The sequence below is a fragment of the Trachypithecus francoisi genome, unplaced genomic scaffold (assembly GCF_009764315.1).
Source record: "Trachypithecus francoisi isolate TF-2019V2 unplaced genomic scaffold, Tfra_2.0 Lachesis_group4, whole genome shotgun sequence".
Lineage (NCBI taxonomy): Eukaryota > Metazoa > Chordata > Mammalia > Primates > Cercopithecidae > Trachypithecus > Trachypithecus francoisi.
The window spans coordinates 9,828,476-9,899,648 of record NW_022681469.1 but is presented as its reverse complement, the minus strand read 5'-3'; the positions used below and the strand labels follow the sequence as shown (position 1 = coordinate 9,899,648).

The 71,173-nt window shown below is 46.2% G+C and overlaps 1 protein-coding gene across 2 annotated transcripts; it reads left to right on the top strand.

Moving 5' to 3' along the window:
* Positions 1-16,719: 16,719 nt before the first annotated feature.
* On the top strand, positions 16,720-59,348 carry ZNF398 (zinc finger protein 398). 2 transcript variants are annotated; one of them, XM_033191876.1, is made up of 6 exons: positions 16,720-17,048; positions 24,048-24,443; positions 38,795-38,921; positions 39,453-39,566; positions 55,347-55,460; positions 57,531-59,348. In XM_033191876.1, exons 1-6 carry the CDS (start codon positions 17,025-17,027, stop codon positions 58,682-58,684), a joined length of 1,929 nt encoding a protein of 642 aa, XP_033047767.1. In that variant the 5' UTR covers positions 16,720-17,024; the 3' UTR covers positions 58,685-59,348. The 2 variants fall into 2 exon arrangements, with proteins under 2 accessions (XP_033047767.1, XP_033047766.1); XM_033191875.1 differs by lacking the exon at positions 16,720-17,048 and adding an exon at positions 20,182-20,442 and having other exon boundaries at positions 57,531-59,228.
* The last annotated feature ends 11,825 nt before the right edge of the window (positions 59,349-71,173 follow it).

Genomic DNA, 71,173 nt, shown 5'->3' with positions numbered 1-71,173 from the left:
CAGCCATAATCCAGCTTTGGAAACATTTTTTAAAAAATTTTATTTAGCATTTCTATTGAATTTGAAGTGGGGGGAGGGTTTCGTGTTTTAGCTTAGTCTATTATCCTAGTGGAAAATTATTTGCTTTTGACACTTTTAAACAGTTTTAGACATTTTAAGTATGTTCACACCTTTTTTAATAGCTATGCAGCATACCAATTTACCACAACTTATTCATCCAGTCCTCTACTAGACGTTTTGTTTATAGTCAAGTTTTAGTTTATAGTCAAAAATTGCATCAAATATTGCTTTCGATGAGTCTTACATTTGCAAATATATTTATGGAATATATTACTAGAAAAATAATTGCTTGATCAAAAGTTCTACTTATTTACAATTGACACACTACTAAGTTGCTCAGAAGAGGTTATATCAATTTATATCTCCACCAACTTCCTTATATTTTCTTTTTTTTGAGACAGAGTCTTTTTTTTTTTTTTTGAGACAGAGTCTTGCTCTGTCGCCCGGGCTGGAGTGCAGTGGCCAGATCTCAGCTCACTGCAAGCTCCGCCTCCCGGGTTTATGCCATTCTCCTGCCTCAGCCTCCCGAGTAGCTGGGACTACAGGCGCCCGCCACCTCGCCCGCTAGTTTTTGTGTTTTTAGTAGAGACGAGGTTTCACCGTGTTAGCCAGGATGGTCTCGATCTCCTGACCTCGTGATCCGCCCGTCTCGGCCTCCCAAAGTGCTGGGATTACAGGCTTGAGCCACCGCGCCCGGCCAAGACAGAGTCTTGCCCTATCGCCCAGGCTGTAGTGCAGTGCCACAATCTCAGCTCACTGCAACCCTCACCTCCTGGGTTCAACTGATTCTCCTGCCTCAGCCTCCCAAGTAGCTAAGATTACAGGCATGCGCCACCATGCCTGGCTGATTTTGTGTTTTTAGTAGAGAGGGGGTTTCTCCATGTTTGTCAGGCTGGTCTCGAACTCCTGACCTCATGTGATCTGCCCACCTTGGCCTCCCAAAGCACTGGGAATACAGGCGTGAGCCACCCCGCCTGGCCCAGAGAACCAACTTTCTCTCTTTTGAGACAGAGGGGCACCCGAATGGGACCTCCAGACCTCAGTGGAGTGCACCGGATTTTATAGGCAGGCTTGAGGAGGCAGTGTCTGATTTACCAGGGGCCCAAAGATGCGTTGGACCAGGTGTGACATCTACATAGCATGAGAGGAAGCTGGCCACCCACCCTAATCTTCTTAATGCAAATGGGCTTTCCACTGGGCCAGTGCCATGTTGTCTGCTCCCCACTGCACAAGTGGTTGGAAAGAAAAAGAGAAGATGGAGTCGCCATTTCGAACACGCCTAGTCTCTGGTAGCCTTTTCTGATTGGCACAACTGCCGGCATTCACCCGTGCAAGCTTCCACTTGCTTGTGTATGTCTGCAGCTCAACTTTACAGGCTCCTTGTTAGAAATAAAATTTGGGGGCTGCTTTTTATTAAAAGGAAACCCTTACTGAGGACTTTCTTACCCTCACTATCTGCCTAAATAATTTCTTTTTAACTCCTATATCAGCAGTGAGGACAACCAGAGGTCACTTTGATAGCCATCTTGGTTTTGGTAGGTTTTAGGCTGGCTTCTTTAGTGCAACCTGTTTTATCAGTAAGGTTTTTTTTTTTTTTTTTTTTGATAGAGTTTTGCTCTGTTGCCCAGGTTGGAGTGCAGTGGCACAGTCTTGGATCACTGCAACCTCTCTAATGGGTTCAATCGATTCTCCTGCCTTAGCCTCCCGAGTAGTTGGGATTACAGGCCTGCCACCACACCTGGCTAACTTTTGTATTTTTAGTAGAGATGGGGTTTCACCATGTTGGCTAGGCTGGTCTCGAACTCCAGGGCTCAAGTGATCTGCCCACCCCAGCCTCCCAAAGTGATGGGTTATAGGCATGAGCCACTGTGCCAGGCCAGCAGCATAGTCCTTATGACCTGTATATTGTGAGGACTTCCTATCTCATCCTGTGATTTAGAATGCCGTAACCATCTGGGAATGCAGACCAGCCTCATTTTACTTAGCCCCTATTCAAGATGGAGTTGCTCCAGTTCAAAGGCTTCTGACAAAGTGATCTGCCTGCCTGCCCCAGCTTTCCAAAGTTCTGGGATTACAGGCATGAGTCACTGCACCTGGCTTTTTGGTTATTTTTGTGTTTTTTAAATATATGTATATTTTTGTTTTTTGTGACCTTCAGATTTTTTTTTTTTTTTTTTTGAGACAGAGTTTTGCCCTTGTTGTGCAGGCTGGAGTACAATGGTGTGATCTTGGCTCACCACAACCTCTGCCTCCCGGGTTCAAGCGATTCTCCTGCTTCAGCCTCCCGAGTAGCTGGGATTACAGGCATGCACCACTGTGTCCGACTAATTTTGTATTTTTAGTAGAGATGGGGTTTCTCCATGTTGGTCAGGCTGGTCTCCAACTTCTGACCTCAGGTGATCTGCCCACCTTGGCTTCCCAAAGTGCTGGGATTACAGTCGTGAGCCACCATGCCCAGCCATGCTGTTTTCATCTTTTTTTTTTTTTTTCTGAGACGGAGTTTTGCTCTTGTTGCCCAGGCTGCAGTGCAATGGCGCAATCTCGGCTCACTGCAACCTTTGCCTCTCAGGTTCAAGCAATTCTCCTGCCTCAGCCTCCCAAGTAGCTGGGATTATAGGCGCCTGCCCCCACGGCCAGCTAATTTTTTTGTTTGTTTGTTTGTTTTTGTATTTTTAGTAGAGATGCGGTTTCACCATGTTGGCCAGGCTGGTCTTGAACTCCTGACATCAGGTAATCCACCCGCCTCGGCCTCCCAAAGTGCTGGGATTACAGGTGTGAGCCACCGCGTCCGGTCCATTTTTGTCTTTTTGATATGAGATCTCATTCTTTTGCCCAGGCTGGAGTGCAGTGGTGTGATCATAGCTCACTGCAGCCTCCACCCTCTGGGCTCAAGATCCTCCCACCTCAGCCTTCCAAAGTTTGGATCTTTGGGGACTACAGGTGTGAGCCACGGCATCCCATCCATTATATTCTTAATGATCTTTCTGTACAACTTAAATTTTATCTTTTCAACTCTGAGTACTTCTAAAGATATATTAACTAGACATTAGGTAATAGGTAAAAGAGTAAGACCTAATCATGTATTATTTATTTACTTATTTATTTAGAGATGGAGTCTCACTCTGTTGCCCAGGCTGGTTTTTTTTTCCTTCAGCACTTTTATTTTTGTTTTTGGACACAGTCTGGCTCTGTCTCCCAGGCGGGAATGTGTGGTGCAATCTCGGCTCACTGCAACCTCTGCCTCCCTGGTTCAAGCGATTCTCATGCCTCAGCCTCCTGAGCAGCTGGGACTACAGGCACACACCACCATGCACAGCTAATTTTTGTATTTTTAGTAGAGAAAGGTTTCACCACGTTGGCTAGGCTAGTCTGGAATCCCTGGCCTCAAGTGACCTGCCCAGCTCGGCCTCCCAAAGTGCTGGGATTACCACCTGACCTCATTTATTATGTTAAAGACTCTTAAGAGATAATGCTGATTGCAATAACCACATTAACAAAGCCTAGTTGAAGAAGGCAAGCATTTGAAAATGGTTTATTTTCTTATTGTTCAGTTTTGACAGTTCTTAATTTATTCTGAATGTAAGTCTTTTGTTGGATATATGATTAATAAGTATTTTATCCTGGCCAACATGATGAAACCCCGTCTCTACTAAAAATACAAAAAAACTTAGCCAGGCATGGTGGTGGGCACCTGTAGTCCCAGCTACCCAGTAGGCTGAGGCAGGAGAATGGCGTGAACCCGGGAGGCGGAGCTTGCAGTGAGCTGAGATAGAGCCACTGCACTCTAGCCTGGGTGACAGAGCGAGACTCCGTCTCAAAAAACAAAAACAAAAACAAAAAAACAACAAAGAAAGCTTTAATTTTAAGTGGGAGCTACACTATGAGGACGCAAAGTCATAAGAATGATATAATGGACTTTGGGGACTTCGGAAGAGTGGGAGCGGGGGTGAGGGATAGAAGACTACACATTGGATGTAGCGTACACTGCTCCAGTGATGAATGCACCACAATCCCAGAAATCACACCTGGAGAACTTATCCATGTCACTAAACACTACCTGTTCCCCCCAAAACTATTGGAATAATAATAGTCCGGGTGCAGTAGCTCAGGCCTGTAATCCCAGCACTTTGGGAGGCTGAAGGAGATAGATCACTTGAGGTAAGCAGTAGTTGACGATCAGCCTGGCCAACATGGTGAATATAGGTCTCCACTGAAAATTCAAAGATTAGCTGGGTGTGGTGGTGCGCACCTGTGGTCCCAGCTACTCAGGAGACTGAGCATGAGAATCACTTGACCCCGGGAGGCGGAGGTTGCAGTGAGCCAAGGTCATTGCACTCCAGCCTGGGAGACAGAAGGAAACTACATCTCAATAATAATAATAATAATAATGAAGTTTTAATTTTGATGAAGTCCAATTTGTACTTTGTTGCTTTTTGTGGATTGGGCTTTTGGTGGATTGGGCTTTTGGTGTCCTGTGTAAGAACTCTGCCTAATTCAAGGTCATAAAAGTTTTTTTTGTTCTAGAAGTTTCCTAGTTTTATGTTTTAAATTTATTTATGTATATGTTTATATTCCCGTATTTAAAACTTTTAATTTAAAAGTAAAATTTAATGTCAAAAATGCAAACTTGGGGAGGGCATAAAGATCACACACAAGGCGGCCACTTCAGATTTAGAGGGTTGCACAGTGGCCAGGCAAAGGCGCTCCTCACTTCCCAGATGGTGGGGCGGCCCAGCAGACGCACTCCTCACTTTTTAGACAGCGCGGCCACCAGGCAGAGGTGCGCCTCACTTCCCAGACGGGTTGGCGGCCGGGCAGAGGCGCTCCCCACTTCGCAGTTTAAATTTATATCTATTATCTGGCTTTTTTTTTTTTTTTTGAGACGGAGTCTTGCTCTGTCACCCGGGCTGGAGTGCAGTGGCCAGATCTCGGCTCACTGCAAGCTCCGCCTCCCGGGTTCCTGCCATTCTCCTGCCTCAGCTCCCCAGGCAGCTGGGACAACAGGCGCACGCCGCCACGCCCGGTTAATTTTTTTGTATTTGTAGTAGAGACAGTTTTTCAATGTTAGCCAGGATGGTCTCTATCTCCTGACCTCTTGATCCGCCCGCCTCCACCTCCCAAAGTGCTGGGATTACAGGCGTGAGCCACCGCGCCGGCTATGATCTGTTTTTATTTACTTTGCATAAAAAGTGTGAGAGGTGGGTTGAGGTTCATTTTTTTTGCATATAGAAGTCCAATAGTTGAGACACAATTTGTTGAAAAACTTATTCTATCTTCATTTGTTTTTTTTTTTATTTTTTATTTTTTTGAGACGGAGTCTCGCACTGTCAACCAGGTTGGAGTGCAATGGCATGATCTAGGCTCACTGCAACCTCTCTCTCCTGGGTTCAAGGGATTCTCCTGTCTCAGCCTCCCATGTAGCTGGGATTACAGGCGCCCGCCACCACACCCAGCTAATTTTTTAATATTTTTAGTAGAGACGAGATTTCACTATGTTGGCCAGGCTGGTCTCAAACTCCTGACCTCGTGATCTGCCTGCCTTGGTCTCCCAAAGTGCTGGGATTACAGGTGCCTACCAGCATGCCCGGCTAATTTTTGTATTTTTAGTAGAGACAGGGTTTCACCGTGTTAGCCAAGCTGGTCTCGAACTCCTGACCTCAGGTGATCCTCCCGCCTCAGCCTCCCAAAGTGCTGGCATTACAGGTGTGAGCCACCATGCCCGGCCCACTGAATTGCTCTTACACCTCTGTAAAAAGTCAGTCGTCCAAGTTTATATGGGTTTATTTTTGGATTCTTGTTTTATTGATCCATGTGTCTATCCCTTCCCCAGTATGACATGCTCGTGATTACTGTAGCTCTGGAGGAGTGTTGAGAGTAGACATCCTTGCCTTTCTCAATCTGAGGGGAAGCCATTTAGTCTTTCACTATTGAGTATGATGTTAACTGCAGGTTTTTGTACAACTTTTAAGACAGAGTCTTACTCTTTCTCCCAGGCGGGAGTACAGTGGCGTGATCTCCCTCATTACGACTTCTGCCTCCCAGGTTCAAGCAATTCTGCCTCAGCCTCCTGAGTAGCTGGGATAACATGCTCATGCCACCATGTCTGGCTAATTTTTGTATTTTTAGTAGAGATGGGGTTCCACCATATTGGTCAGGGTGGTCTCGCACTCCTGACCTCATGATCCACCCGCCTTGGCCTCCCAAAGTGCTGGGATTACAGGCATGAGCCACCCCGCCTGGTGTGTAGATACTTTTTATCATGTTGTGCTAATTCCCTTTCATCCCTAGTTTTGTGAGAGTTTTTTTTCTGTTTGTTTGTTTGTTTTTTGAGACGGAGTCTTGCTCTGTCGCCCGGGCTGGAGTGCAGTGGCCGGATCTCAGCTCACTGCAAGCTCCGCCTCCCGGGTTTACGCCATTCTCCTGCCTCAGCCTCCGGAGTAGCTGGGACTACAGGCGCCCGCCACCTCGCCCAGCTAGTTTTTTGTATTTTTTAGTAGAGACGGGGTTTCACAGTGTTAGCCAGGATAGTCTCGATCTCCTGACCTCGTGATCCGCCCGTCTCGGCCTCCCAAAGTGCTGGGATTACAGGCTTGAGCCACCGCGCCCGGCCTGTGAGAGTTTTTATTGTGAGTAAATGTGAGTATTTGTTTTGTCAAATTATTTTTCTGCATTTATGGGCAAGCACAATCACATCTATTTAATTTTGAAAAACTGGAACCTAATCGTGTAAATAAGTCAGAAGCATCCATAAGATGAAATATGTAGACATTAAATTTATGTTTTCGAAGAATATTTGGCCGGGTGCAGTGGCTCACGCCTGTAATCCCAACACTTCGGGAGGCTGAGGCGGGCAGATCACCTGAGGTCGGGAGTTCAAGACCACCCTGACCAACATGGAGAAACCCCATCTCTACTAAAAATACAAAATTAGCTGGGCATGGTGGCACACGCCTGTGATCCCAGCTAGTCGGGAGGCTGAGGCAGGAAAGTAGCTTGAACTCGGGAGGCAGAGGTTGTGATGAGCTGAGATCAGGCCATTGCACTCCAGCCTAGGCAACAAGAGCAAACCTCTGTCTCAAAAAAAAAGGGAAAAAAAAGAAAAATATTTAATGCTATGGAAGATATTCAAGTATATTAAATAACAAAGGCAGGTTTCAAAACAGTATTTATGGCTGGGTGCAGTGGCTCACGCCTGTAATTCCAACACTTTGGGCAGCCGAGGTGGGTGGATCACCTGAGATTAGGAGTTCGAGACCAGCCTGAACAACATGGCAAAACACCATCTCTACTAAAAATACAAAAATTATCCGGGCGTGGTGGTATACGCCTGCATCCAGCTACTCTCAGTCTTTATACATCCCTGTATATTTCAAATATTCTGCAAAGCACAGAAAAATAATAATAAATGTGCTCACTGCAGCCTCAACGTCTGGGGTTCAATTGATCCTCTTATCTCAGCCTCCTGAGTAGCTGGGACTACATGCCACCATGCCCAGCTAATTTTTTTTTTTTTTTTTTTGAGATGGAGTCTTGCTCTGTCACCAGGCTGGAGCGCAATGGCACATCTTGGCTCACTGCAACCTCTGCCTCCTGGGTTCAAGCAATTTTCCTGCCTTAGCCTCTGGAGTAGCTGGGACTACAGGAGCACACCACCACGCCCAGCTAATTTTTGGATTTTTAGTAGAGACGGGGTTTCACCTTGTTGACCAGGATGGTCTTGATTTCTTGACCTCCTTATGATCCGTCGGCCTCGGCCTCCCAAAGTGCTGGGATTATAGGCACGAACCACTGCGCCTGTCCATTTTTTTTTTTTTTAAGTTTGAATTGTTTTTTGTAAAGATGGGGTCTCACGGCCGGGCGCGGTGGCTCAAGCCTGTAATCCCAGCACTTTGGGAGGCCGAGACAGGCGGATCACGAGGTCAGGAGATCGAGACCATCCTGGCTAACACAGTGAAACCCCGTCTCTACTAAAAAAATACAAAAAACTAGCCGGGCGTGGTGGCGGGGGCCTGTAGTCCCAGCTACTGGGGAGGCTGAGGCAGGAGAATGGCGTGAACCCGGGAGGCGGAGCTTGAAGTGAGCTGAGATCTGGCCACTGCACTCCAGCCTGGGCGACAGAGCGAGACTCCGTCTCAAAAAAAAAAGATGGGGTCTCACAATGTTGCTAAACTGGTCTCAGACTCCTAGGCTCAAGTGATTCTCTCATCTGGGCTTCCCAAAGTGCTGGGATTATAGGCATAAACCAGTGTACCTGGCCTATCGTTACTGTGTGAATACCTACTTTTAAATTTAGGTATTCTAAATTCCAAATGCAACTTGAAGTATAAAATCTAATGATGTGCCAGGCACGGTGGCTCACACCTGTAATCCCAGAACTTTGGGAGGCTGAGGCGGGCAGATCATGAGGTCAGGAGTTTGAAACTATCCTGGCCAACGTGGTGAAACCCGTCTCTACTAAAAATGCAAAAATTAGCTGGGCGTGGTGGCACATGCCTGTAGTCCTAGCTACTTGGGAGGCTGTGGCAGGAGAATCACTTGAACCCAGGAGGCGGAGGTTGCAGTGAGCGAGATCATACCACTGCACTCTAGCCTGGCAACAGAGACTCTGTCTCAAAATAAATAAATAAATAAAAATTTAAAAATAATAAAAATCTGATGATGTGCTTTAATGTTCAAATTCTGGCAGTCAGTTTAATTATATATGAATATATATTTAATACTACAAAAGTAAAATACTATAATAATTATTGAGGATTATGAAAACTGTTATTTTATGTAATAAACAGGAACTTCCAAATAGTTACATTGACAGTATGATAGTGAGTGTGTTATCTAGATAACTTTAGAAAGAACATTATGTTCTTTTTGAGCCTACAGATGTTTATAAAAATACAATTGTACCATAGGGAAAGAGAATGAACATTAGATATAATAATTCTAGTTACTATAGAATTATTTTGCACAGTTGCATTCATAACAGTACATAAAATACTTTTTTTTTTTTTTGAGACAGAGTCTTGCTCTGTTCCCCAGGCTGGTGTGCAGTGGCATGATCTCAGCTCACTGTAATATCTGCCTTCCAGGTTCAAGTGATCCTCCTGCCTCAGCCCCCCAGTAGCTGGGATTACAGTCACATGCCACTATGTCTGGCTAATTTTTGTATTTTTAGTAGAGACGGGGTTTCACCGTGTTGGCCAGGCTGGTCTCGAACTCCTGACCTCAGGCGATCCACCCGACTTGGCCTCCCAAACTGTTGGGATTACAGGCGTGAGCCACCAAGCCATAAAACACTTTTTAGAAACAAATGTTTAACAGTTTTGTTCCACTCCCTCCCCTCAAAAAAAAAAGAAAAAAAAATCCCTGGCTGTGCATGGTAGCTCACACCAGGAATCCCAGCACTTTGGGAAGTCAAGGCAGGAGCATCCCTTGAGCCCAAGAGTTGGAGACCAGCTTGGGCAACATAGCAAGACCTCCTCTCTACTAAAAATTTAAAAGTTAGCCAGGTGTAGCAGGGTGGGTCTGTAGTCTCAGCTACTCGGGAGGCTGAGATGGGAGAATTGCTTGAGCCAAGGAGGTCAAGGCTGCAGTGAGTCGCGCTTGTGCCACTGCACTCCAGCCTAGGTGACACAGGGAGAACTTGTCTCAAAAAAAAAAAATTCCTACTTGGTAATTTTTCACACATTAGGGAGAAAAAAGCACAGTGTCAACTTAGTCACCTCAAAATTCACAAGGAGGAAGAATCTCATGTACAACACATATATGATAAATCATCTTTGAATCATCTTTGAGATATGATTAAAAATTTTTTTAAAGAGTGTATGAAGAAAAGGAGAAAGTTTAGATTAAAATGGGGCACTCCAAATACAATTGTTCTCTCTAATCCACAGACTTTTTTTTTTGAGATGGAGTTTCGCTCGTGTGGCCCAGGCTGGAGTGCAATGGCACAATCTTGGCTCACTGCAACCCCCGCTTCCTGGGTTCAAGCGATTCTTCGCCTCAGCCTCCCGAGTAGCTGGGATTATAGGTATCGCCATCATGCCCTGCTAATTTTTGTATTTTTGTAGAGATTGGGTTTCATCATGTTGGCCAGGCTGGTCTTGAACTCCTGACCTCAAGTGATCTGCCTGCCTCGGCCTCCCAAAGTGCTGAGATTACAGGCATCAGCCACGGCGCCCAGCCCTAATCCACAGACTTTATAAGCATGCTTTTAGTAAGACAGGTTATCATAGGTTGGCATCCATGAAGGCTGTTTTTGTTTGAGACTGGGTCTCGTTTTGTCCCTCAGGCTGGAATGCAATGGTGCAGTCATGGCTCAATACAGCCCCCAACTCCTGGGTTCAAGCAGTCCTCCCACCTCGACCTCCCAAAGTGTTGAGATTACAGAGGTGAGTCACCGTGCCTGGACTAATGATTTTAGAGCTTGTAGAGATAACTGCTATAGACTGGTAACCATTTTCAGTTGCGATTTCCCCAATATCTTAATTCTAAATATTATTTTAGGAAACATTCCTAAAATATTTTTCCTGATTCATTTACTGCTGTGCACAAAAAGGTTAATGAAATATTAAATATGCTGCAATAATATTAAAAATGTCTTATATACCAGATATATACAGTATATAACTGTATATATACCAGATACTGTATATATCTGGTATATATTTGGATATGAAGAATCAAGCTTAATTTTTTATGTTTGACCACACAGCGACCAATTATTAATTCAACTATTTCCATTTTCCCTACTTTATGAAAAATTCCTAGGTCTCAGTGAATCTGACTTTGAGAAAAATTTATGGAATGTAAACTCAGTAAACAGAAATGCATGAAAGTCTAATTTCCCATGGAAAAATACAGTAAAGGCTATGAGCACAAGCACACTATAGTTTGTTCCCATCTTCAGTTTTATATTCACAAAATTGGTATAGCTTAATGTATGTTATTTTATTGATTGATTGATTAGTGTAGTGGCATGATCTCGGCTCCCTGCAGACGCAACCTCCCAGGCTCAGGTGATTCTCCCACCTCTACCTTAATGTATTAATGATGTAATACAAAATTACTGGCCAGGTGCGGTGGCCAGAGTGAGACTCCATCTCAAAAAAGAAAAGAAAAGAAAATTACTGGCAGCAAGCAGAAACACTGTAGATTTTGAAATTGTCTTGTTTTACAAGATACTTAAGCAAGCTGGAGCAGTTATTATGTCTTTCTAAAGCTGATCGGATAAAGGCTTTAATTTTGTAATTTTCAGAGAATATTACCAATGTAGCAAGATTTACCAATAACCAATGGTTGCTTGCAGACAAAAGAGTTTGTTGGAACTTGCTGAATAAATTGATGTGCCATGAGGGTACTTTTTACATGATATATGCTGAAAAAAATCTGTCCTTGATTCTATGCAAGGGAAGATGCTGAAATTGGTGTGCATATACAGGGAAAGTCAAGATGCAGATGGAAACTGTGATTATTTTGTTAACTCAAAAACCAATTGGCAGGGCGTCGTGGCTCATGCCTGTAATTCCAGCACTTTGGAAGGCCGAAGTGGACGGATCACCTGAGATCAGGAGTTGGAGACCAGCCTGACCAATATGGAGAAACCCTGTCTCTACTAAAAATACAAAACTTATTTGGGCATGGTGGCGCACATCTGTGGTCCCAGCTACTTGGGAGGCTGAGGCAGGAGACTCGCTTGAACCCGGTAGGCGGAGGTTGCAGTGAGACGAGATCATGCTATTGCACTCTAGCGTGGGTGACAGAGACAGACTCTGTCTCAAAAAAAAAAAAAAACCAACTCCAAAACAAACCAAACCAATTAAGGCTGGGTATGGTGGCTCATGCCTGTAATCCCAGCACTCTGGGAGGCCGAGGTGGGCAGATCACCTGAGGTCAGTAGTTCAAGACCAGCCTGGCCAACATGGTGATACCTCGTCTCTACTTAAAATACAAAATTAGCCTCCATGGTGGCACACGCCTGTAATCCCAGCTACTTGGGAGGCTGAGGCAGGAGAATCACTTGAACCTGGGAGGCGGAGGTTCCAGTGAGCAGAGATTGTGCCATTGCACTCCAGTCCAGGCAACAAGAGTGAAACTCCATCTCAAGAAACAAAGAAACAAACAACCCCTAAAAAAGCCACTTAAATTGTTTCATAGTCACATTTCTAGATCCAAATTTTTAGGACAATTTTTTTTTTTTTTTTTTTGAGGCAGAGTCTCGCTCTGTCGCCCAGGCTAGAGTGCAGTGGCGCAATCTTGGCTCACTGCAACTTCCGCCTCCTGGGTTCACGCCATTCTCCTGCCTCAGCCTCCCGATTAGCTGGGACTACAGGCGCCCGCCACCACGCCCAGCTAATTTTTTGTATTTTTTAGTAGACACGGGGTTTCACTGTGTTAGCCAGGATGGTCTCGATCTCCTGACCTCGTGATCTGCCTGCTTCGGCCTCCCAGAGTGCTGGGATTACAGGCGTGAGCCACCGCGCCCGGCCTAGGACAAGTTTTTCTCTAGTGGTTATGTATAGCAGCAAGAGCAGACAAAAATAATATAAATTAAAAATAAGGGCCGGGCGCGGTGGCTCAAGCCTGTAATCCCAGCACTTTGGGAGGCCGAGACGGGCGGATCACGAGGTCAGGAGATCGAGACCATCCTGGCTAATACGGTGAAACCCCGTCTCTACTAAAAATACAAAAACTAGCTGGGCGAGGTGGCGGGCGCCTGTAGTCCCAGCTACTCGGGAGCTGAGGCAGGAGAATGGCGGAAACCCGGGAGGCGGAGCTTGCAGTGAGCTGAGATCTGGCCACTGCACTCCAGTCTGGGCGACAGAGCGAGACTCCGCCTCAAAAAAAAAAAAAAAAAAATAAGTTAGTACAACAACTTTAAATCTGCTTCTGAAAATACTGTGCATCTTCTTTAAACAGTACACAAAAAGCTTCAGTCAGTGAAATTGCTTAATGAAATGCCAGTACCCTCCAAAGAATTTTTAAGGCCAAGAATTAAACAGGAAGAATTTCTTGTCTTAGTAAATTCCTATTCAAGGAAGGAACATTTAATAAATTGGTGGTAATATTACCATATTAAAGCAGAGAGGTAGCCTTGCTTTCCATGGAGCTCAGTTGAAGGTGTCTTATTGAGTAATACAAATGTCCCTGTGAAATGGCCATAGGAGCATCTGACAGAAATTGTTGTTCTTGCCTTATAACATCAAACTTGAAAACTTTACTACTTTTTTTTTTTTTTTTGGAGATGGGATGTCAGTCGGTCACCCAGGCTGGAGTGCACGGGTTTGATTACAGCTCACTGCAGCTTCAACCTCCCTGGCTCAAGTGATCCTACCTCAGCCTTGCAAGTAACTGGGTCGATAGGTGCGCATTACCATTCCTGGCTAATTTTTGTATTTTTTGTAGAGACAGGGTCCCACCAGGTTGCCCTGACTGGTCTCGAATTCTTGGGCTCCAACAATCTACCTGCCTCAGCCTCCCACTGTGCTGGGCTACTACTTTTTTTTTTTTTTTTTGAGATGGAGTTTCATTCTTGTTGCCCAGGCTGGAGTGCAATGGTACAGTCTCGGCTCACTGCAACCTCTTCGTCCTGGGTTCAAGTGATTCTCCTGCCTCAGCCTCCTGAGTAGCTAGGATTACAGGCACCCGCCATCATGCCCAGATAGTTTTTCAATTTTTAGTAGAGACCGGGTTTCACCATGTTGGTCAGGCTGGTCTCAAACTCCTGACCTTAGGCGACCCACACACCTTGGCCTCCCAAAGTGCTGGGATTATAGGCGTGAGCCGCCGCGCCCGGCGTCTCGGCTACTACATTTTAAATAATAAAATTATACAACAGAATTTTCCTTCCAAGAAAATTCAGATTATTATATTTTTGTAACCTGGTCATATTGTGATTCAGAGAATGGTAATTTTCATTATTAAACAGTCACTAGGCTGGGCGCGGTGGCTCAAGCCTGTAATCCCAGCACTTTGGGAGGCCGAGACGGGCGGATCACAAGGTCAGGAGATCGAGACCATCCTGGCTAATACGGTGAAACCCCGTCTCTACTAAAGAATACAAAAAACTAGCCGGGCGACTAGGCGGGCGCCTGTAGTCCCAGCTACTTGGGAGGCGGAGGCAGGAGAATGGCGTAAACCTGGAGGCGGAGCTTGCAGTGAGCTGAGATCCGGCCACCGCACTCCAGCCTGGGTGACAGAGCCAGACTCCGTCTCAAAAAAAAAAAAAAAAAAAAAAAAAACAGTCACCATCTGACCAATATGTATATTCAGGTAAATCCCAAATTACAGACTGCATATGTAGCCCCAGGCTAAAAGTAACTTAGTCTGCTCAAGAGTAGTTGCCCCAACAGGATAGTTATCATACTTTTGTGATTTACAGATAGTTATACTGTTATGGGCATTGATGTGTTGAAATACAGGTTTGGCAGGGTTTGATTCACACATGTTTGAAATGAAGACTTACTGGAAAACCAGGGTCTGTGCTTATCCTATCAAGACACACATGAAACCGCCCCTACAGGGTTGACAAAAACTGCATGCAGGTTCTGGACAGAAATATAGTTATAATTAAGCATTAATGTGGCTGCACTTTGGCCTACTTCCTTGTTGCTAATAGTCACAAGGCACTAGATACTGATATTTGCATGTCTATTGTTCCTATAGATAGGATTTCAGACTCCAGACTAAGCATTGATTTGCATCCCTGTTGTTCCTGTAGACAGGATCTCTGACATTAGAATCATAAGGCTTTTGTTTAAGGATCGCTTAAGATGTTTTTCAGACCACGAATTCTAGTGAAACAGTTGATTTCAACCAGTTTGAAGACCCCCACAGAGGAATGGGAAGAGCATGAGAATGGAGTTTCCTCATCTCCTTGTACTATGATTTCACCCAGCACTCTCCCACCTATCAGTCATCTCCATTACCCTTACAAACTCCAACCCCGAATTCCTAAGGGAGATGGGTGTGAGGCTTCTTCCTGCCTCCTCCTTAGGCGGCCCTATGATTAGACCTCTTTCTCTGCTGCAACCTGGTGTCTCAGCATCTAGACTTGCTATGTGCGTTGGGCAAGGAACCTACTGTAGTTACACACACTCTGTTGACTTAAAACACAACCTCCCCAGGTAACACTTTGCTGTCGCAGCTCCTTTTTTTTTTTTTTTTTTTTCTTTTTTGAGATAGAGTCTAGCTCTGTCACCTAGGCTGGAGTGCAGCGCTGCGATCTCTGCTCACTGCAACCTCCGCCTCCTGGGTTCCAGCGATTCTCTTGCCTCAGCCTCCGGAGTAGCTGGGATTACAGGTGCACGCCACCATGCCCGGCTAATTTCTGTATTTTTTAGTAGAGACGGGGTTTCACCATGTTGGCCAGGCTGGTCTGGAACTCAGAGTGATCTGCCCGCCTCGGCCTCCCAAAGTGCTGGAATTACAGGCGTGAGCCACCGCGTCCGGCCTATTCTCGCAGGTCCTTTAGCTCAGACGCAGCAAACCGTAACCCTAAGCTCGATCTCTGCTGCTCTCAGGAATTCCACTTCCTCCAGCTTGGGCAACATAGCGAGACCCTGTCTCTACAGAAAAATAAATAAATAAATACAAATAAATTAAACATTAACCGGGCTTGGTAGCTGCGCCTGTAGTCCAAGCTGCTCGGGAAGGGTGAGGGGAAGGATCGTTTGAGCCCAGGAGTTTAAGGCTGCAGTGAGCCTTGTTTGTGCCACATGCACTCCAGCCTGGACGACAGAGGGAGACTGTCTCTAAATAAATAAATCAATAAATAAGGCCGGGCGCGATGGTTCACGCTTGTAATCCCACCACTTTGGGAGGCCAAGGAGGGTGGATCATTTGACCTCAGGCGCTCCAGACCAGCCTGGCCAACATGGTGAAACCCCGTCTCCACTAAAAATCCAAAACAAACAAACAAACAAACAAAAAAAAACCCATTAACTAGGCATGGTGGTACATGCCTGTAATCCCAGCTACTTGGGAGGCAAAGGCAGGAGAATCGCTTGAACCCGGAAGGCAGTTGCAGTGAGCCGAGATCCCGCCACTGCACTCCAGCCTGGGCGACAGAGTGAGACTCCTTCTCTAAATAAATACATAAACAAAAATTAAGAATCCCATTTCCAGACCAGGCCCCGGAGAGTCAATAATCCGAGATGTGAAAGAGACCTTAGAATATTATTTGATCCCAGCACGGGCCGCATAGGACGTGAACCGCCTCACCTTGGCAACCACGTTTGTAATTTCCGCAAATGATCTATATCTTCTTCATCCCAAAATTGTGCCTCCCCGTCACTCATTCCACCCACAGGCTCCCTTCAGCCCTGTCCCCCTTACTCTCATCCTGCACATTTCCGCTGTTTTAAATACGGCTGCACTTCAGCAGAAGCCGTTTTCTGCACACGGCGCCTGCGTATCGGGACTCGGTGAAGAAAATCACTCCCCAGAATGAACCCGGCTTTGCGGCTGGGTCCTAAACTGCAGTCAGCTGAACCTTCTCGTGGGAATATGAGAAAGCGGAACACTCGTGGGCCCCAAATAACAATCCTCCCCACACCGAAGCCCACCAGCCCGAGGAGGAGGGGTGGAGGCGGCGCTGGCCACGGGGGCCGGCAGGGGGCGCGCTGGCCGCGGCTGGCAGGCAGCGCGAGCCTGCGGCGCGTCTAGGCCCGCGCGGTTCCCGGTGCACTCGCTGCCCACAAAGCGCCAGCTGAGGGGCCGCTGCGGGAGGAGTGCGGCGGAGCCTGCCTCGCGACCGCAGCTTGACTCGCCGCCTGCCGCCCCGCGTCTGCGCCGCGTTCCTGCGCGTCCCGAGCCCCGACGGCCGCGTGAGTCCCGTCCGTGCGGGGAAGGCAGGGCCAGGTCGGCGCCGCCTGTGGAGAGGACCCGGCGGCCGGGCCTGCGTGGGGCCGAGCGCAGCGGCAGTGGCGGCGGCGGAGACTTCCGAGGCCCGGGCCAGACATCGCAGGGCCATGGCTGAGGCGGCCCCGGCCCCGGTAAGTGAGGCCGCGCGCGTGTTGTGAGCTCCCGAGACCCAGACCCCGAGGGAGGAAGGCGGGCGGGCAGGGAGCTGGCAGGCACAGGCGCCGTTCTCGGGTCCTTCGGGCCACGTCGCTCGTCGCCGGGGCTTGGCGGCTGCAGCCTCGCGTGAGGGGACTTAGCGGGTGGGTGTGAAACCGCCCACCCGGGGACACCAGGCCGGGGCGCGGGTCTGAGGGGGACTCGCAGGCAGCTGTGAGACCCGGGGCCCTGCAGTTGGGTTGAAGCCAAGGGGTTGCCCTCTGCGTGTCAGCCCCACTCCTACCCGCCAGACGCTGGCAGCGGAGTTGGGCTGGGGAGCCGTCAGCCATTCTCGCGGCCACGGGAGCGGTCGTCACCGGCAATCTGAGCGGTGGCGCGGGCGGCATTTAGTGTGCTGAGGCGCCTTCCCGCCGCGCTGCGTGGCGCCCGGCACCGGACACGGGACACGGGGGAGGCCCTCCCGAAATATCTGCCGAATGAATGGTGCGGACCCGGAGGCTGGAGTGGCCGGCCTTGCGTGCGTGGCGGTTCATTCGCGGGTGTTTGCCAAGGCCTGCGGGGGCCGGCAGCGGCCAGTTGCCAGGGCGACCGAGGCGACCGGGCCGCGCCTGCACGCAGCCCCGTAGAATGAGAAGGGGACAGTCAGGCCACAGGGAAAGCACTGATCGCATTTGCCACCCAAGAGGCCTTTGGTCACCTCTAGGATAGCCATTGTACTGGGTCAGGAGCCACACTGGCACTTGAGGGGTGACTGGGAAAAGGAGGAAGAGCAGCGATGGGTGGGGGTTAGAGCAGAGGGAAGTGCTGCCTCCCCTCTTGGACCTGTTCTTCTTTTTTCCAACCTTTTTTTGTGTGTGTGTATAGGTGGGATGGTAGAGATGATCCTGTGTCTGTGCCAGCCCTGGCTAATAGAAATATAAGGGAAGCCACATGCAAAACTAAATCAAACTTGTCCAACCCGCAGCCCCCAGGCCGCGTGCGGACTGGGACTACTTTAAATGCGGCCCAACACAAATTCGTAAACTTTCCTAGAACATTATGAGATTTATGCACGGACCTTTTTCTTTGTCTTTTTTTTTTTTTTTTTTTTTAAAGCTCATCAGCTATCATCATCAGTATTTTATGTGTGACCCAAGACAGTTCTTCCAGTGTGGCCCAGGGAAGCCAAAAGATGGACACCCCTGCTTAAATTCTCTAGGCGTCACATTTGAAAGTAAAAAGCCAGGCGCTGTGTTGTGCGCGCCTGTAAGTCCCAGCTAGGCTGGGGGCTGAGGCGGAAGAATCTCTTGAGGCCAGTGGTTCGAGGCAGTCCACACCGTGTTTCTAAAATAAAAAAATTTTTTTGAGAAGTTAAAAAATAAGGATAAATAGATGAAATTAATTTTAATGATATATTTATTTAACTCAATATATGCAAAATATTACTTCAACATGTAATCAATTTACTTTTTTATTTTTTTGAGGTGGAGTCTCACTCTGTCGCCCAGGCTGGAGTGCCGTGGCGCCATCTCGGCTCACTGCAACCTCTGCCTTCCCAGTTCAGGCGATTCTCCTGCCTTAGCCTCCCGAGTAGCTGGAACTACAGGTGTGTGCCACCATGCCCGGCTCCTTTTGTATTTTTAGTAGAGACGGGGTTTCACCATGTTTGCCAGGATGGTCTCAATCTCCTGACCTTGTGATCCGCCCGCCTTGGACTCCCAAAGTACTGTAATTACAGGCGTGAGCCACCGCACCCGGCCTCATGTAATCAATTTAAAACATTAATGGCCTGGTGTGGTGGCTCAAGCCTGTTATCCCCAGCACTTTAGGAGGCTGTTGTGGGAAGATGGCTTCAGCCCAGGAGTTGAAGACCAGCCTGGGCAACACAGGGAGACCCCATCTCTACAAAACAAACAAAAAAAGTTGTTGTTGTTTTTTAATTAGCCAGGCGTGGTGGCATGCACCTGTACTCCCAGCTACTCAGGAGGCTTAGGTGGGAGGTGTTTGAGCCAGGGAGGTGGAGGCTGCAGTGAGCTGTGATCCTGCCACTGCCCTCCAACCTGGCAACAAAGCGAAACCCTGTCTCAAGCAAACAAAGAAATATTTTTTTCATACTAAGTCTTCAAAATCTCGTGTATTTTATACTCATAGCACATCTCAATTTAACTAACCACATTTCAGGTGCTCAGTGGCCACATGTGGGTAGTGGCTACTGTATTGAACAGTGCCAGTCTACCTTATGGAGAAGAATCAGGAGACAAATTGACACTAAGAAAGGAACAACCTACCCAAAAAAGTGGAAGGGATTGGCATAAGTGAAGCATATGTGGAGAGTTAAGATTTAAATAGGATGCAACTTCTTTACTAAGTAAAGAAGAAAACTTAGATTCAGTTACTGATAAGTTTGAAGCGAGGAGTATAAAGAGAGTTGAATGAATTTAGGTCTGATTAATTTTTGTCTCAAAGTAAGAGGACATGTCATCTTCTGAGAGTAGGGGACTGCAGCAGACAAGTCTTACTACTCAGTGTCAGCATTACCTGGGAGTTTGTTAAAAATACAGAATCTCAGGCCGTGTACCATGGCTCACGCCTGTAATTCCAGCACTTTGGGAGGCTGAGGCAGGCAGATCACTTGAGCTGAGGAGTTTGAGACCAGCCTAGGCAACATGGTGAAACCCTGTCTCTACCAAAAATACAAAAATTAGCGGGGCATGGTGGTGTGTGCCTGTGGTTCCAGCTACACAGGAGGCTGAGGTGGGAGAATCGCTTGAGCCCATGAGATGGAGGTTGCAGTGAGCTGAGATTGCACCACTGCACTCCAGCCTGGGTGACAGTGAGACCCCACCCCAAAAAACCAAAAACAAAACCCAACAGTGGCACAATCAGCCTACTGCAACTTCTGCCTCCCAGGTTCAAGTGATTCTATAGCCTCAGCCTCCCGAGTAGCTGGAATTACATCGCTTGCCACCACACCCAGCTAATTTTTGTGTTTTTAAGTAGAGACGGGGTTTCACCATGCTGGTCAGGCTCATCTCAAACTCCTGACCTCAGGTGATCCATCTGCCTCGGCCTCCCAAAGTGCTGGGATTACAGGCGTGAGCCACCACGCCCAGCCAGCCCCTCCAGCTGATTCTTATTTATGTTAGTTGGAGAACAACTGTACTAAAAGCTGAAGGACTGCTGAGGCTTTATAGTAGCCACTTTATGGAATGGGACAAGCAGCATGGAGGGCACGAGTCAATGTTGAGGTCCCCACTAAGCTTAGAAACCATTGGTGTGTGGTGACAGCAGTTTACCTGGTGGTTTCCTCTAGGTGTGCTTACTAATCTGCTTACAGGAATGGGAGAAAGAATGATTGGACTGATTGAAGGCTGGAGGTTACCTGAGCAGGTGAGGCAGAAAGACATGAGAGAAGGGGGTTTGGAAGTGACTGACATGATCAACTGGAGAAAAAAACAAAGCCAGAAATGGGCAGATAAACCAGGAGCAAATGGAATGGTCAAAGAACTGGGTGAAATGAGAATAAGGTAATGGGCAAGCTGGAAAGATGGCTGGAAAGATGAAGAGAGTGGCTTATCAGGTTCATAGAGTTAGAAGGCTTTGTATACATCATCCTAGTCCAACTTATTCGTTGTGGAAATTTTTTCCTTTTATACTACTCTTTGTTTCAAAGTAAATTATTTCGGAGCAGCCTTTTATTTTCTTGGAAAGATCAATAACTCAGGAGTTATAGGATACAATGAGCTATGGTCATGCCACTGTACTCCAGCCTGGGTGACCCTGTCTCTAAAAATAAAAAATAATAAAATAAAATTGAGCTATAGAAGACACTCTGAGGTGGCTGGTTTGCATGCTAGCCTATTTATTCACTCATTCAACAAAATTTTTACTTATTTTTATTTATTTATTTATTTATTTTTTGAGACGGAGTCTCGCTCTGTCGCCCAGGCTGGAGTGCAGTGGCCGGATCTCAGCTCACTGCACGCTCCGCCTCCCGGTTTACGCCGTTCTCCTGCCTCAGCCCCCAGTAGCTGGGACTACAGGCGCCCGCCACCTCGCCCGCTAGTTTTTTTTGTATTTTTAGTAGAGATGGGGTTTCACCGTGTTAGCCAGGATGGTCTCGATCTCCTGACCTCGTGATCCGCCCGTCTCGGCCTCCCAAAGTGTTGGGATTACAGGCTTGAGCCACCGCGCCCGGCCCAAAATTTTTATTTTTATTTTTATTTTTATTTTATTTTATTTTTTTTTGAGACGGAGTCTCGCTCTGTCGCCCAGGCTGGAGTACAGTGGCCGGATCTCAGCTCACTGCAAGCTCCGCCTCCTGGGTTCAGGCCATTCTCCTGCCTCAGCCTCCCAAGTAGCTGGGACTACAGGCGCCCGCCACCTCGCCCGCCTAGTTTTTTGTATTTTTAGTAGAGACGGGGTTTCACTGTGTTCGCCAGGATGGTCTCGATCTCCTGACCTTGTGATCCGCCCGTCTCGGCCTCCCAAAGTGCTGGGATTACAGGCTTGAGCCACCGCGCCCGGCCTATTTTTATTTTTTTTTTATTTTTTTATTTTTTTTGAGGCGGAGTCTCGCTCTGTCGCCCGGACTGGAGTGCAGTGGCCGGATCTCAGCTCACTGCAAGCTCCGCCTCCTGGGTTTACGCCATTCTCCTGCCTCAGCCTCCCGAGTAGCTGGGACTACAGGCGCCCGCCACCTCGCCCGGCTAGTTTTTGTATTTTTAGTAGAGACGGGGTTTCACCGTGTTAGCCAGGATGGTCTCGATCTCCTGACCTCGTGATCCGCCCGTCTCGGCCTCCCAAAGTGCTGGGATTACAGGCTTGAGCCACCGCGCCCGGCCTATTTTTATTTTTGAGACTGAGTCTCATTCTGTCCTGTAGGCTGGAGTACAGTGGCACAGTCTTGGCTAACTGTAACCTCCACCTCCTGGGTTCAAGCGGTAAGTGGATAACATTTAAACTATCCATCTTAGACTTTAAAATCATATAAAATAACGTGGCCAGACGCGGTGGCTCACGCCCGTAATCCCAGCACTTTGGGAGGCCGAGGAGGGTGGGTCACGGGCTCAGGAGATCAAGACCATCCTGGTGAACACAGTGAAACCCGTCTCTCCTGAAAATACAAAAAATTAGCTGGGCCTGGTGGCACCCTCCTGTAGTTCTAGCTACTAGGGAGGCTGAGGCAGGAGAATCCCTTGAACCCGGGCAGCAGAGGTTGCAGTGAGCTGAGATGGCACCACTGCACTCCAGCCTGGGTGACAGTGTGAGACTGTCTCAAGAAGTAAATAAATAAGTAATAAATAAATAAATAAATAATGTGATTTCCCTTAAAGACTTTTTTTTTTTTGAGACGGAGTCTCGCTTTGTCGCCCAGACTGGTGCGATGTCACTCACTGCAAGCTCCACCTCCTGGGTTCACGCCATTCTGCTGCCTCAGCCTCCCAAGTAGCTCGGACTACAGGCGCCTGTCACCATGCCTGGCTAATTTTTTGTAGTTTTAGTAGAGACAGGGTTTCACCATGTTAGCCAGGATGGTCTCGATCTCCTGACCTTGTGATCCACCTGCCTCGGCCTCCCAAAGTGCTGGGATCACAGACTTGAGCCACCGCGCCCAGCCTAGATTTCTTTCTTTTTTTTTTTTTTTTTTGTTTTGAGTTTTGCTGTTGTTGCCCAGGCTGGAATGCAATGGTGCAATCTCAGCTCACCGAAACCTCTGCCTCCTGGGTTCAAGCGATTCTCCTGCCTCAGCCTCCTGCGTAGCTAGGATTACAGGCATGCGCCAACATGGCTGGCTAATTTTGTATTTTTAGTAGAGACAGGATTTCTCCATGTTGGTCAGGTGGGTCTCGAACTCCCGACCTGAGGTGATCGGCCTCTCAAAGTACTGGGATTACAGCAGGTGTCAGCCACCTACCACACCTGGCCTCTTTTTTTTTTTTTTTTTTTTTTTAGAGACAGAGTCTCCCTCTGTTGCCCATGCTGTAGTGCAGTGGCATAATCTTGGCTCACTGCAACCTCCAGTTCTCACGTTCAAGCGATTCTCCTGCCTTGGCCCGCCGAGTAGCTGGTGTTACAGACGTGCACCATCACCTGGCAAATTTTTGTATTTTTAGTAGAGATGGGGTTTTACCATGTTGGCCAGGCTGGTCTCGCACTTCCAAACTCAGGTGATCTGCCCACCTCGGCCTCCCAAAGCGCTGGGATTACAGGCATGAGCCACCACCCCAGCCACAATTTCTTTTTTTGAATAGTTCAATAATTATTTATTAGTGGGTCACAAAGGCACACACCTGTAGCCCCAGCTACTTGGGAGGTTGAGGCAGGAGGGTTGCTTGAGTGAGACCCCAAGACCTTGTCTCTAAAAAGAAACAAAAAATGTATTGATTGTAGGCCAAAGTTTGCCTGTCTGAAAATTTCGTTATGTTGGTTTTAGTTCTGTCCTCTGGAGTAACATAGTGTAAGATGAAATAAGTCTATTCTGCCTTCTGTTTTGTAACCCTCATTATTTGAAAACAGCCCTCATGTTTTCTTCAGATTCAAGATTCTTAGCTTATTCAGCCATTACTGAATGGTGTGGTTGTAGTTTGTAAACAGGGTGATTGACAGGTCTAGAGCATAAGTCTATAATGGATTTATCAGAGGGCACTAGGTTCAGTGAGGCCTGGAAAGGATCCCTGTACACATTTGCCTTTTCCAGAGACAGAGGATGCTGCAGCAACCTAAGCTGCTGGGCCTTATATTGGAGGAAATATACCAGACTAGTTCAAGAGCCAATTTCATTAATTCACTGTTTTACCCAATCTATCCCAGAACCACCACATCAGGTCTCTTGGGCTGTTGTTGCCAGTGAGCTTCAGAAAGATGAGACAGTACTAAAATTATATTCAAATTAATCTCTGCTGGACAGTTAAGCAGTCCTTATCTGATTTTAGTTTGAAGTTAGGGTTCCATCTAACACTCAATGTCTTGTTCCATCTTTCCACTGCATGCAGACATCTGAATGGGACTCCGAGTGCCTTACATCCCTGCAGCCCCTTCCTCTTCCTACACCCCCAGCAGCAAATGAGGCACACCTGCAGACAGCAGCTATCTCTCTGTGGACAGTGGTGGCCGCCGTGCAGGCTATAGAGAGGAAGGTGGAGGTCCACAGCCGGCGACTCCTACACCTAGAAGGTCGGACAGGGACAGCAGAGAAGAAACTAGCCAGCTGTGAAAAGACAGTTACCGAGCTTGGAAACCAGTTGGAGGGCAAGTGGGCTGTGCTGGGGACCCTGCTGCAGGAGTACGGGCTGCTGCAGAGGCGGCTGGAGAACTTGGAGAACCTGCTGCGCAACAGGAACTTCTGGATCCTGCGGCTCCCTCCAGGTATTAAGGGAGATATCCCAAAGGTAATACCTTCATTTCCAGATGTAAAGTGGTACCACTAAAACTTATACTAGTAGTAGTCTTCTTGGTCATTCAGTTACTTAGATATTTTTATTTCCTTTTAAAGTTTCTTCAAATGTCTCAGGCTGAAAGAATCATGAAAGTGTTTTATGTTTGTCTATTTGGGAAACATTTTATATTTAATTTAGTACCTATCTAGAGTGCCAAGATTCAGATTGGAAACCTCTTTCCGGACCAAAGTTGGCTATCTGGTAGATGGATTTTTTTTCTCTTTTGGTTTATCCTACCCATTACCTATGAACCGCTTCTTTCTTCATTAACTTGTGTGCCAGAATCTTGGGGAGGAGACTACATAAATATTCACTGAAATCAGTCAATTTGAGGCTGGGCACGGTGGCTCATCCCAGCATTTTGGGAGGCTACGGTAGGCAGATACCTGAGATCAGGAGTTCGAGACCAGCCTGGCCAATGTGAGGAAACCCTGTCTCTACTAAAAATACAAAAATTAGCCAGGTGTGGTGGTGCATGCCTGTAATCCCAGCCACTCTGGAGGCTGAGGCTGGAGAATAGCTTGAACCCGGGAGTTGGAGGTTGCAGTGAGCTGAGATCACGCCATTGCATGCCAGCCTAGGCAACAAGAGCAAAACTTACTCTCAAAAAAAAAAAAAAAGCCTGGCGAGATGGCTCACGCCTGTAATACCAGCACTTTGGGAGGCTGAGGCAGGTGGTTCTCCTGAGGTCAGGAGTTTGCGACCAGCCTGGCCAACATGGTGAAACCCCGTCTCTACTTAAAATACAAAAATTGGGCCGGGCGCGGTGGCTCAAGCCTGTAATCCCAGCAGTTTGGGAGGCCGAGGCGGGCGGATCACGAGGTCAGGAGATCGAGACCATCCTGGCTAACACGGTGAAACCCCGTCTCTACTGAAAATACAAAAAATTAGCCAGGCGTGGTGGCGGGCGCCTGTAGTCCCAGCTACTCGGAGGCTGAGGCGGGAGAATGGCGTGAACCCGGGAGGCGGAGCTTGCAGTGAGCCGAGATCGCGCCACTGCACTCCAGCCTGGGTGACAGAGCGAGACTCCGTCTCAAAAAAAAAAAAAAATACAAAAATTGGCCAGGATGGTGGCTCACACCTGTAAACCCAGCACTTTGGGAGGCCGAGGAAGGCAGATCACGAGGTCAGGGGTTTAAGACTGACCTGGCCAACATGGCCAATAAGGCGAAACCCCATCTCTACTAAAAATTTAAAAAGTAGCTGGGCATGGTGGCGGGTGCCTGTAATCCTAGCTACTTGGGAGGCTGAGGCAGGAGGATTGCTTGAACCCGGGAGGTGGAGGTTGTAGTGAGCCTAGATCGTGCCATTGCACTCCAGTCTGGGTGACAAGAGCAAGACTCCATCTCAAAAAAATAAAAAGTTATCTGGGCATAGTGGCGGGCACCTGTAATCCCAGTCAGGAGGCTGAAACAGGAGAATTGCTTGAACCCGGGAGGTCTGGGTGGCCCTGTCTCTAAAAATTAAAAAATAAATAAATAAATAAAAATTGGCTGGACGCAGTGACTCACACCTGTAATCCCAGCACTTTGGGAGGCCAAGGCAGGTGGATCACGAGGTCAGGAGTTTGAGATCAGCCTGGCCAACATGGTGAAACCCTGTCTCTACTAAAAATACAAAAATTAGCCTGGCATGGTGGCATGCATCTATAATCCCACCTACTCAGGAGGCTGAGGCAGGAGAATCGCTTGAACCTGGGAGGCAGAGGTTGCAGTGAGCAAAAATCATGCTACTGCACTACAGCCTGGGTGACAGAGCAAGACCCTGTCTCAAAAAAGAAAAAAAAGTAAGCTACAGGAGATAGCCCTGAGGAAGCTGGTTTGCATGCAAGCCTATTTATTTACTGTTTCATTCATTCAACAAAAATTTGTGTTTTTTTGTTTGTTTGTTTTTTGAGATGGAATCTCACTCTGTTGCCCAGTCTGGAGTGCAGTGACGTGATTATAGCTCACCACAACCTCAAACCCCTGGACTCAAGCCATCCTCATACTTCAACTGAGACTATAGGCGTGTTTCACCGCACTCAGTTAGCAAATATTTTTTGAATGCTTACTATTTGCTATCTACATCCTGAGGGCATAGCAGCAAACAATTCACTTAAGCTCCTCTGGGGCTTAGGTTTTTTTGAGGAAAGAAAAATAATATAAACCCACATACACATTTAGATGCTTTGATAAAAATAAAACAAAGTGCCCTCTGGTAATCTGTTTTCATATTTTCAATTGGATGTCAGAGAAGCTCTCATAAAGGAGCTAATATTTAAGCTGATTCTTAAAGGTGAGGAAGGATTCAACTGTGAGAAGATCTGAGAAAGAGCTTTCCAGGCAGAAAGAATAGCTATGCAAAGTCCCTAAGGCACAAACAGATTTGGAACCCTGAGGCAAAGGAAAGATGCCAGTGAGTTGGTATGGATGAATGAGCAAGAGCGTGACTGGAGAAAGGGGCAGGGGTCAGATCATTTAGGGTGGTGTTTTTCAGCCCTGGCTGTACTAAGAATCACCTGGGGCCAGGCGTGGTGGCTCATGCCTGTAGTCCCAGTACTTTGGGAGGCTGAGGTGGGCAGATCACGAGGTCAAGAGATTGAGACCAGCCTGGCCAAGGTGGTGAAACCTGTCTCTGCTGAAAATACAAAAGTTAGGTAGGTGTGGTGGCAGGTTTCTGTAATCCCGGCTACTCGGGAAGCTGAGGCAGGAGAATTGCTTGCACCCGGGAGACGGAGGTTGCAGTGAGCCAAGATTGTGCCACTGTACTCCAGCCTGGGCAACAGAATGAGACTCCGTCTCCAAAAAAAAAAAAAAAGAAGAATCACTTGGTAGGCTTTTAAAATTTTGATGAGCATCACATCCAGATTCTGACCTAATAGGTCCAGGATGGAGCCTAAGCATGAATAATTTTTTTTAAAACCTCCATAGATGATTCTAATAAATGGCTAGGGTTGTGAACCACTGATGTGTAGGGCATTTAAGACCAAGGAAAGGAATTTGGATTTTTAACTAAGGTGTAATGAGAAACTGGAGGGTTTGAAGCAGAGGAATTATATTTGGTTTTATATTTTGAAAGAATCCCTTTGGCTGCTTTGTGGAGAATGAATCGTGGAGGCAAGAACTGAAGAAGGGAGGGAGGAAATACTAAGGTAGGGAGGGATGTAGGTGGCTTGGATGAGGGTAGCAGTTGCAGAGATGGAGAGAAGTGGACAGATGCAGGATGTTTGGTGGTAGAACTGACAATAAGAGTTATTGATGGGAAGGCCAGGTGCAGTGGCTCACGACTGTAATCCCACCACTTTGGGAGGCCAAGGTGGGCGGATCACGAGGTCAGGAGTTTGAGACCAGCCTGGCCAACGTGGTGAAACCCCGTCTCTACTAAAAATACAAAAAAAAATTAGATGGACGTGGTGGTGGGCACCTGTAATACCAGCTACTTGGGAGGCTGAGGCAGGAGAATCACTTGAACTTGGGAGGGAGAGGTTGCAGTGAGCCGAGATCGCGCCACTGCACTCCAGCCCGGATGACAGTGCGAGACTCCATCTCAAAAAAAAAAAAAGGGGGGTACTGATGGGAATTAGGAAATAAGGCATTAAGAACAATAATTTTAGACCAGTCGCGGTGGCTCATGCTTATAATCCTAGCACTTTGGGAGGCCGAGGCAGGTGGATCATCTGAGGTGAGGAGTTTGAGACCAGCCTGACCAACATGGATAAATCTCTACTAAATATACAAAAAAATTAGCTGGGCGTGGTGGCACATGCCCGTAATCCCAGCTACTTGGGAGGCTGAGGCAGGAGAATTGCTTGAACCCAGGAGGTGGAGGTTGCAGTGAGCCGAGATTGTGCCACTGAACTTCAGCCTGGGCATTAAGAGCGAAACTCCATTTCAAAAAAAAAGAACAATAATTATAAATTTACTGTGTGGTACTTTAGTTAGAATTTACTATTCTAAGTGTTCTACTTATTTTAAGGCATATGAGTCTCATAATAACCCAACTTGACTGAGATCACATAGTTACTTAATATAAATAACAAAGTTGTGTGTTAAGTAGGTTGGCTCCAGAGCAGATGCTCTTAACCACATCAGGTTTACTGACTCAGGCTTTCGACTTGAAGAACTGGGTAGATGGTTTTGGCGTTTCCTTAAGAGGAATAACTTGGGGAAGCGTGGCCTTGGAGGTGGGAGGAAATTAGGAGTTCACCTTTGACAATGTTAGGTTTGAAATGCCTGTGATACTTTCAGGAGAGACGTTTAGTAGGTTAAGAAAGTCCAGGACCACCCGGGCGTGGTGGCTCACGCCTGTAATCCCAGCACTTTGGGAGGCCAAGGCAGGTGGATCACGAGGTCAAGAGATCAAAACCATTTTGGGGCCGGGCGCGGTGGCTCAAGCCTGTAATCCCAGCACTTTGGGAGGCCGAGACGGGCGGATCACGAGGTCAGGAGATCGAGACCATCCTGGCTAACACAGTGAAACCCCGTCTCTACTAAAAATACAAAAAAAAACTAGCTGGGCGAGGCGGCAGGCGCCTGTAGTCCCAGCTACTCGGGAGGCTGAGGCAGGAGAATGGCGTAAACCCGGGAGGCGGAGCTTGCAGTGAGCTGAGATCCGGCCACTGCACTCCAGTCCGGGCGACAGAGCGAGACTCCGCCTCAAAAAAAAAAAAAACAAAAAACAAAAACAAACAAACAAACAAAAAAAAAACAAAACCATTTTGGCCAACGTGGTGAAACCCCATCTCTACTAAAAGTACAAAAATTAGCTGGGCATGGTGGCGCTCGCCTGTAGTCACAACTATTCGGGAGGCTGAGGCAGGAGAATTGCTTGAACCCGGGAGGCAGAGGTGGCAGTGAGCCGAGATCATGCCACTGCACTCCAGCAAGACTCCGTCTCAAAAAAAAAAGAAAAGAGTCCAGGACCAAGTTCCTAGGGTAGGAGGAGCCAGCAGAGGAGATTAAGAAGGAAAGGCTGGGCCAGGACCATGGCTCTTGCCTGTAATCCCAGTACTTTGGGAGGCTGAGGTGGGCGGATCATGAGGTCAGGAGTTCGAGACCAGCCCAGCCAATATGGTGAAACCCTGTGTCTACTAAAAATACAAAAAAATTAGCCGGGCGTGGTGGCAGGCACCTGTAGTCCCATCTACTAGGGAGGCTGAGGCAGGAGAATTGCTTGAACCCAGGAGGTAGAGGTTGCAGTGAGCCGAGATCGTGCCATTGCATTCCAGCCTGGGCGACAGAGCAAGAGTCCGTCCCTCCCAAAAAATAAAAATAAAAAAGAAGGAAAGGCTGATGAGGTAGAGGAAAAACAAACAGGAAAGTATGTGGTGTCACAGGGCCAAGGAGAATAAAAAGCATCCCAAGTAGAGAGTTGTCATTTGTGTTACCTATGTTACTGGGAGGTTTAGAAAGATGAGGACAGTGAGTATAATTTATCTATATAGATGTCACTGGTGGCTTTTACAATAATTGCTTGTGTGGACTGGTGGGATAGAAGACTGAATGGAGCAGGTTTTGAAGAGTAAATGGGAAGAGAGAAAATGGAAAGATGACCAACAACTCTTTTAGATTTTTCTGTGAAGTGTGGTGGAGGATGAATGAGGAAGTACCTGGGAAGGATATTAGAGACATTTCTCATAGAGAACCTTCTCCATAGTATATTTATTTGTGCATCTGGAGCTCCTCCAGAAGTTCTTGGGATAATCTAAATTTAGTGTTCATGGCTGGGCGTGGTGGCTCACACCTGTAATCCCAGCACTTAGATTAGAGGAATGTGCCACCATGCCTAGCTAATTTTGTATTTTCAGTAGAGACAGGGTTTCACCATGTTGGTCAGGCTGGTCTCAAACTCCTGACCTCAGATGATCCGCCTGCCTCAGCCACCCAAAGTTCTGGGACTACAGGTGTGAGCCACCAGGCCCAGCCAATGTGATACTTTGGTACATTTGTATAAACTGTAATGATAAAATGAGGGTAATTAGCATATCCATCACCTGAAGCATTTATCATTTCTTTGCGTTTGGAACACCAAAAAATCCTCCCTTCTAGACCGCGCGTGGTGGCTCACGCCTGTAATTCCAGTACTTTGGGAGGCCAAGGCGGGCGGATCATGAGGTCAGGAGATCGAGACCATCCTGGCTGACACGGGGGTCTCTACTAGAAATACAAAAAATTAGCTGGGTGTGGTGGTGGGCACCTGTAGTCCCAGCTACTTGGGAGGCTGAGGCAGGAGAATGGAGTGAACCTGGGAGGTGGAACTTGCAGTGAGCCGAGATTGTGCCACCACACTCTAGCCTGGGCGACAGAGCGAGACTTCATCTAAGAAAAAAAAAATCCTCTCTTTTAGCTATAAGTTATTGTTAACTATAGTAACTGTACAGTGCTATATAACGCTAGAACTTACTCCTTTAATCTAGCTGTACTTTTTTGTCTGTAAACTGACCTTTTCCTATCTCCTCCACCCACTACCCTTCCCAGCCTCTAGTAACCACCATTCTACTCTCTCCTACTGAGATCAGCTTTTGCCCCGACTGGTCTCGAACTTCTGGCCTCAAGCAGTCTGCCCACCTTGGCCTCCCAAAATGCTGGGACTGCAGGCATGAGCCGCTGTTCCTGGCTGTGGTGTTTAACGTTCTGTGCCAGGCTTATTTCATTTAACACAATGTCTTCCAGATTCATCCATGTTGCTGCGAATGACAGGATTTCATTTTTTATTATGGCTTCACAGTATACCATTGTGTGTGTGTGTGTGTGTGTGTGTGTGTATATATATATGTGTGTATATATATATATCACCTTTTTCAAGTCCATCCATTGATGGGCACTTAGGCTGATTCCATCGCCCGGCTGTTGTGAATAGTGCTGCTATAAGTGCAAATATCTCATCAGTTACTGATTTCCTTTCCTTTGAATATATACCCAGCAGTGGGACTGCTGGAACCTAGGGTAATTCTGTTTTTAGTTTTTTGAACCTCCATACTGTTTTACATAACGGCTGTAATAATTTACATTCCCAACAACGGTGTATCAGAATTCGCCTTTCTGTGAATGTTCTAGCATTCATTATTCTTTGTCTTTTAGATAATTGACCATTCTAAGTGGGGTGAGATAATACCTAATTGTGGGTTTTTTTTTTTTTTTCAACAGAGTCTTGCTCTGTCACCCAGGCTGGGGTGCACTGGCACAATCTCAGCTCACTGTAACATCTGCCTCCTAGGTTCAAGCATTTCTTGTGCCTGAGCCTCCCAAGTACCTGGGATTACAGGTGTGTGCCACCACGCCTGTATTTTTATTAGAGACAGGGTTTCACCATGTTGACCAGGCTGGTCTCGAACTCCTGACCTCAAGTGATTAGGCTGCCTTGGCCTCCCAAGTGCTGGGATTACAGCGTGAGCCCCTGCACCTGGCCTCATTGTGGTTTTTTTTTTTTTTTTTCAACAGAGTCTTGCTCTGTCACCCAGGCTGGGGTGCACTGGCACAATCTCAGCTCACTGTAACATCTGCCTCCTAGGTTCAAGCATTTCTTGTGCCTGAGCCTCCCAAGTACCTGGGATTACAGTGTGTGCCACCACGCCTGTATTTTTATTAGAGACAGGGTTTCACCATGTTGACCAGGCTGGTCTCGAACTCCTGACCTCAAGTGATTAGGCTGCCTTGGCCTCCCAAGTGCTGGGATTACAGCGTGAGCCCCTGCACCTGGCCTCATTGTGGTTTTTTTTTTGGTTTGTTTTGCTTTTTTAATTTTTGTATTTTCAGTAGAGACAATGTTTCACCATGTTGACCAGGCTGGTCTGGAACTCCTGACCTCAGGTGATCCACCTGCCTCGGCTTCCCAAAGTGCTGGGATTACAGGCGTGAGCCACTGCACCTGGCCGAGTACCTTAATTTTCCTAGAAAACTCTGAGATTTCTTCACAGAATAACTTTCCAGTTTTTGCCTAGGGATAAGTGCCTAGCTTTAGACCAGTCTATACTAGGAAGTGGGATTCTCTTCTGCATATGGTCATTCCCTACATGCAGTCTTAACCCCAACGAGGCAGAATTCACAGTCCTCCTCTGAATGCACTCTTCAGTTTCCCTCACTTGAATGTTTTCTCCATTCCCATTAGGACTAGCCAAAGTCACATCTCTTTTAGAGTCAGGCCGGCCCCATGTCTTGTCCATGTCATTCATTTGCAGATAGTCATATTCCCCTTCCGGGCAGAAACCATATTTTAATTATCTCAGTGCTTAGGGAGAACCTTGTATGTAGTGGATACTCAGAATGATTTCTCGTGTCAATTAAGTACACTTTGTGTTTGTATCTAACTCTGAGTAACTGTTTAGAAGTAATGTCCTCCACCCTCCTGAAGCTCATAGCTTTAGATTATCACCTTTCCTCTTGAAAACATTGTGAACTCCTAGAGATTGGTCTGTGTCTTATTTTTCCTGTATCCTTTCAGTACCCCATATAGTTTTTTGCAGTCAGGAAACACTTAGTAAATAGTAAAGATTTTTAGACTGAGGGGGCTGGAGTGGGGGCGGGCTGTTGGCTGAGATGGTGTCTGCTCCGCACCCCAAGGAAGCCTGTCAGGAGGAGGGGGGCTTTCTCCAACGCTGCCCTCTTCACCCTTGGAACTTTCCCAGGATTCCTCAGATTTCCCCAGTGCCCCTTTGGCACTGTGTCTTCTCCTCTTTGCCCTGCCTCCTCCCTGTCCCACCACTACCTCCTCACCCTGTCTCTCCCTTCTCCTCTTTTTTTTTTTTTTTTTTTGAGATGGAGTCTTTTTTTTTTTTTTTTTGAGACGGAGTCTCGCTCTGTCGCCCAGGCTGGAGTGCAGTGGCCGGATCTCAGCTCACTGCAAGCTCCGCCTCCCGGGTTCACGCCATTCTCCTGCCTCAGCCTCCGAGTAGCTGGGACTACAGGCGCCCGCCACCTCACCCGGCTAGTTTTTTGTATTTTTTAGTAGAGACGGGGTTTCACAGTGTTCGCCAGGATGGTCTCGATCTCCTGACCTCGTGATCCGCCCGCCTCGGCCTCCCAAAGTGCTGGGATTACAGGCTTGAGCCACCGCGCCCGGCCGGTTGAGATGGAGTCTTGCTCTGTCGCCCAGGCTGGAGTGCAGTGGCCGGATCTCAGCTCACTGCAAGCTCCGCCTCCCGGGTTCACGCTATTCTCCTGCCTCAGCCTCCCGAGTAGCTGGGACTACAGGCGCCCACCACCTCGCCCGGCTAGTTTTTTTGTATTTTTTAGTAGAGACGGGGTTTCACCGTGTTAGCCAGGATGGTCTCGAACTCCTGACCTCGTGATCCGCCCGTCTCGGCCTCCCAAAGTGCTGGGATTACAGGCTTGAGCCACCACGCCCGGCCTCCCTTCTCCTCTTTGCTCTGGCTCCTTGCCACCAGGATCTTTTCCCAACTTTTTTTTTCTTACTAGAGACAATGGGCTGACAACCTGACTTCCAAAAAATATTAATTGAGGAAAGGTAAAAACTAGTTTTTAGGCCAGGTGTGGTGACTCAAGCCTGTAATTCCAGGGCTTTGGGAGGCTGAGCTCAGAGGATTGCTTGAGGCCAGATGTAGGATACCAGTCTGGGCAGCATAGCCAGACCCATCCCTACAAAAATTGTTTCTAAAGATTGAGTCGCCATAATGGCGTGTGCCTGTCGTCCCAGCTACTTGGGAAGCTGAAATGGGAGGATCTCCTGAGCCATGATCACATCACTGCACCCCAATTTGGGTGACAGAGTGAGACCCTGTCTTAACAACAAAACAAAACAAAAAAACACAAAAACAACTAGTTACCAGATTCTGAATGCCTAACATACAAGCATACAAGGTGGCAGGATGAGTACATAAAGATGCAAAAAGTACTCAAGCACCTATTAAATGAAAAGCAAACATACCAGGAAAAACTTCAGCACCTGCTTGAAGAACTAAGAGAGGAATTAGTAGAAAAGCTAAGGACTTAGAAGAAATGAAGCTTCAGGTATTAACTCAAAAAAAAAAGGAGAATTGTTAAAAGCCCAAATACAACAAGAATTAGAAACTCCAGTGTTTTTGCAATTGGGATGAAGAAGTGGAAAAGTATAGAGCTACAAGCTTTGCTATAAACATAAATTTCTTCAATCAGAATCTAAACACTAGGAAGAAGAATTTGCATATAGTTTAGAAAAAAAACCTAAAATTTGAATTAGAGATTTATTTTTATTTTTATTTATTTATATTCTTTTCAAGACAGGGTCTTGCTCTTGCCCAAGCTGGAGTGCAGTGGTGCTATCTTGGCTAACTGCAGCCTTGAGGCTCAAGTGAACCTCTTGCCTCAGTCTCCCAAGTGGCTGGGACTACAGGTGTGCAATACCACAGCTGACTAATTTTTTTTTTTTTTTTTTTTTTTGTGGGTGGGGGATGGAGTCTCGCTTCATCGCCCAGGCTAGAGTGCAGTGGCGCGATCTCGGCTCACCGCAAGCTCCGCCTCCCAGGTTCATGCCATTCTCCTGCCTCAGCCTCTCAAGTAGATGGGACTACAGGCGCTACTATATATATATATATTCAGAAGCTAAAGTAGCAGATTTAGGGGCTGAAAAAGAGAATTCTGGTGCTCAGTTAGAAAATGTCAGGCCGGGCGCGGTGGCTCAAGCCTGTAATCCCAGCACTTTGGGAGGCCGAGACGGGCGGATCACGACGTCAGGAGATCGAGACCATCCTGGCAAACACGGTGAAACCCCGTCTCTACTAAAAAATACAAAAAACTAGCCGGGCGAGGTGGCGGGCGCCTGTAGTCCCAGCTACTCGGGAGGCTGAGACAGGAGAATGGCGAGAACCCGGGAGGTGGAGCTTGCAGTGAGCTGAGATCCGGCCACTGCACTCCAGCCCGGGCGACAGAGCGAGACTACGTCTCAAACCGGGCGCGGTGGCTCAAGCCTGTAATCCCAGCACTTTGGGAGGCCGAGACGGGCGGATCACGAGGTCAGGAGATCGAGACCATCCTGGCTAACACAGTGAAACCCCCGTCTCTACTAAAAAAATACAAAAAACTAGCCGGGTGAGGTGGCGGCGCCTGTAGTCCCAGCTACTCGGGAGGCTGAGGCAGGAGAATGGCGGAAACCCGGGAGGCGGAGCTTGTAGTGAGCTGAGATCCGGCCACTACACTCCAGCCTGGGCGACAGAGCGAGACTCCGTCTCAAAAAAAAAAAAAAGAAAATGTCCTAAGAACACAGGTGTGGCAGTTGGCTGAGATGCGGTTACAGTCAGGTCCCAGGAGGCCAAAAATGTCACCTAAACTATAAATTAAATGCTCGGAAAAAGAGCCACAATCAAACAATGAACAAAATACCTGGGTTTTTTGTTTGTTTGTTTTTAAGACGGAGTTTTGCTCCTGTCGCCCAGGCTGGAATGCAGTGGGGTGATCTCAGCTCACTGCAACCTCCGCCTGCCAGGTTTAAGTGATTCTCCTGCCTCAGCCTCCTGAGTAGCTGGGATTACAGGCATGCGCCATCACGCCCAGCTAATTTTTTTTTTTTTTTAAACAGAGTTTCGTTCTTGTTGCCTAGGCTGGAGTGCAATGGTGTGATCTCGGCTCACTGCACCCTCCACCTTCTGGGTTCAATCAGTTCTCCTGCTTCAGCCTCCCGAGTAGCTGGGATTACAGGCATGTGCCACCACGCTGCCAGCTAATTTTGTATTTTTAGTAGAGACGGGGTTTTCTCCATGTTGGTCAGGCTGGTCTTGAACTCCCAACCTCAGGTGATCTACCTGCCTCGGCCTCCCAAAGTGCTGGGATTACAGGTGTGAGCCACTGCACCTGGCCACGCCCAGCTAATTTTTGTATTTTTAGTAGAGATGGGGTTTCGCCATGTTGGCTAGGCTGGTCTCAAACTCCTGACCTCAGGTGATCACCTGCTTTGGCCTTCCAAAGTGCTAGGAGCCATCGCGCCTGGCCAAAATACCTTTTTAATCATTAAAGATTACATAAAACTGAACAAGAAAGAAATACCCTGACCAGGCTGGGCATGGTGGCAGTGGCTCATGCCTGTGATCCCAGCAGTTTGGGAGGCTGAAGTAGGTGAATTTTTGTTTTGTTTTTTTGTTTTTTGAGATGGAGTCTTATTCTGTTGCCCAGGCTGGAGTGCAGTGACGCAGTCTCGGCTCACTGCAAGCTCCACCTCCCAGGTTCATGCCATTCTCCTGCCTCAGCCTCCTGAGTCGCTGGGACTACAGGCGCCCGCCACCACGCCTGGCTAATTTTTTGTATTTTTAGTAGAGACGGGGTTTCACCATGTTAGCCAGGATGGTCTAAATCTCCTGACCTTGTGATCTGCCCGCCTTGGCCTCCCAAAGTGCTGGGATTACAGGCGTGAGCCACCACGCCCTGCAAGGTGAATCATTTGAGGTCAGGAATTCAAGACCAGCCTGACCAACATGGTGAAACCCCATGTCTACTAAAAATACAAAAATTAGCCGGGCATGGTGGTGTGGACCTGTAATCCCAGCTACTCGGGAGACTGAGGCAGGAGGATTGCTTGAATCCAGGAGACAGGTTGCAGTAAGCTGAGATAGCGTCACTGCATTCCAGCCTGGGTGACCGAGCAAGACTCCATCTTAAAGAAAGAAATACACTGACCACTAAAGTCAAAAAACAAAACTTTCAAGCATACTAGAAATAACAGCCATAAAACTAGAGGCAACAAGAGTCAGCTAGAAAGGGAAAGGAAAAAGATTCAAAGTGAACTGGATGGTTTACAGTTAGACAATGAAAGTCTCAGACCAGCTATTGAACACCACAAAGTGCCCTTAGTAAAAAAATATCGTGTGTTAATATGTAAGGCACCAGATGCCAAGGAAGAAGGTTGTAAAAGACTTGTGGTATTACAGGAAGAAAAGCTAGAAGAATTTGAGAACAAGTTAGCGGATAGAAAATGAAAGTGGAGCACGATGTCTGGAAGCAATCTGAAAAGCATCAGTGTGAAAAGAAACTGTGGGAGGCCGGGTGCGGTGGCTCACACCTGTAATCCCAGCATTTTGGGAGGCTGAGGCTGGTGGATCACGGGTCAGGAGCTCGAGACCAGCTTGACCAACATGGTGAAACTCCATCTCTACTAAAAATACAAGAATTAGCGGTGTGTGGTGGCGAGCACCTGTAATCCCAGCTACTCGAGAGGCTGAGGCAGGAGAATTGCTTGAAGCCGGGAGGCAGAGGTTGCAGTGAGACGAGATCGCGCCACTGTACTCCAGCCTGGGTGTACAGTGACACTCTGTCTCTAAAAACAAAACAAAAAAAAAAAAAAAGAAAGAAAAGGAAAGAAAATGCAGAGGAAGAAAAAAAATGAAAATTTTGACCTGGAATAGTAAATCAGTAGTTTTCAGATCCAAGCTACCTCACTTTCAGAGTTCAAACCAAATGCTGAAGGAAACGATGGAGACATTAAAATAGGAATGCTGAAATATAAGAAATCAAGCTGAAAAAGTCTAACTAGAAGTAAAAAAGATATTGGAAAAAGAACAGGCACAGCAGTTAGAAGAAAAGCATATGCTTCATGAATGTATCTCAGAGAAGTGTATAGTCAAGCTAAAGAGAAATTGCAGTGAGCTGCAGTTGCCCAGAAAAAGAGAAAATCTTGCCCTGAAAACATCTGAAGAGATGGCAGGACAAGGTGTAAATCTTGGAGGCAGGTAGAGAAGAAATGGAAACAAAATTGGGTTTTAAATAGACAAAATGTTCCATTTGAAGAATATGCAAAGCTTCAGAAAAGACTAAAGGATACACACAGAAGACATAATGAATTTTGAAGTTTAATTTTAGTTCCTAACATGCCTCCAAAGTCAATCCTGTTTGCTCTCAGTCATCAGCCATGGTATTATCCTTTCCTCCTCATGTGCAGGATGAACAGCATCAAAGGGAGCTCTGTACTTGGCAAAAGACTGGAGGAAATAGAAACAACACAAAGAAAACAAGTAGAGGAATTTTGGATCTCCTGGAGAGTGATGCTCTTAGAGAAAAGGCATTTTTAAAGAGGTGAAATCAAAGACTCAATAAAGCCTGAAGTTTTAACATACATGATATTTAGATATTTTATTACTGCTTGCCAGAATACTGGAATGTGCCTCAAGAAAAGGTCCCAGCTTTATTTAAGGTACTCGTGCTGTATTGTGTGAGTACTGGGATTTTAGGATTTACTAATGACAAGTGAAGCATTAAAAGAAACTGTTTCAGAGATATTTAGAATATTTATTGACCACCCTTTGAAAATGTAAAATAAAATAAAAGGAACTAATTGGGGGAAAGAGATTTATTGAATGACTGAATTATAATGGGAGGAACTAACCCATGTGATTGTAATTTTAGGTGCCTGTGGCATTTGATGATGTCTCCATCTACTTTTCCACTCCAGAGTGGGAAAAATTAGAAGAATGGCAAAAGGAACTTTACAAGAATATCATGAAAGGCAACTATGAGTCTCTCATCTCCATGGGTGAGGCTGAGTTGACACCTTTTGAATGAAGTGACAGCAGCTCCAAGAGGGCTCAAAACAGTCCCTTTTCCTCCAGTGACCTCATTCTCACTCTGTCTTCACACACTTCGAATTCTGGTTTCAAGCCAAAAGATGACCAGTTCATTCTTGCTAAATAGGAATCATAATCTCTCCTTTTACCAAATTTTAGGACAGAGAATGAAGTTCAGGGTATGGGTGTGACAGCTGGTGGTTTCCACGGGTATCCTTTACTTTGAAAGGAGCTTGACTTCTCCCCCTTGAGGCACACTGTCACTCTGAAAGCAGTGCTAACCTAGCACATGTGCTTTCCCCACACATTACATCTCCGCTACCTGCTTTCCTGAATAGATATCCACAGTTGAAGGTGGATAGATGGGAAGAAGTGATATGAAGTCTAAAAGAAATTGCCTGGGCCTGTGACCACAAAGCTTCAGCTCAGCCTTGATGGCAATTAGTTGTCTTCCTCATTTATCTTTTTGTCATACCCTCTCTTCCTTTTTCTTCTTCTAGATTATGCTATAAATCAACCTGATGTCTTATCTCAGATTCAACCAGAAGGGGAACATAATACAGAGGACCAGACAGGGCCAGAGGAAAGTGAGATTCCCGCAGACCCCAGTGAAGGTAAGTGGGAGAAGAGATTCCTACCTCTTGTCTCCCTTTCCTGGTCAGAGATGGTGGCTCAGAACTAAGCAGGGCTTAGGGACTTTTAGAGCCATTCATTGCTAAAGCAACTAGATTCTGAATGTGTCATCAGGCATTTAAATATAAAAGGGGGCTTAGAGGTCATCTTGTCCAGTGTCTTCACTTATCAGTACTACACATCTAACAGTTACTAGTTGTATTCCCTGACAGAAGTACTGATACCTAGCTGTTTAGTAAAATAAACATGTCCTTGCATGATGAAGGAGGCAGTTATGCTCATCTGGACTAAAGTGGCTTGAGCAAATGTAAGCGTGGCGCTTCTTAAGTGCTGAAGGGACTAGGAGTCTGCATGGTCCCTCCAAGATGCATGGAATCAGTAGACACTGATGACATCCACCTGGGCAACAGGGATTTTCTCAGATCTGGAAAGCTGGCTATCATGAACTCTTCCTAACTTTTTGGCTGGCAGTTGCTTAATATTATGTGGGAAAGACTGCCAACCAAAGTCCGGTTGTATTGTTTCTCTCATGCCTCACCTTTGCTGTCAGAAAATTCTCATACACTTTTTTTTTTCTTTGTTGGATAGAAGCACACAGAAAGTTCATCCTTCAGGCATCTCTGTTACATGAACTTCTCTTACAACCCACCTGCTGTCCCATACAGTTAGTTTTTTCTTTTTCTTTATTTTTTTTTTTTTTGAGACGGAGTCTTGCTCTGTCGCCAAGACTGGAGTGCAGTGGCGTGATCTTGACTCACTGCAAGCTCCACCTCCCGGGTTCACGCCATTCTCCTGCCTCAGCCTCCTGAGTAGCTGGGACTACAAGCGCCTGCCACCAGGCCCGGCTAATTTTTTCTATTTTTCAGTAGAGACCGGGTTTCACCATGTTAGCCAGGATGGTCTCGATCTTCTGACCTCGTGATCTGCCCACCTCGGCCTCCCATAGTGCTGGGATTACAGGCGTGAACCACTGCCACAGTTATTTTTTTCTAACATTTTATTATGAAAATTTTCAATCAGAAAAGTTAAAGTAGTTTTATAGTGAACACCTGGATATCCAGCGCCTAAATTCTACCACTAACATTATACCATCCATCCTTATCGTGCATATATCTATCACTGCCACTCCATCTAGCCATCTTTTATTTATTTATTTATTTATTTATTTATTTATTTATTTTGGAGATGGAGCCTCCCTCTGCCACCCAGGCTGGAATGCAGTGGTGCAATCTTGGCTCACTGCAACCCCACCTCCCAGATTCAAGTGATTCTCCGGCTCAGCCTCCTGAGTAGCTGGGATTACAGGTGCTTGCCACCATGCCTGGCTAATTTTTGTATTTTAAGTTGAGACAGGGTTTCAGCATGTTGGCCAGGCTGGTCTCGAACTCCTGATCTCAAGTGATCTGCCTACCTTGGCCTACCAAAGTGCTGGGATTACAGGCATGAGCCACCGCACCCAGCCATCTATCCTATTTTTGATGTATTTCAAAATCAGTAAAGACATCAGTGCATTTTCCTATAAATAGTCCAGCATGAATATTATTAACCTAGAGTTCAATGTTTGTTTTTTTCTTTTCAGGTAAATTTTACATATAATGAAATTTCAAGTCTTAATTGAGTTTTAAGCAATGCACACATCTGCCACACATTTATTATCATTATTATTATTATTATTATTTTGAGATGGAGTCTCTGTCGCCCAGGCTAGAGTGCAGTGGTGTGATCCTGGCTCACTGCACCCTTTGCCTTCCAGGCTCAAGTGATTCTCCAGCCTCAGCCTCCTGAGTAGCTTGGATTACAGGCGTGCACCACCACGCCCAGCTAATTTTTGTGTTTTTAGTAGAGATGGGGTTTCATCATGTTGGCCAGGCTGGTCTTGAAATCCTGACCTCAAGTGATCCACCGGCCTCAGCCTCCCAAAGTGCTGGGATTACAGGAGTGAGCCACTGTGCCCCGCCATATTATTTTTTAAGAATGTGCAGGTGATTGCATTTAGGTAGTATAACCGGTTGAATTTTACTAATCTTTATATCACAGATGTAAGTCATGAGGCTAAAATAATACCACCAATAAAGATGAGTGACTTGACTACAGAAAGATTTCTTATTGGGTATATTTCTTTGGTCTACATTATTATTTATCTGACATAGCCCTCGGCAAGTACAAATGAATATATCATTGTATTTTATGGGATGGGTGAAAAAGATAACAACTAATTAGGTTTTGTAATAATGTATCAAAGTTTCATTTTACTGTCATCTTGTCAGTTTGTTTTTACCATGGTTTTTCAAGATGCTTGTGCCTCAACCTCCCGAGTAGCTGGGACTATAGGCATGTGCCATCATGCCCAGCTAATTTTTGTATATTTAGTGATGATGGGGTTTCACCATGTTGCCCAGGCTGATCTCGAACTCGTGGCCTCTGGTGATCCACCCACCTCAGCCTTCCAAAGTGCTGGGAATATAGGCGTGAGCCACCGCACCTGGCCAGTTATTTTCTTTTGGTTGATCAAATTGTCAACTTCACAATTTCTTTTGTTTGTTTGTTTTTAAGACAATGTCTGGCTCTATTGCCCAGGCTAGAGTGCAGTGCCATGATCTGAGATCACTGCACCCTGTGCCTCCTGGGCTCAAACCATCCTCCCACCTCAGCCTCCCAAGTAGCTGGGATGACAGGCACACACCACCATGCCTAGCTAATTTTTGTATTTTCTGTAGAGATGTGGGTTTGCCATGTTGCCCATGCTGGTTTTGAACTCGTGAACTCAAGTGATTCGCCTGCTTCAGCCTCCCAAGGTGCTGGGATTACAGGCCTGAGCCACCACACCCAGCCTCAGTACTTGTTTTCTTAAAAAAAAAAATATGCTCCTGGTTCTGTTGGAGAGCCCAAAGACCACTCCCAGATTTGGTGATCTGCTAGGACTCACAGTATTCCCATATGGTTGTACTCACAGCAAGATTTGTTAGAATGATACAAAGTAATATCAGCAAAGGGAAAGGTGCCCTGGAGAAAGTCTGGAGGAAACCAGGGATAGGCTTCCCAGAGTCCTCTCCCAGTGGAGTCTCATAGGATACACTTAATAGTTCCAGTAACGAGTTGTAACAACCAGAAAAGCTCATTAGACACTCAGTGCCCAAGGTTTTTATTGGGGGCTAATCACATATATACCCTCTGTCTAGCACTTACCCAAATTCCAGACTCCTAGGAAAGCATGTGTTCTGCATATACCACAGTGTTTGACACACACAGTCATGCGCTGCTGAACAATGGGGATATCTTCTGAGAAATGCATCATTGGTTGATTTTGTCGTTGTGCAGACATCATAGCGTGAACTCACACAAACTAGATGATGTAGCGTTCTATGTACCTAGGCTATATGGTATAGCCTATGGCTTCTAGGCCACAAACTTGTACAGCATGTTATTGTCCTGAATACTGTAGGCAATTGTAACACAATGGTAATTGTGTATCTAAACACATGTAAAGATAGGAAAGGTACAGCAAAAATTTCTTATAAAAGTTACAAAATCAGGCAGGTGCAGTGACTCACACCTGTAATCCCAGCACGTTGAGGCCAAGGCGGATGGATCATGAGGTCAGGAGATTGAGACCATTCTGGCTAACACAGTGAAACCCTGTCTCTACTAAAAATACAAAAAATTAGCCAGCTGTGGTGGTGGGCGCCTATAGTCCCAGCTACTCGGGAGGCCAAGGCAGGAGAATTGCTTGAACCCAGGATGCAGAGGTTGCAGTGAGCCGAGATTGTGCCACTGCACTCCAGCTTGGGCAACAGAGCGAGACTCCGTCTCAAAAAAAAAAAAAAAAAAAAAAAGATACAAAATGGTACACCTCTATAAGGCACTTGCCATGAATGCAGCTTGCAGGACTGGAAGTTGTTCTGATTGGGTCAGTGAGTGAATGTGAAGGCCTAGGACATTACTGTACTACTGTAGACTTTATATAAACACTATATACTTAGGCCACACTAAATTACAGAAAAAAAATTTTTTTTTTTTTTTTGAGCCTCCTGGGTTCAAGTCATTCTCCTGCCTCAGCCTCCCGAGTAGCTGGGACTACAGGCACGTGCCACCACGCCTGGCTAATTTTTTGTTTTTTTAGAAGAGACGGGGTTTCACCATGTTAGCCAGGATGGTCTCGATCTGCTGACCTCGTGATCCACCCACCTCAGCCTCCCAAAGTGCTGGGATTACAGGCATGAGCCACTGTGCCTGGCCAAAAAATTTTTTCTTTAACCATAAATTAACCTTAGCTTACTGTATTACTTTATTTTATTTTATTTTATTTTATTTATTTTTTTTTTTTTTGAGACGGAGTCTTGCTCTGCCGCCCAGGCTGGAGTGCAGTGGCCGGATCTCTGCTCACTGCAAGCTCCGCCTCCCGGGTTCACGCCATTCTCCTGCCTCAGCCTCCCGAGTAGCTGGGACTACAGGCGCCCGCCACCTCGCCCGGCTAGTTTTTTTTGTATTTTTTAGTAGAGACGGGGTTTCACTGTGTTAGCCAGGATGGTCTTGATCTCCTGACCTCGTGATCCGCCCGTCTCGGCCTCCCAAAGTGCTGGGATTACAGGCTTGACTGTATTACTTTATAATACAGTAATATACTTGTATAATAATACTTTAAAATACAGTAATATACTTTTATTATTTTTTAACTTTCTGACTTTTGTAATAACAGTGTAAAACACATTGTACATATATACAAAAATATTTTTTCTTTTTTTGAGACGGAGTCTTGCTCTGTCACCCAGGCTGGAGTGCAGTGGCGGGATCTCAGCTCACTGCAAGCTCCGCCTCCCGGGTTCACGCTATTCTCCTGCCTCAGCCTCCGGAGTAGCTGGGACTACGGGCTCCCGCCACCTCGCCCGGCTAGTTTTTTTGTATTTTTTAGTAGAGACGGGGTTTCTCCATGTTAGCCAGGATGGTCTCGATCTCCTGACCTCGTGATCCGCCCGTCTCGGCCTCCCAAAGTGCTGGGATTACAGGCTTGAGCCACCGCGCCCGGCCAATATTTTTTCTTTATACCCTTTTTCTATAACTTTTTCGTATTTTTAAATTTTTTGCTTATGTTTTTGAAATGGAGTCTCGCCCTGTTGCCCAGGCTGGAGTGCAGTGATGTGATCTCCACTCACTGCAACCTCCGCCTCCTGGGTCAAGCGATTCTCCTGCCTCAGCCTCCCCAGTAGCTGGAATTACAGGCACACGCCCCCATGCCCAGCTAATTTTTGCATTTTTAATAGAGACAAGGTTTCACCATGTTGGCCAGGCTGGTCTCAAACTCCTGGCCTCATGATCCACCTGCCTCGGCCTCCCAAAGTGCTGGGATTTACTTTTTATTATTTATTTATTTTGAGATGGAATCTTGCTCTGTAGCCCAGGCTGGAGTACAACGGTGTGATCTCGGCTCACTGCAACCTCCACCTCCCAGGTTCAAGTGATTCTCCTGCCTCAGCCTCCCAAATAGCCTGTAGGCTCGAACCACCACACCTGGCTAATTTTTAAATTTTATATAGAGATGGGGTATCGCCACGTTGCCCAGTGTGGTCTCAAACACCTGGACTCAAGTGATCTGCCTGTCTTGGCCTTCCAAAGTGCTAGGATTACAGATATGAGTCCCCATGCTTGACAGTGGCCTGTTTTTGACCAAAATACCATTATGCAGTGCATGACTCCATGTGTCTTGCTCAAAACTGTCCTTATATTCAGCACAAATATAAACCTTTGTACTATTATACAAATGTTACGTGGTACGTGACTGCAGTTAGGTATAGCCAACCACTCATCATTTAGGGGAAGTTTTGTATCAGCATAGAGACTACATACAGTAGTCCCCCTTTACTGATGGTATCATTTTCCATCTTGAGATGGTATAGATTCCATCTCAAGAATTTTCCACAGTTTGTTACCTGCCATCAACTGTGATCTGAAAATATTAAATGGAAAATTCCAGAAATAATTTATAAGTTTTAAATTGTTTGCCATTCTGAGTACTATGATGAAATCTTGCGCTATCCTGCTGTGTCTCATCTGGGGCGTGAATCATCCCTTTGTCCAGTGTATCCACACTGTATACACTACCTGACCATCAGTCACTTAGAAGTCATGTCAACTATGGCGGTATTGCAGTGCTTATGTTAAGTAACCCCCCCGCTCCCCTGCTTTTTAAAAACAAATAAGGCCCCAAACTGCAAAAGTAGTAACAGTGGCAATTCAGATGTATCAGAGAAGCCATCAAGTGCTTCCTTCATGTGAAAAGGTGAAATTTCTTGACTTAAGAAGGAAGGAAGGAAATTACATGCTGAGGTTGCCAAGATCTCTGGTAATAACAAATCTTCTATGAAAATGTGAAGAAAGTAGCCAGGCGCGGTGGCTCAAGCCTGTAATCCCAGCACTTTGGGAGGCCGAGACGGGCGGATCACGAGGAGATCAAGACCATCCTGGCTAACACGGTGAACCCCGTCTCTACTTAAAAAATACAAAAAACTAGCCGGGCGAGGTGGCGGGCGCCTGTAGTCCCAGCTACTCGAGAGGCGGAGGCAGGAGAATGGCGTAAACCCGGGAGGCGGAGCTTGCAGAGAGCTGAGATCCGGCCACTGCACTCCAGCCTGGGCGACAGAGCGAGACTCCGTCTCAAAAAAAAAAAAAAAAGAAAATGTGAAGAAAGTAAAAGAAATTTGTACTAGTTTTACTGTTGCACCTCAAACTGCAAAAGTTACGGCCACAGTGTGTGATAAATACTTAGTTAATATGGAAACAGCATTAAAGGCAAATATAGGCATATCCAGGATATTGTGGGTTCAGTTCCAGACTACTGCAATAAAGTGAATATTGCAGTACAAGTCACAATAACTTTTGTTTTCCCAGTGATGTGAAAGTTTACACTATGCTATACAGTCTATTAAGTTGGCAATAACATTATGTCTAAAAAAACAATGTACATACCTTAATTTAAAAATATTGCTAAGAATCCTAACAATCATCTGAGCCTTCAGAGGTAAAATCTTTTTGCTACTGGAGGGTCTTGCCTCAGTATTAATGGCTGCTGACTAATCAGAGTGGTGGTTCCTAAAGGTTGGGGTGGCTGTGGCAATTTCTTTCTTTTTTTTTTTTTTTTTTGAGACAGAGTCCCACTCTGTTGCCCAGACTAGGGTGCAGTGACACGATCTTGGCTCACTGCAACCTCCGACTCCCGGGTTCAAACAATTCTCTTGCCTCGGCCTCCCGAGTAGCTGGGATTACAGACACCTACCACCATGCCTGGCTAATTTTTTTGTATTTTTAGTAGAGACGGGATTGCGCCATGTTGGGCAGACTGGTCTCGAACTCCTGACCTCAGGTGATCCACCCGCCTTGGCCTCCCAAAATGCTGCGATTATAGGTGTGAGCCACTGCGTTCGGCCGACAGTTTTTCTTAAAATAAGGCAACAATGAAGTTTGCCACATTGATTGACTCTTCCTTTAACAAAAGATTTCTCTGTAGCTGCAATGCTGTTGGATAGCATTATCCCCACAGTAGAACTTCTCTCAGAATTGGAGTTAATCCCTCAAACCCTGCTGCTGCTGTATCAACTAAGCTTATGCAATATTCTAAATCCTTTGTTGTCATTTCAAAAGTGTTTACATCTTTACCTAGGAGTAGATTCCATCTCAAGAAATTGCCTTCTTTGCTTAGCTATAAGAAACACTCCAGGCCGGGCGCGGTGGCTCAAGCCTGTAATCCCAGCACTTTGGGAGGCTGAGACGGGCGGATCACGAGGTCAGGAGATCGAGACCATCCTGGCTATACGGTGAAACCCTGTCTCTACTTAAAAATACAAAAAAAAACTAGCCGGGCGACGAGGCGGGCGCCTGTAGTCCCAGCTACTCGGGAGGCTGAGGCAGGAGAATGGCGTAAACCCGGGAGGCGGAGCTTGCAGTGAGCTGAGATCCGGCCACTGCACTCCAGCCTGGGTGGCAGAGCAAGACTCCGTCTCAAAAAAAAAAAAAAAAAAAAAGAAACACTCCTGATCTATTCAAGTATTATCATGAGATTGCAGCAGCTAAGTCACATTTTCAAGCTCTACTCCTAATTCTGGTTCTCCTGCTATTTCCACCCCATTGCAATGACGTCCTCCACTGAAGTCTTGAACTTCTCAGTCATTCTTCTGGGTTGGAATCAAATTCCAAACTCCTGTTGATGTTGCCGTTTTGACCTCTTCCCATGAATTATGAATGGTCTTAATGGCACTTAGAATGGTGAATCCTTTCTAGAAGGTTTTCAGTTTACCCAAATCCATCAGAGGAATCATGCTATGTATGACAGCAATAACTTTCTATAGTCTTATGAAATATATTTCTTTTTTTTTGAGACAGTCTCACTCTGTTGCCCAGGCTGGAGTACAGTGGTGCGATCTCGGCTCACTGCAACCTCCGCCTCCTGGGTTCAAGCGATTCTCCTGCCTCAGCCTCTCGAGTAGCTGGGATTACAGGCTAATTTTTGTATTTTTAGTAGAGATGGAGTTTCACCATGGTGGCCAGGCTGGTCTCAAACTCCTGACCTCAGGTGATCCACCTCCCTTGGCCTCCCAAAGTTCTGGGATTACAAGTGTGAACCACCACGCCTGGCTGCAATATGTTTGTTGGTTTTGTTTTGTTTGTTTATTTATTTATTTTTTGAGACAGAGTCTAGCTGTGTCACCCAGGCTGGAGTGCATCGATGCTGAAATGTATTTCTTATGCCATAAGACTTCAAAGTAAAAATTAGTCCTTGATCTGTGGGCTGTAGAATGGATGTTGTTTTACAGGGATGAAAACAAGATTCATCTCCTTGTTCATCCCCATCCGAGCTTGTGGGTGACCAGGTGCATTGTCAATAAGTATTAATATTTTGAAAGGAAGGCCGGGCGCGGTGGCTCAAGCCTGTAATCCCAGCACTTTGGGAGGCCGAGATGGGCGGATCACGAGGTCAGGAGATCGAGACCATCCTGGCTAACATGGTGAAACCCCGTCTCTACTAAAAAAAATACAAAAAACTAGCCGGGCGAGGTGGCAGGCGCCTGTAGTCCCAGCCACTCGGGAGGCTGAGGCAGGAGAATGGTGTAAACCCAGGAGGCGGAGCTTGCAGTGAGCTGAGGTCCGGCCACTGCACTCCAGCCTGGGCGACAGAGCGAGACTCCGTCTCAAAAAAAAAAAAAATATTTTGAAAGGAATCTTTTCTTCTGAGCAGTAGTTCTCATCAGTGGGCTTAAAATATTCCATAAACCATGCTGTAACAGATGTGCTGTCATCCAGGCTTTGTTGTTCCATTTCTAGTGCACAGGCAGTGTAGATTTAGCATAAGTTTTTTTTTTTTTTTTTTTTTTTTTTGAGACAGAGTTTGGCTCTTGTCGCCCAGGCAGGAGTGAAATGGCACGATCTTGGCTCACCACAACCTCTGCCTCCTGGGTTCAAGCGATTCTCTTGCCCCAGCCTCTTGGGTAGCTGGGAATACAGGCATGCACCACCATGCCCAGCTAATTTTGTATTTTTAGTAGAAACAGGGTTTCTCCCTGTTGGTCAGGCTGGTCTCAAACTCCCGACCTCAGGTGATCCGCCTGCCTTGGCCTCCCAAAGTGCTAGGATTACAGGCATGACCCACCACGTCCGGCCTGATTTAGAATAATTCTTAAGAGCCCTAGGGTGTTCAGAATACTAAAATGAACACTGGGTTCAAGTCACCAGCTGCATCAGCCTCTAGCAAGAGAGTCAGCTTGTCCTTTGAAGCTTTGAAGCCAGACATTGACTTCTCTCTAGCTATGAAAGTCCTAGATGACATATTCTTCCAATAGAACGCTGTTTCTTATACACGAAAATTTGTTGTTTAGTGTAGCCACCTTCCTCAAGTAATTGTAGCTAGATCTTCTGATGACTTGCTGCAGCTTCTCCGTTAGCACTTGCTGCTTCATTTTGCATTTCCATAAACCTCATCAATCCCACTTCTGCTAGCTTCAGACTTCTATGGCTTCCTCACCTCTACCAGCCTTCCTAGAATTGAAGAGATGTTAAGGCCTTACTCTGGATTAGACATTGGCTTAAGGGAATGTTGTGGCTGATTTGATCTTCTATTTAGAGTACTCACATTTTCATCATATCAACAATAAGATTATTTTGCTTTCTTAGTCATGTATTTACTGGAGTGGCACTTTTAATTTCTTTAAGAACTTTTCCTTTGCATTTACAGCTTGGCTAACTGTTTGGTTCAAGAGACCTACTTTTTAGCCTACTTCCCCTTGGCTTTTGACATGCCTTCTTTACTAACCTTAAGCATTCTAGCTTTTGATTTAAAGTAACAGATGTATAAACTCCTCCTTTCACTTAGAGGCCATTGTAAGGGTTACTAATTGGCCTAATTTCAATATGGTTGTGTCTCAGGGAGTAGGGAGGCCCTAAGAGAGGGAGGGAGAGAGGCAGGGAACGGCCCAGTCATTGGATCAGTCACAAAAACACATAAAACATTTATTAAGTTCATCATCTTATATGGGTGTGGTTTGTAGTGCCCCCAAACAATTACGATAATTATATCAAAGATCACTGATCACAAGCCAGGTGCCATGGCTCATGCCTATAATCCCAGCACTTTGAGAGGTCAAGGTGGGAGGATTGCTTGAACTCAGGAGTTGGAGACCAGCCTGGGCAAAATGGTGAAACCCTGTCTCTACTAAAATACAAAAAATTAACCAGATGTGGTGGCATGTGCCTGTAGTCCCAGCTGCTCGATATGCTGAGGCAGGAGAATCGCTTGAACCAGAAAGGCCAAGATTGCTGTGAGCCAAGATCGCACCATTGCACTCCAGCCTGGGCAATAGAACCAGACTTTGTCTCCAAAAGATAGAAAGAAAAAAAGATCACTGATCACAGATCACTATTAACATACATAATAATAATGAAAAAGTTAGGAATATTATAAGAATTACCAAAATGTGACCAGGCGCAGGGGCTCCCACCTGTAATCCCAGCACTTTGGGAGGCTGAGGCAGGCAAATCACCTGAGGTCAGGTGTTCAAGACCAGCCTGGCCAACATAGTGAACCCTGTCTCTACTAAAATACAAAAATTATCCAGGCATGATGGCGGGTGCCTGTAATCCCAGCTACTTGGGAGGCTGATACGTAAGAATTGCTTGAACCCAGAAGATGGTGGTTGCAGTGAGCCGAGATCATGCCACTGCACTCCAGCCTGGGCAGCTGAGTGAGACTCTGTCTCAAAAAAAAAAAAAAAAGAAGTACCAAAATGTGACACAGAGGCACAAAAGGAACACATGATGTTGCTGCCAATGGACTTGCCTCAAGAAGGGTGCTACAAACTTTTTTTTTTGCTCTGTCACCCAGGCTGGAGTGCAGTGGCCGGATCTCAGCTTACTGCAAGCTCCGCCTCCTGGGTTCCCGCCATTCTCCTGCCTCAGCCTCCCGAGTAGCTGGGACTACAGGCGCCGCCACCTCGCCTGGCTAGTTTTTTGTATTTTTAGTAGAGACGGGGTTTCACCATGTTCGCCAGGATGGTCTCGATCTCCTGACCTCGTGATCCGCCTGTCTCGGCCTCCCAAAGTGCTGGGATTACAGGCTTGAGCCACCGCGCCCGGCCAGTTTTTTGTATTTTTTTTTTTTTTTTTTTTTTTTTGAGACGGAGTCTCGCTCTGTCACCGGGACTGGAGTGCAGTGGCCGGATCTCAGCTCACTGCAAGCTCCGCCTCCTGGGTTCACGCCATTCTCCTGCCTCAGCCTCCCGAGTAGCTGGGACTACAGGCGCCAGCCACCTCGCCCGGCTAGCTTTTTGTATTTTTTTTTAGTAGAGACGGGGTTTCACCGTGTTAGCCAGGATGGTCTCGAACTCCTGACCTCGTGATCCGCCCGTCTCGGCCTCCCAAAGTGCTGGAGTTTTTTGTATTTTTTTAGTAGAGACGGGGTTTCGCCTTGTGAGCCAGGATGGTCTCGATCTCCTGACCTCGTGATCCGCCCGTCTCGGCCTCCCAAAGTGCTGGGATTACAGGCTTGAGCCACCGCGCCCGGCCCAAACCTTTACTTTGTAAAAACAAAACAGAAAGCAGTATCTGGCTGGCGCGGTGGCTCAAGCCTGTAATCCCAGCACTTTGGGAGGCCGAGACGGGCGGATCACGAGGTCAGGAGATCGAGACCATCCTGGCTAACACGGTGAAACCCGTCTCTACTAAAAATACAAAAAAAAACTAGCCGGGTGAGGTGGCAGGCGCCTGTAGTCCCAGCTACTCGGGAAGCTGAGGCAGGAGAATGGAGTAAACCCAGGAGACGGAGCTTGCAGTGAGCTGAGATCTGGCCACTGCACTCCAGTCCAGGCGACAGAGCGAGACTCCGCCTCAAAAAAAAAAAAAAAAAAGAAAGCAGTATCTGTGAGGTGCAATAAAGCAAGATATACTTTTTAAGTATATATTGGGTTGAGTACTATCTGAGGTTTCAAGTATCCACTGGGGGGTCTTGGAACGTATTCCTTATGATAAGTGGGGAACTGCAGTATTTGCTTATATATTTACAAAGAAACAATGGAAGATTAAAACAATAATTAGTAAGAATGGCTTCCCTGTACAAGAAGAGAGGGAATAAGATGGAAGCTAGACTTCTCTGAATATACCTTGTTTCACAGTTTTGATTTCAGAACCCTGTAGATATTTTACATATTTTTTATTTTTATTTTTTTTGAGATGGAGTTTTGCTCTTGTCACCCAGGCTGAAGTACAGTGGCACAATCTCGGCTCACTGCAACCTCCGCCTCCTGGGTTCAAGTGATTCTCCTGCCTCAGTCTCCCAAGTAGCTCAGATTACAGGCATGCACCACCACACACAGATAATTTGTGTGTGTATGTGTGTGTGTGTATGTGTGTGTGTGTGTGTGTGTGTGTGTGTGTGTGTATATATATATATTTTTTTTTTTTTAAGTGATGAGGTCTCACTGTCGCCTAGGCTGGAGTGCAGTGGCGCAATCTCGGCTCACTGCAAGCTCCGCCTCCCGGGTTCACGCCATTCTCCTGCCTCAGCCTCCTGAGTAGCTGGGAATACAGGCGCCTGCCACCACGCCCAGCTAATTTTTTGTATTTTTTCGGTAGAGACGGGGTTTCACCGTGGTCTCGATCTCCTGACCTTGTGATCCGCCTGCCTCGGCCTCCCAAAGTGCTGGGATTACAGGCGTGAGCCACCGCGCCTGGCCTTATTTATTTATTTATTTGTTTATTTATTTATTTTTGAGAGGGAGTCTCGCTCTGTCGCCCAGGCTGGAGTGCAGTGCCCGGATCTCAGCTCACTGCAAGCTCCGCCTTCCGGGTTTACGCCATTGTCCTGCCTCAGCCTCCCGAGTAGCTGGGACTACAGGCGCCTGCCACCTCGCCTGGCTAGTTTTTTGTATTTTTTAGTAGAGACAGGGTTTCACCGTGTTAGCCAGGATGGTCTCGATTTCCTGACCTCATGATCCGCCCATCTTGGCCTCCCAAACATTTGGTGGTTTTTAGAGCACTAACTCGTCATTCAGAATTTTTTTTTTTTAAGATAGAATCTCACTCTGTCGCCCAGGCTAGAGTGCAGTGGTGCCATCTTAGCTCACTGCAACCTCCACCTCCGGGGTTCAAGCGATTCTCCTGCCTCAGCCTCCTAAGTATAGGAGGGGATTATAGGCGCCCACCACCGCAGCCAGCTGATTTTTGTATTTTTAATAGAGACGGGGTTTTACCATGTTGGGTCAGAGTGGTCTCGAACTCCTGACCTCATGACCCGCCCGCCTCAGCCTCCCAAAGTGCTGAGATTACAGGCATGAGCTACTGCACTTAGCCCATTCACAAAATTTTTAAAAACAAGCAGGTGTTTTAAAAGTCAGGTTTTTTGGCTAGGCATGGTGGGTCATGCCTATAATCTCAGCACTTTGGGAGGTTGAGGCAGGTGGGTCACCTGAGCTCAGGAGTTCAAGAACAGCCTGGGCAACAGAGTGAGACCCCATTTTTACCAAAAATACAAAAAGTTAGCTGTGGTCCCAGCTACTAGGGAGACTGAGGTGGGATAATCTCTTGACCCTGGGAGGCAGAGGTTGCAGTAAGCCGAGATTACGCCGCTGTAGTCCAGCCTGGGTGACAGAGTGAGACCCTGTCTCAGAAACAAACAAACAAACAAAAGTTAGATGTTTTGAATGGAAAGTTAATCCTCTGGATATCGGTTAAGAGGTCTTCTTCCTTATATCCAGTCTTTCCCCCTCTGCCTTTTTCCTTATAGGTATGTATGTGTATAACATCTGGAAGAGAACAAAGATAAGATTAGACTATGTTTAATACACTTCAGCTTTGCTTTTAGGTTGGAAGGCAACTGTTGCATGTGCTAAAATCTATTTTCCAAATCTCTCCCCATAACCTGATGGTCTTTTGGGCTGTAGTCTTATCCCAGCCTCTTATTTCTGCTTTGAGAACACCTTTAGATTTCAGTGGTATCTAACTGATTTAAAAGACATTGGGGTAAAGTAGTGAGTTCTGTTAATTTGCTGTGAATTAAACCATATTCTGCTCACAAGGCTGTGTTTGAGAAATAACCATAGAGAGCTTCAGGGTACTCTCTGGAGCTTGCCAAGATCTCTTGTCAGCTTGCCAGCTTGTCCATTTAGTCCAAAAAAAAAAAAAGGGTAATATAGGCCTAGGTTGTAATAGCTAGCACAGCTATTTTGGTACTGATCAGATGAGACATGTTGTGTGCAAAGCCTCTATAGGCTATGCACTTTTTCTTTCAGAAAGAACCCCCAAGACCTGAAGGACTTGCCAATACTGTATTCTTCCCCCTCCCAGCATTTAGGAAACAATGACTTGTATCATTTAATAGACAAAGGTAATGTATCTCTTAAAAAAGAGCCCAGAATTGGGAATCTGAAAAGAGTGTTTCTAAGGAGTTGGATTCTGTGTCTGTACTGACCTAACTTTGTAATTCTGGAAATTGATTTGGTTTTTTGTTTGTTTGTTTGTTTGTTTTGAGATAGAGTTTTTTTGCTCTTGTTGCCCAGGCTGGAGCAATCTGGGCTCTGTGCGATCTCGGCTCACTGCAACCGCTGCCTCCTAGGTTCAAGCGATTTTTCTGTCTCAGCTTCCTGAGTAGCTGGGATTACAGGAGCCTGCCACCACGTCTGACTAATTTTTTGTGTTTTTAGTAGAGACAGAGTTTTACCATGTTGGCCAGCTGGTCTTGAACTCTTGACCTCAGATGATCCACTTGCTTCGGCCTCTCAAAGTTCTGGGATTATATGCGTGAGCTACCACACCCAGCCTGTATGCATTTTTTAAAAGGCTGGTTATGTGTTATTGTTATAGTTATTTGGAAATAAATATTTGGGGCCGGGCGCGGTGGCTCAAGCCTGTAATTCCAGCACTTTGGGAGGCCAAAGCGGGTGGATCATGAGGTCAGGAGATCGAGACCATCCTGGCTAACACAGTGAAACCCTGTCTATACTAAAAAAACAAAAGAAAAAAACTTAGCCGGGCGTGGTGGCGGGCACCTGTAGTCCCAGCTACTTGGGAAGCGGAGGCAGGAGAATGGCGTGAACCCAAGAGGCAGAGCTTGCAGTGAGAGGAGATTGCGCCCTGCACTCCAGCCTGGGCGACAGAGCCAGACTCTGTCTCAAAAAAAAAGAGAAAGAAAAATATTTGAGCGAAATATAGTATTCAACAAACCGACATGATTATCTCACCTTCTTATTCAAGTTCATGAAGGCCATTTTTTTTTCCCTCCCATAAATTAGAGCCTGGTATTTCAACATCAGATATTCTGTCTTGGATTAAACAAGAAGAAGAGCCTCAGGTTGGGGCCCCACCGGAATCCAAGGAAGGTGACGTGTACAAAAGCACTTATGCTGGTGAGTAAGAAATTAAAGAGGTGTTCATGTCCATATCTAGCTCATGCCAGGGCTGACTGAAGAAACAGCAGGTGAAATTTGTAGAGGCAAATGTGTGGGAAAAGAATGAGGAAAAGAAACAAAGCCATGCTCAACATTATGAATGAAACCAGTCACTAAAATAAATTTTAAGTGAGTGAGAAAATATACTCCTACGTGCAAAGACAAATGAGAATTGTCAGAAGAAGAAAAATAAGTGCATACAGACGAACCAAAATTACGGGGATGGGGAAAGACAGAAGAACATGTGAAAATCATGTAGAAAGGGTAGAAAAAGTGGGAGTGGAGTGGGGAGACAAGCTCTGGAGACAGAAATGGCGGTGGAGAAGTGTAAATGGGAATGTTAAGTAAGAACCCTCCCTCAGTGAAAGGAAAATCAATGGTGGGAGAAGAAATAGAAGTATCTTCCTTCCAAGATACTTTTGCCATTTGTATTGTAGAAGAGAATCTCAAGATCAGAAGGGTCCCAGTCATTTATACAGCTTAATGCAGTCTGTTTTTTCTTTTAGTATTTTCTGTGCTCTGTGTTCTTTTAGACTGGGAAACACAAATGAAAAATAAGACAGTTTTAGCTCTTGAAGAAACTTATACTAGGGACATACATATCAGTACTAGGCAAGCCTGTTAAGTATCAAGGATGAGTGGGGTGGATGACTTACATAAACGAATGAGAAGTTTCAGGAACATGCATCAGGTTGGGCTTGGTGACTCATGCCTGTAAGCCCAGCATTTTGGGAGGAAGTTGAGGTAGGTGGATCACTCGAACCCAGGAGTTCAAGACCAGCCTGGGTAACATAGGGGGATCCTGTCTCTAAAAAAAGAGGAGAACGTGCATCAGTTTTAGTTTAGGTATTTAGATAAGACCTAAGGAAGGGCATAAAGCCACAATTGTACCTTAAAAGATTGGTATGATATGGTTGGGTATAATTTGGGAAGATGGGGAGAGAGGGGTAGCATTCTGCAAAAGGGAGGACAGAATAAGTAAAGATGCATAGCAGAAATGTGTATTCTGTTCTCAGGGGAAGTAAAGAGACAGCTGACCACAGTGATGGGTTGATCTGATAGAAATAGGAATAGATGATTATGTGATTTTAGGCTTTGTCACAACAGGCAATAGAGAAAGTTCTTGAGTAGAGGTAAAATATGGTGAAAGTGACATTGGGAAGACTGATGCCAAGGATTTTCTGTTTCTTAACAGATAGCATAGAAGAGGTACAATGTTAAATTTTCTGATGAGGGCTGGGTGTCGTGGCTCATGCCTGCAATCTCAGCACTTTGGGAGGCTGAGGCAGGTGAACCACTTGACGCCAGGAGTTCAAGACCGCTGGTCAACATGGCAAAACCCCATCTCTACTAAAAATATAAAAATAACCTGAGCACGGCTGGACATGGTGGCTCCTGCCTGTAATCCCAGCACTTTGGGAGGCCGAGGCGGGCGGATCACGAGGTCAGGAGATCGAGACCATCCTGGCTAACACGGTGAAACCCTGTCTCCACTAAAAATACAAAAAATTAACTGGGCGTGGTGGCGGGTGCCTGTAGTCCCAGCTACTCAGTAGGCTGAGGCAGGAGAATGGCATGAACCTGGGAGGCGGAGCTTGCAGTGAGCCGAGGTTGCGCCACTGCACTCCAGCCTGGGTAACAGAGCGAGACTCCGTCTCAAAAAAAAAAATTACCTGAGCACAGTAGTGCATACCTGTAATCCCAGCTACTCGGGAGACTGAGGCAGGAGAATGGCTTGAACTCAGGAGGTGGAGGCTGCAGTGAGCCAAGGTCACGCCACTGCACTCCATCATGGGCGACAGAACGTGATTCTGTCATAAAATAAAATAAATTTAAAATTTCATTTCATTTCTCTGATGATTTGTCACAGAGAGACCACTGTTGTCTTGGTTATTATTGCAACCTGCTGAGTTTCTGATCTGAGCTAGTTGAGAGCTTAGAGTGATCTGTTAGAGCTGGGTAGGAATGCATGAGAGTTGCTAGTGAGACAGTTATTGATAGGTGTAACTCTGGAGTCTTTTCTTTCAGATGAAGAGCTTGTCATCAAAGCTGAAGGCCTTGCTAGATCCTCGTTGTGCCCTGAAGTTCCAGTCCCTTTCTCTTCTCCACCAGCAACAGCAAAGGATGCTTTTTCAGATGTGGCTTTCAAAAGCCAGCAGTCTACATCCATGACACCTTTTGGACGTCCAGCCACTGACCTGCCTGAAGCCTCTGAGGGACAAGTGACTTTTACTCAGTTGGGTAGCTATCCCCTCCCACCTCCAGTTGGCGAGCAGGTGTTCTCATGCCACCACTGTGGCAAGAGTCTCACCCAAGACATGTTGCTGACCCACCAATGTAGCCACGCTACTGAGCACCCCTTACCCTGTGCCCAGTGCCCTAAGCACTTTACTCCACAGGTGGACCTTAGCAGCACCTCCCAGGACCATGCCAGTGAGACGCCTCCCACCTGCCCACACTGTGCCAGGACTTTTACTCACCCATCAAGACTTACCTACCATCTTCGGGTCCATAACAGCACTGAGCGTCCTTTCCCCTGTCCTGATTGCCCCAAGCGCTTTGCTGACCAGGCTCGACTCACCAGCCACCGGAGAGCTCATGCAAGCGAAAGGCCCTTCCGCTGTGCCCAGTGCGGCAGGAGCTTCAGCTTGAAAATCAGCCTCCTGCTCCACCAGCGGGGTCATGCACAGGAGCGCCCTTTCTCCTGCCCTCAGTGTGGCATTGACTTCAACGGCCACTCGGCCCTTATCCGTCACCAGATGATCCACACAGGCGAGCGTCCTTACCCCTGCACTGACTGCAGTAAGAGCTTCATGCGCAAGGAGCACCTGCTGAACCACCGGCGGCTGCACACGGGCGAGCGTCCCTTCAGTTGTCCTCATTGTGGCAAGAGCTTCATCCGCAAGCACCACCTCATGAAACACCAGCGCATCCACACTGGGGAGCGGCCCTACCCCTGCTCCTTCTGTGGCAGGAGCTTCCGCTACAAGCAGACACTCAAGGACCACCTGCGTTCGGGCCACAGTGGAGGCTGTGGGGGTGATAGTGACCCATCGGGTCAGCCCCCCGACCCACCAGGTCCCCTCATAACTGGGCTTGAAACTTCTGGCCTGAGTGTCAACACTGAAGGTCTAGAGGCCAACCAGTGGTATGGGGAAGGGAGTGGAGGGGGAGTTTTGTAAATCCAAATCTCTGTGACTTCATGGTTGTATATGCTCACAGCAGGGTACAAAATCCAAGAGAAAGTCTGTGAGCCCCATCCAACACCCACAGTAATTATTACCTGGTACATCACTGAATTTAGGGTCCTATACACTTGACTAGAGACATGGTTGTGGTTTGGAATTTCACACACTTACAAGAATACCACATTTTGAAACCCAGAAAGACCTGGAAGGGGGCCCAGCACCTCCATCTTTTCAAAGATACAACAAAAGCAGAAGTTACAAGAATATTGTGGAGAGGTTGGAAAGCAGGATTTAACCTCTGGTTCTCTTGTTCTCAGAGAACAGCAGGTTGATAGTAGATTATGTCTCTAGGTAGAGACAGGTACATGGGAAGAGTCTCCAAAACTGGAAGCCCATTATGAGGCATGAGAATGTTTAACTATAAAGCCTTTTATTAGCTCCTTGATAGCTAAGATGGTTGTTGGAGAAAGTGCTTAAGCCACTGTTTATGTTGCTGCCTCCTCTCTCAAAACCAGCCAAGATCTGTTCACAAGCCTCTGTGGCTGCCTTTCCCTGAAACATGGTAACTCAAGACTGCCTGCCTAGATTTCCTAGATTAATTCTTCACGTACATTTTGTTTAATATTGGTTGAATATGAAATCTGACTTTAAAAGATTATTGGCCGGGCACGGTGGCTCACGCCTGTAATCCCAGCACTTTGGGAGGCTGAGGTGGGCGGATCACAAGGTCAGGAGATCGAGGCCATCCTGGCTAACACGGTGAAACCCCGTCTCTACTAAAAATACAAAAAATTAGCCGGGCGCGGTGGCAGGTGCCTGTGGTCCCAGCTACTCGGGAGGCTGAGGCAGGAGAATGGCGTGGGCCCGGGAGGCGGAGCTTGCAGTGAGCCGAGATCGCGCCACTGCACTCCAGCCTGGGCGACAGAGCAAGACTCCGTCTCAAAAAAAAAAAAAAAAGATTATTAAGGAGAACATTCCTTAACTATACTGGCTTGATTTGAAACAGGCTCTTATTGCCATTTAAAGTGCTAGAAACCTTTGGCAAGGTCCTGGTTAAAAAATTGGGAACAGTTTTCTCAGCCCCAGCTTTAAAAGCTAGAGACCTCAGAGAAATAGCTGGCTTAACAATGATAGAACGGCCTAAAATTTGTGCCTACACCATGTTCTGAGAGTCGTTCACATCAAATTCTTCCTTATCTTTTCCATTCCTGATGTCTGATATTCTTGACAATCATCAACAACAAAGATCACAGCACTTTCCGGAAGCATGGAGCTTCCCGAAAGTGAACTCTTCATCCTCAGTAGTAAAATGATAACAGTGTTGTAATGCAGCTTTTGTGAGTCATCAGAGAGAGTGTATGTTCACCCTATCTGGCTGTATCCCATTGACAGTGGACAGATTGAGGAACTTCCTAGATCACTGAGAACTAAGCACCATGCATAGACGACAGTTTGTTCTTGCTTGTATTGCTTTTAAGGACTTTGACTACCATTCGTTCTTTTCTTGGGGTGATTTAATCACCTGGGAGCATCCGAGTCTGCTGCTAAGTGGCTTTGCAGCTGGGCCTAAGTTCTGTTTCCTTTACGGATCTCATATTTTCATCTGCAAAATGAGACTGTTGAAAAAAAGTGAATCTCTAGGAGTTACTCAAAAAAAATCTTGTGATACATTGCTTTTCCTGCCAAAATTCTGTCTCTGTCTTTGGCTTCTGTCCAGGCAAAGCTAAATAAGACAGCAATATCAAAGCAGATAAATTCCTGCTGAAACTTGACTAAAATTTATTTGATTTGTTGTTTGACTCCCACTTGGAAGCCTGAGGTAGAAGACAGAATGCAGAAGTCCTACATCTTGGGCAGAAAACTTGTTCATCCCTATACTCTTGTTTCCTCTGCTTCTTCCTGATGTGCCTAGAAAAAGGTCTGGAAATATTTAGTCAGGATATTTTCTTGATGAAGTGATAAGGAAAGGACCTATTTTTTGCTTATCATCTAGTCCAACCTTCAGTCTCTTTAGTTATGCATAACAACACTAGGAAAAGGTGTTAGCCCAGCTACCTTGGCTTCTGGGAAGGCTGTGTCTGAATGTGTTGCTCTGTAGGATAATCACATTTACAAAACATCTGCTCTATGACATTCACAATACCAGGGACCATGGGAGACACAAGAAATGTGTGTCTGCTGTCATAACTTACAGTGGAAAAGCCCAGTAACACAGAACAAGACATGATGGGCAATACCCTAGCATATTGGGATTAAGAGCTTTCTAGCCGGAATCTGAACCTATACCATGGGAAGATTTAGGGGTTCTGGGATCCCAAAGCCAGGGTTCTGGCTTCGTCGGCAACCCACTATGAACTTGAATGTGAGATTCAGCTCTAGTTTGCACCTTGATTTCCCCAGTGAAAAGGGAGAAGAGCCAAAGTATTGTCTAGGTGCTGAGTTCCTTTTCTGAATGGATTTCAAGCATTTGCCAGGGTATCCTGGAGGAGGGACTCCTACAGTAGGTGAGATGTGGGACTAGGTAACAGTTTAAATATTTTTTTACTCAAAGATTTGCCAAGAGCACAGCTTATTAATGAAAGAGATCTGTGGATTGAAATGCTGCAGATAGATCCCACAGTCCCTTGTGAAAGGAACTCAAATACGAATGAAGCAAGAGCCCTAAAACGGAATGAAAGAGGATGTGTGAGGCCATCTCGGATGGAAGCAGGCACGATACTAATCCTCAGCCCAGGAATAAAGTAGAGAGTTCAACTGTTACTCTTTTCTTTCATCAGTCCCCTATCAGAACTGCAGGCCCGCTCCAAAGAGTGCTTAAGATTCAAAAGTGGATAAGTAAAATGGATCAGTGGGAAGGATAAGGTGTCCAACAGAAAGTGGAAGAGAAACTCTTAGCCCATCAAGTGCTCCTGAGAGAAACCATGCAAATTTAACTCTTCAGTTAAAGAAATAACGTGAGAACTGCTTGTCATGACCAGACAAGATAGGAAAGGGGAAACCCCAGAAATGTGCTCTTCATCTCTCAGCCTTTTGGACCAAGAAGTTGTCACTATTACACGTAAGCACCATTCCCTTAGAGTGGATCCAGGTGTTGACTATAACCAGATTTACTCTTTGCTTACTAGGTTTTTCATTGCCACCATTGGATGAACCTCTGGTTTAGCCACAGTTGTGAAAATAAATGGAAGTTGGTTGATTGTCTAGAAAGTGAAAGAAGATGGCCCTGCTCCTTTTCTGCTGAACATTTAGTATTGGAAACTCCTACTTCCCTTTTCATTAATAATAAAGTGTGCAAGGTTCCTATTGGGGGGAAGGTGTGGGGCTCTGCTGGACTTCTCTTGAGCATATCTGAGAAATGTTCATGCCTGTCTCAACCAGAACCAGACCCTGTGACTTACTAGGTAGTAACAGTCCACAAAAGCCTCATTGAAAAAGAGAGAGAAAGGACCTCATTCTAAATGGAATGGGAATCCCAAATTTCTGCTCAGATTTTTTCTGAGGAGGGACAGGACACCCGCCCTTCTTCCCATGTCTTAGCTTCTTAAACTACAAAAAGCATCCTCAGTGGCTGCCTGAGGGCAGCTCAGTAGCCATGAGCAAAAGCATCTTTCCCAGAAAATTTTCTTATGAACAAGGACCTCTGATGGACTAAAGTTTTTTTTTTCCTTTCTTTCTTTGGGCCGTATTGATATTTCTAACCCTGTTCTCTTTAGTCTTGGTTTTTTGTTTTTGCTGAAAAATTCTTTTCAGAGAAGTCTCACTGTGTTGCCATGTTGCTCAGGCTGGTCTTGAACTCCTGGGTTCAAGTGATCTTCCTGCCAAGGCCTCCCAAAGAACTGGGATTATAGGTGTGAGCCTCCTTGCCTGACGTAGCTCCGGTTCTTTATCTGTAGCAAAGGAGCAGTCATTTCTCACAGAATTTATACACAGAGGCCATTCTTTGTTTTTGGTTTTTGTTTTTGAGATGGAGTCTGACTCGCCCAGGCTGGAGTGCAGTGGTGTGATCTCAGTTCACTGCAACCTCTGCCTCCCGGGTTCAAGTGATTGTCCTGCCCCAGCTCCTGAGTAGCTGGGATTACAGGCACACACCACCACACCTGGCTGATTTTTGTATTTTTAGTAGAGATGGAGTTTCACCATGTTGGTCGGGCTGGTCTCGAACTCCTGACCTCATGATCCGCCCACCTTGGCCTCCCAAAGTGCTGGGATTACTGTGCCTGGCCTGTTCTTTGTTTTAAAATGTTTCAGACTCTTATAAGCAAAAGATGTTACTCTTTTCTTTCATCAGTCTGCTATCAGAACTGCAGGCCAGTTCCAAAGAGTGTTGCTTAAGATTCAAAAGTGGATAAGTAAAATGGATCAGTGGGAAGGATAAGGTGTCCAACAGAAAGTGTGGAGGAGAAACTCTTAGCCCATCAAGTGCTCCTAAGAGAAACCATGCAATTTAACTCTTCAGTTAAAGAAATACGTGAGAACTGCTTGTCGTGACCAGACAAGATAGATCAAATTGGTGGGGGCAGGGAGTGTGCAGAGCCTTAACAATACATCATGTATGTTAGTACAGCTTAATGGTTATGAGCGGGGACTCTGGAGTCCTCGATTCAAGTCCTGACATCATAAGTAAGATAACTGATGTGTTATTTAACCATCCTGGACCTTAGTTTCCTTATCTGTAAGATAGGGATAACAATACCTGTGTCTCAGAGGTGTTAAGGCTGAGGAGGGAACGTATGTAGTGTTGAACACAGGACCCTGACAGGAGGTGTTCGGTATCATCTATCAGGAAAGATTTTACAGGAACAACCAGATGGGGGGGTCATAAAGCCGGGCAGAATTTGAAGTGAAGATGCCAAGAACGGAGGCTGCTCTGCAGAACTATCATGGGCCAGAGCATATTGTTTCTTGCAGAAAACAATATGGAAGGTTCTGTTTATGTATCTAGAAGGTTCAGTTTACGTATCTTGAAGGAGTCATTTGTCACTTTCTAGGATGTTATTCCTCCCTTCTGGCCTTGTTTTAGTTTCTTTTTAAATGAGTAACTGGCACAATCATATATGTATACACACATACACAATGATTTTGCTCAACTTGGTTAAATTGCCTCTTCAAAAAAAAAAAAAAATTTACCCTTAAGACCAACCTCCCATCAAAGAAGGCAGATATTACAGCCCAGAGATGCCTTGAAAGCAGTGTCCTGCAGTGCTCTCAAAAATTGCCCGGTTACATTTCAAATAAAACTTGATAAAGGCCAGGCACGGTGGCTCATGCCTGTAATCCCAGCACTTTGGGAGGCCGAGGCGGGCGGATCACCTGAGGTCAGGAGTTTGAGACCAGCCTGGCCACCATGGCAAAACCCCATCTCTGCTAAAAATACAATTAGTCAGGCATGGTGGCGGGTGCCTATAATCCCAGCTACTCGGGAGTCTGAGGCAGGAGAATTGCTTGAACCCTGGAGGCGGAAGTTGTAGTGAGCCGAGGTTGCGCCACTTCACAGCCTGGGTGACGAGCGAAACTCCCATCTCAAAAAACAAAAAAAACCCATAAAATATTTGATAAAACCTCATTGAGCTATGCGGCTTTATGTTTATTAGCAAAACCAGTATTTACTGTAAAATCTTAGAACTGGTCTAAAACTTAAGCTACCCAAGAACAGAGACCATGTATTATTTTGTATTCCTCATGATGCCACATGCTTTTAGGCACATGGTTGCTCAATGAATAATTGTATAGTAGGAAGGTCACCAGAAGTAGGAGTTAAAAAGTGGATGATGGTCGTTGCTTAACATTCTCTACTTGTATGAGGCAAACTACCTAATTTACAAAGATCTCATTTTCCTATCTCTAATGTGAAGATAGAATGACATGGTAATAAAAGGTCCTTTCTTCTGGATTAGGATTGTCAGAGTTGGGGAAAAGACCCTTCAATTCTAAAATTACAGAATTTAAGGTTTTACTTTTGGGTCCTCTTTCCTTGTCTGGTTTCTTCCTAGATTCTGCCCTTTTGAGTGATTGTTCTGCACAGCAGTATAAACATCTTGGAGAGGTATGCGTTTTTACAGACTAAAGAGTCTCATTCTATCCATATTATAATAACTCCAAAGCTACACAAACTGAAACAAAGTTCTAGCAAAAGTAGGAAATGTTTTAAATATAAAGTATACATTTAATTCACTTTTTCAAAACATAGGAAAACAAAGTAATTCTTTTGTTAGGGTGCTGGGTAATTCAGTGATTACTTTTCCCTATAAATTTTGTGTAATGTAAAGCTCTTTGTGTAAACCTTTTTTTTTTTTTTTTTTTTTGAGATGGAGTTGCCTATGCTAGAGTGCAGTGGCCCAGTGTCACCTCATTGCAACCTCTGGCTCCCAGGTTCAAGCAGTTCTCCTGCCTCAGCCTCCCAAGTCGCTGGGATAATAGGTGCCTGCCACCATGCCCAGCTAATTTTTGCATTTTTAGTAGAGATGGGGGTTTCACCATATTGACCAGGCTGGTTTCAATCCCCTGACCTCAAATAATTCACCTGCCTTGGCCTCCCAAAGTACTGGGATCAGAGCCACCACACCCAATTGCGTAAAGCTTTTTTTTTTTTTGAGATGGAGTCTCACTCTGTCACCCAGACTGGAGTGCAGTGGCGTGATCTTGGCTCACTCCTACCTCCGCCTCCCAGGTTCAAGAGATTCTCCTGCCTCAGCTTCCCGAGTAGCTAGGACTACAGGCATGAGCCACCACACCTGGCTAATTTTGTATTTTTAGTAGAGACGGGGTTTCACCATGTTGGCCAGGCTAGTCTCGAATTCCTGACCTCAGGTGATCTGCCCGCCTCGGCCTCCCAAAGTGCTGGGATTGCAGGAGTGAGCTACCGCGCCCGGCCCGCGTAAAGCATTTTTAATGTTTTTGTAAGAATAAGGATTACTGGCCGGGCGCGGTGGCTCAAGCCTGTAATCCCAGCACTTTGGGAGGCCGAGACGGGCGAATCACGAGGTCAGGAGATCCAGACCATCCTGGCTCACATGGTGAAACCCCGTCTCTACTACAAAAATACAAAAAACGAGCCGGGCGAGGTGGCGGGCGCCTGTAGTCCCAGCTACTCGGGAGGCTGAGGCAGGAGAATGGCGTGAACCCGGGAGGCGGAGCTTGCAGTGAGCTGAGATCCGGCCACTGCACTCCAGTCTGGGTGACAGAGCGAGACTCCGTCTCAAAAAAAAAAAAAAAAAAAAAGAATAAGGATTACTGTCATGAAAAAGATCCTGGAAAGCAAGTCAGGAGACCAGAGTTTTAACCTTGCTTTCGGTTTTCTCATTCATAATGTGAGGATAATACCCAGTTTACAAAGGTGTTGTGAAGATCAAATGAGGAAAGTGTTTTTGTTTTTTTTTTTTTTTTTTGAGATGGAATCTTGCTCTGTCGCCCAGGCTGGAGTGCAGTGGTGTGATCTCAGCTCACTGCAACCTCTGCCTCCGGGGTTCAAGCGATTCTTCTGCCTCTGACTCCTGAGTAGCTGGGATTACAGGCGCGCACAGTCCCACCACCCCCCGGCTAATTTTTGTATTTTTAGTAGAGATGGGATTTCACCATGTTGATCAGGCTGGTCTTGAACTCCTGACCCTCGTGATCCGCACTCCTCGGCCTCCCGAAGTGGTGGGATTACAGGCATGAGCCACCACACCTGGCAGGAAAGATTTTGAAGTGCTTTGAAGTCTATATTTCAGGCATAAGAAGCCAGTGTTGATATAGTAGTTGTAGGAGAATTCCTTTGTTAGCCAGTTAAACAATATCGTGGGTCACATTGATGCTTCTCTTCATTCAAGACTGGGCAGAGGCCGGTTGTGATGGCTCACTCATGTTATCCCACCACTTTGGGAGGCCGAGGCAGGAGGATCACTTGAGCCTAGGAGTTTGAGACTAGCCTGAGCAACATAGTGAGACCCCTATCTCTACCAAAAAAATTTTTAAAAGCTGGGTGTGGTGTCACATTCCTGTAGTCTCAGCTACTTGGAGGCTGAGGTAGGAGAATCCTTTCAGCCCAGGAGGTTGAGGCTGCAGTGAGCCATGATTGCGCCACTTCACTCCAGCCTGGGTGACAGAGTGAGACCTTGTAGCAAAAAAAAAAAAAAAAAAAAAAAGTAGTTGTTTGTTTCCAATTTGCTTTGCCTATGATGAGGAGAAGCTAGCCCAAGATTGCAATTTGTGGAGCAATAGGAGAAGTGTAAGTATGCATGGACAGAGATGAAGAAATTTAATGCCAAAAAATTAGTTTTACATGTATAATGTGTTTGGCTCTAGCAGCAACTTTTGTAAGATAACCACTTGTATGTATAGGAAGAATTAGAACATCAGGAAGGCAGGCACGTTACTGGAGAGAGTTGACTAAACAAGCAGGATTCAAAATTCAGGATGTACATCAATCTATGTACATTAGGTCAGTTCTTGGCCTTGAGTTTATAATTTTAAAAAATTGTATAAGACAATACCTACAAGCCACCCTCAGTGAGTAAAAAGCAGGATAAAAGCAAGAATAATTACACCAATCATATTTATGTTGTTAGCCAAGAAAGTAGTCATTTAGGGTGTTTATTTGCCCAGATGGATCTTGTGGGGCTGAGACAAGGAGATGAGGAGTAGGAGGAAGATTCTTTTGCACTAGTTTGTTTTTGGCTGAACTTTGGAATAACCTGGGGAGCTCAAAAAAATATTTATGCCAAGGCCCACCATGGCATGATTTAATTGGCGTGTGATGAGGCCTGGATGTTTTGTGTTTTAGAGTTCCCCCAAGTGATTTTAATGTGCCTACAAGGTATAGAAGATCAGAGAGAAAGTGAATTATTGGACTGGAAATGGCTACTTAGCCTGCTTTATTGGAGCAGGGAGCTGTGGATTGGAGATTAATAAAGGGTTTTTGAATCCACAATGGGAAGTCATAATTTGTTTTTTTTTTTTTTTTTTTTTTTTTTTTTTTGAGACGGAGTCTCGCTCTGTCTCCCGGGCTGGAGTGCAGTGGCCGGATCTCAGCTCACTGCAAGCTCCGCCTCCCGGGTTTACGCCATTCTCCTGCCTCAGCCTCCGAGTAGCTGGGACTACAGGCGCCTGCCACCTCGCCCGGCTAGTTTTTTGTATTTTTTAGTAGAGACGGGGTTTCACCGTGTTAGCCAGGATGGTCTCGATCTCCTGACCTCGTGATCCGCCCGTCTCGGCCTCCCAAAGTGCTGGGATTACAGGCTTGAGCCACCGCGCCCGGCCGGGAAGTCATAATTTGATTCTAGAGGCAGGACTCAGAAGGATGTAAAACTCTGGGAATGGTGGTTGAAAAAGTTACGACCTCAATAGTTAGGAGCTCTAGAGTCAGTGGGAAAAGCAGCATTCACTTCAGACTGCAGAGCTGTGTCCAGAGCCTCTGATTTAAAAACAGTTGGCAGGACCAGGTGAGCACAGATGAGACTGGCACCCCATGCCTATGCTGTAGACCTAACTAACTTCCAGAATGGTGAGGCTAGTACCTCATAAGAGCAGTTTAGTGAAGAGCAAAAAAGGACTTTAGTGACATCCTTACCAACTTGGATTTAACAATAACACTTTTTTTGTTGTTGTTGTTTGTTTGTTTTTTTTGTCTTGAGACAGAGTCTTGCTCTGCCGACCAGGCTGGAGTGCAGTGGCGCGATCTTGGCTCACTGCAAGCTCCGCCTCCTGGATTCGCGCCATTCTTCTGCCTCAGCCTCTGGCGTAGCTGCGACTACAGGTGCCTGGCTAATTTTTTTTTTTTTTTTTTAGTATTTTTAGTAGAGACGGGGTTTCACTGTGTTAGCCAGGATGGTCTCGATCGCCTGACCTGGAGATCCGCCCACCCGGCCTCCCAAAATGTTGCGATTATAGGCATGAGTCCACGCCCGGCCAACACTTGGTTTTAATACCTTATTTTTGAATTTGGAAGAACTAGGATGTTTCTGCATGAGCACTAGACTTTATTTTACATGAATTTCGGCCATTTTAAGTAATCAAATCTGCACTTGAAAGGTTGCTGGGCATGGTGCCTCCTGCCTGTAATCCTAGCACTTTGAGAGGCTGAGGTGGAACACTTGAGGTCAGGAGTTCCAGACCAGCCTGGCCAACATGGCGAAACCCCGTCTCTACTAAAAATACAAAAATTAGCCAGGGGTGGTGGCGCACACCTGTAATCCCAGCTACTTGGGAAGCTGGGACAGGAGAATCGCTTGAACCCAGGAGGCAGAAGTTGCAGTGAGAAGATCGTGCCACTGCGCTCCAGCCTGGGCAATAGAGCCTGACTCCATCTCAAAAAAAAAAAGGTTTACAGGTTGTCCACTGAGGAGATTCACGAGAACATATAGCAATTACCAACATAAAACCTGTCATCTGCATAAAGGGTTTCTAAGCCCTAGGTGTCTGTTGTGTTAGTATGTTAGTAGCATGCTCAGTTACCTGAGCAGTGGAGAGGTACCATGGAGTCACTAAGAACTGACAAGAAGCCAGTCAACTTTACTCATCTACAGTCAAAACTTGTAAAGGTAATGAAATGCTTATTTGAAGGAGACTGAGAATGAATTCAAGAGGAAAAAAGTACTTTCTCCAAACGTTGCATATGTGTAAAGCAAACATTTTCAGAAATAAGAGAAAGAGAACATGTATGTGTTTGGGTGTTTAAGTTTGAAATAAAATGTTGCCAAAAGGTGGGTCTGTAAAGGGCAGAAATGTTAAAAAATGTCTTTGCAAGAGCAGATTGCCCTAAAACTTCATAATACAAAATATTTGACTGTATTTCTGCCCCACCCCCACATTAATACTTTCTGCCCCTTTAAGTGGTCTGGGAGCTTTGTCACCTTACTCCTAGTGCCCATCCCATCCATAAAGCCCTGTCTCTGATTTTTTATCACACTGAGGCTGTCACTGATATTGTAACCTAATTTATTGCTCGGCCCAATGCAGTGGCTCATGCCTGTCATCCTAGCACTTTGGGAGGCCAAGGCGGGCAGATTGCCTGAGTTCAGGAGTCGAGACCAGCCTGGGCAACATGGTGAAACCCCGTCTCTACTAAAATACAAAAAAATTAGCTGAGTATGGTGGCACATGCCTGTAGTCCCAGCTACTTGAGAGGCTGAGGCAGGAGAATCGCTTGAACCCACGAGGCGGAGGTTGCAGTGACTACCACCGCACTGCAACCTGGATGACACAGCGAGACTCTGTCTCCAAAAAAAAAAAAAAAAAGAGTTGCTCTTCCTTGGAGGTTGGCATAACTAGGCACAGTGTCCTAAAATGAAGGTGGAAAACTGCGACCAGGGACATGCCAGTGGCGGAGGAAGCCTGAGAAACTGAGCTGCCTTACTTTCCCTATCCTGGTGACCACATTAGTACTTCATAGCCTGCTCATTAAATTAGGTATGGGGCAAAAAACCAAGATAGGAGTTCAAATTTGGTTACCCTCTTCACTTAGCTAACAGTCTAGAAGTTTTCTTCCTCAAATAAAGCTTTATTGCAGTTGTTGAAAAGACGCAGAGCACCAGAAATCTTTAGGAAATAGTAGACATAAATGTTCTGGCGTTGATGCATCTCCTCTCCATTGACCTCTCCTGTATTCTTTAGTTTGGCATCTATCACTTCAGATATCCTGTCCAGAGCAGTAACAATAAAATTTCTAGGGGTGGGGATGAAAAGCAATCAGTTCCCACCTGAGAGACTGAGGGGCCAGGCCTGGGTCCTTCCCTAACAAGAAACGTGTATTAACCGTCATATGTGGCATTTATAATCCACTTTATCCAGTTGCTCATTCTGCTCCTCAGTACGTTAGATAACTGTCTCCTAGTCACCCAGTGATTTCTGGAAACCAGTTTTATGCCTGGACACCTCTCCCAATGTAGGATCTCTCCCACTTTTGGGGATCTCTCTGTCTCATCCGCCGGTTGATCATGGAAGGACCTGTAATTGGGCCCATAGACTGTGCAGCTACAGCAGCTTCCTCCTCATTCCCTGCTTGTTTTCCTTCTGGGAAGTTCTCCTTAATCACTCCCTTCACTACCTTCCTGCAGGTATCCACTATGGCCTTTTATGGCCTGTGGTTGCTAGGCTTGGTGGTTATAAAATAATGTTAGTGGCCAGGTGCGGTGGCTCATGCTTGTAATCCCAACACTTTGGGAGGCCGAGACGGGTCGATCACGTGAGGTCAAGAGTTTGAGACCAGCCTGGCCAACATGGTGAAACTCCACCTCTACTAAAACTACAGAAATTAGTTGGGCATAGTGGCAAGCACCTGTAATCCCAGCTACTCGGGAGGCTGAGGCAGGAGAATTTTTTTTTTTTTTTTTTGAGGCGGAGTCTCGCTCTGTCGCCCGGACTGGAGTGCAGTGGCCAGATCTCAGCTCACTGCAAGCTCCGCCTCCCGGGTTTACGCCATTCTCCTGCCTCAGCCTCCCGAGTAGCTGGGACTACAGGCGCCCGCCACCTCGCCCGGCTAGTTTTTGTATTTTTAGTAGAGACGGG

What these genes read in the sequence shown, in the direction of transcription:
- ZNF398 (XM_033191875.1), top strand. Translation starts at nt 20,392, where the DNA reads ATGGGAGAAAGAATGATTGGACTGATTGAAGGCTGGAGGTTACCTGAG. An exon ending in GCTGGAGGTTACCTGAGCAG is followed by an intron (nt 20,443 to 24,047) that starts GTGAGGCAGAAA and finishes CACTGCATGCAG; the next exon opens with ACATCTGAATGGGACTCCGA. An exon ending in TGAGTCTCTCATCTCCATGG is followed by an intron (nt 38,922 to 39,452) that starts GTGAGGCTGAGT and finishes TTCTTCTTCTAG; the next exon opens with ATTATGCTATAAATCAACCT.